The sequence below is a fragment of the Pristis pectinata genome, chromosome 1 (assembly GCF_009764475.1).
Source record: "Pristis pectinata isolate sPriPec2 chromosome 1, sPriPec2.1.pri, whole genome shotgun sequence".
NCBI classification, from domain to species: Eukaryota; Metazoa; Chordata; class Chondrichthyes; order Rhinopristiformes; family Pristidae; genus Pristis; species Pristis pectinata.
The window spans coordinates 126,500,790-126,569,808 of NC_067405.1; the positions used below are offsets into that span (position 1 = coordinate 126,500,790).

At 39.4% G+C, this 69,019-nt stretch overlaps 1 protein-coding gene across 2 annotated transcripts; it reads left to right on the top strand.

Annotated features, from left to right (window-relative positions):
* Positions 1–5,588: 5,588 nt before the first annotated feature.
* On the top strand, positions 5,589–48,450 carry hif1aa (hypoxia inducible factor 1 subunit alpha a). 2 transcript variants are annotated; one of them, XM_052017259.1, is made up of 15 exons: positions 5,589–5,885; positions 28,571–28,761; positions 29,992–30,137; positions 30,668–30,752; positions 31,891–32,003; positions 32,948–33,150; positions 35,100–35,206; positions 35,541–35,688; positions 36,096–36,277; positions 37,935–38,212; positions 38,583–38,705; positions 39,109–39,524; positions 40,652–40,769; positions 44,337–44,454; positions 47,024–48,450. In XM_052017259.1, the coding sequence occupies exons 1-15, from the start codon at positions 5,860–5,862 to the stop codon at positions 47,173–47,175; spliced, it is 2,406 nt and encodes an 801-aa protein (XP_051873219.1). In that variant the 5' UTR covers positions 5,589–5,859; the 3' UTR covers positions 47,176–48,450. The 2 variants fall into 2 exon arrangements, with proteins under 2 accessions (XP_051873219.1, XP_051873211.1); XM_052017251.1 differs by having other exon boundaries at positions 5,590–5,885; positions 36,096–36,313.
* Positions 48,451–69,019: the final 20,569 nt, after the last annotated feature.

Consider the following 69,019-nt stretch of genomic DNA (forward strand, 5'->3'; position numbering starts at 1 on the left):
GATCCTGTTGCAGCTGGTGAAGAACGATATGCTGGATTTGGAGATTAGTGAGGTGAAAGGTGAGGAGCAAGGGAAGTCTATCTCTGTACTGCCTGGTGGAGGGGGATGAGAGCAGATGTCAGGGAAATAGAGGAAATGCTAGTGAGGGTTCCATCAACAACAGCAGAGGGGAAGGTACATTGCCTGAAAAAGGAGGACATTTCAGAAGTGCTGGAACAGAAAGCCTCATCTTGAGAACAGATGTGGTGGAGACAACGAAACTGAGAGAAAGGGATAGCATCCTTACAGAAGGCAGGATGGGAGGAGGTGTAGTCAAGGTAGTTGTGGGAATCAGTGGTTTTATAGTTGATATCGTTGGATAGTTTGTCTCCTGAGATGGAGACAGAAAGATCCAGAAAAGGGAAACAAGTGAACGTGAGGGCAGGGTGGAAACTAATAGTAAAGGTGATAAGATTGAGGAGTTCTGCACAAGTGCAGGAACCAGTGCCAGTTATCGCTGAAGCAAAGAAAGAGTTGTTGAGGGGTGCCAGAGCAGGTTTGGAACAAGGACTGTTCCATGTAGCCAATGAAAAGACAGGTATAGCTGGGACCCATACGTGTGCCCATGGCTATACCTTTGAATTGTTGAAAGTGGGAGGAATCAAAAGAGAAGTTGTTGAGTGTAAGAACAAGTTTTGTCAGGTGGACCGGTGGGACTGGGAAAAGAATCACACCCCAGTGTTTCTTTCCCACTCCTAACTGTCCACCTAGGTTCTCTCTTTCTTTATTCACCTTTACCATTTCCCCAGCCCATCCCCTTCCCCTACGTAGATTCATTACCCTTATCCATCTGGTTCCACCAGCCCACCACCCACAAGCCTAACCATCTGGGTTTCTTCTCTCTTTGCTTACCCTTCCTATCCCCTCCTCCACCTGGTTCCATCTGCACATCATCCCTCCCTTAATTGGTTGCACTTATTGCCTTCCGGCTTCTGTCTCCTCATTCCCCTCCGCCCACCTGGCTCGATCTGCCTAATTTTTTTTCCTTCTCTGTTTCCACCTACCACCCACTGGCCTCTGACTCTAAACTCTCCTCCACCTCTCCCATGTGGCTCCATGTGCCCATCATTCCCCACTTCACATGGTTCCACTTATCACCTTCCAGCCCTTGTCTCACCCCTCCCTCTCACCTCCTTATACTATCTTCCCTCTACATTCTGTCCTGATACAGGGTCTTGACCTGAAATATCAACCATCCCTTTGCCTCCACAGATGCTGTCTGACCCGCTGAGTTCCTCCAGCAGTTTGTTTTTTGCTCCAGATTCCAGTGTCTGCAGTCTCTTGTGTCTTTGTCTTTATTTTTGGCCTATTTGTTTGTGTCTTATGTAAATTAGATGGTTGCATCCAATAATGTCAGTACCTTCCTTAGCTTCAATGGTGATATTGTGTAATCTCAAGTTGTATACTAAAATAAGCTGGCAAACACACCAGCCATCCATGGTGGGATTCTTCAAAAGCAGCAGTGACCAAAACATTTGCACTAACAAGGCTGGGGTCCACCAACCCTATTTTGAGGTTATTACCACCTTAATAGGATTAGACTAAGTTAAAATTGATATTTGAAAAACTAACCTTTTTTGCATATAAAAGTTTGAAAGAGCAAAGTATCAGAAAATTACCCCAATGCTTTATGAAATTCAAATTTATGTAACTATTTAACAATGAGCATATGTCTGCTTGTGTTAAATAGGTATCCTATGATTGTTGAAATTTATTGTCAAATTATGACCAAAGTATCTGAATTATTTAAAGTTCAGTTAATGATTTTATTAAATGTAGTTTATCTTTTAACATTGCGTTGTTCAAGTAATTCAACTTTTTATTTTAAAATATAATCACATCCATCCATTCATATACAGCATAGGGCAAACACACAAATTTAATGCACTACTTATATATTTTCACCCTCTTCTTTGTAAAATGTGCTAAATTATTCTGGGCTTTAATTTCTCAGGGGTTGCTAGCTCACAATTTCATTATATCATTTTTCTCATAGAAAGAAGCCATTTTGCCCATCACATCTATGCCACCTTTCAGACATTCTTATCAGTTCCATCAGCCCATTTATTTCCCTTCTTCTCTTGCAGTTATCTATGACTGGGCTGGGAGGGACTTTCCTTAAAGCTGATCACTCAGTCCCAGTTAAGTCTTTGTCAGGTGATCCTGTTCCGGTTGAATGTCTCTCACACTGTGATGTCAATGATACATCTCTTGATGTTTGTCTTGAGGTTGAGTTTAAAGCTTTTCTGTTGGTTTCCCCATTTCTTTCTTCACTTGTGAGTTGGACAGATGACAATTGTTTTGGTGGGAGTGCATCAAATGTAAATTGGAGAAAATTTGCAATCACTGCTGCTTTGTAAATTAAAGGTCCAGTATATATTCTGACGTTGTAGTTATTCAACAACTAGTGAGACAGTCTGCTATAGCCATTAGATTCTGTGCTGAATTTCAACAGTTATGCTGGGCCTCAAGGGCAGATGGCTGTCAAGGTAAGCAAGGTATTCTGCTTTTTCCATATCCATATCCAGCTTTTCTGATTTCATGAGAGCAGGCTGGTGGAGAACTTTAGTTTATGCCAGTGTTCAGGTTTAGTCCAAAGCTGTTGTGAGCTTCAGAGAAGTAGTTAAGGACTATTTGTAGGTCTTCCTTTTGACTGTGAAACTACAGTACAATGTTCTACATGCTGAAGTTTAGTTATTTTTGCTGATGTTATTTTAGTTCTAATGTGAAGGGAAAAGAGGTTGCTGTCAGTTTGATTTTGGATCAAAATGCCTTGTGCAAGACAGTCTTAGATTAATGTCAAGACTGTCTGTTACAGGGCATTAGCATCCAATATCATAGCTGCTGGGATAATGGAGAGGTGGGTGGATGCCAGGAAAGAAAATCTATTTGTGCTAATTTAAAAGGCAAATGGCTCAGAAGTAAATCCACTGTATAGGATATGAGCAATCATCTGATCATGGAAATATCTTACTGGGCAACGAAGCAGTGACATAATTTTCCACACAGCCTCACCAAAGTCAAAAGCTTTGGTCAGATCGATGAAGACTATATATAGCTTCGGGTGTTGTTCTTGATACTGTTCCTGGATTTGCCAAGCCACAAAAATCATATCACACAGTAATACAGCTCAGAAACAGGCCCTTCGGCCCAACTCAATTACAGCTCGCCATTCAACACCATCATCCCCTCAGTACTAATCACCAAGCTTCAAAACCTGGGCCTCTATACCTCCCTCTGCAACTGGATCCTCGACTTCCTTATTGAGAGACCATGGTCAGTGTGGATCGGTAATAACATCTCCACCTCGCTGATAATCAACACAGGCGCATCTCACTGCTCTACTCTCTCTACACTCATGACTGTATGGCCAAGCTCAGCTCAAATGGCGATGAGGAGGTGTACAGGAGTGAGATGGATCGGCTGGTTGAGTGGTATCGCAACCACAACCTCGCACTCAACATCAGCAAGACCAAGAAATTGATTGTGGACTTCAGGAAGGGGAAGTCAGGGGAACACACACCAGTCCTCATTGACGGGTCAGCAGTGGAAAGGGTGAGCAGCTTCAAATTGCTGGGTGTCAACATCTTAGAGGATCTATCCTGGGCCCAACACATTGATGCAATCATGAAGAAGGCATGCCAGTGGCTCTACTTTGTTAGGAGTTTGAGGAGATTTGTATGTCACCAAAGACTCTTGCAAATTTCTACATATGTGCGGTGGAGAGCATTCTGACTGGTTGCATCACTGCCTGCTATACAGGGTCCAGTGCAAAGGATTGCAAGAGGCTGCAGAGGGTTGTAGGCTCTGCCAGCTCCATCATGGGCACAACTATAGAGGACATCTTCAAGAGGCAGTGCCTCAAGAAGGTGGCATCCATCACTAAGGACCCTCACTATCTGGAACATGACCTCCTCTCGTTACTACCATCAGGGAGGAGGTACAAGAGCCTGAGGACCCACACTCAATGTTTTAGGAACAACTTTTTCCCCTCTGCCATCAGATTTCTGAATGGTCCATGAACACTACCTTGTTATTCCTTTTTTTGCACTATTTATTTATTTTTGTAATTTATAGTAATTTTATGTCTTTGCACTGTACTGCTGCTGCAAAACAACAAATTTCATGTCATATATCAGTGATAATAAATCTGATTCTGATTCAGAACTCGTTCATGCCAATTAAGATTCCCATCTAAGCTAGTTTGTCAACAATTCCCATTTGCCAACATTTGTCCCATATCCCTCTAATTTTGGTGGATGCCAACTCTCAGACACTTCCTCCTACTTATCCCTGAACCATGATCCCACTGAGGACCACCAGGATATTATATCCTGCAGACGCCAACTCTTGGACACTTCCTCCTACCTACCCCGAACCATGACCCCACCAAGGACCACCAGGACATTATCTCCCGCAGTTGGCTGGTGTAGTTGAGTCTGCCCCCCTCACCTACTCCAACCTTACCCGTCTGAACACTCTGTTCTCCACTCCCTCCGCACCAATCCTGACATTGTCATCAAACCAGCCGACAAGGGTGGTGCTGTTGTAGTCCGGTGTACTGACCTCTACCTTGCAGAGGCCAGACACCAACTCTCAGACACTTCCTCCTACCTATCCCTGAACTATGACCCCACCAAGGACCACCAGGACATTACCTCCTGCACCCCGCCCTTGCCAATATGGATAATAAATAACACTTAAGTCAATCAAAATCAACATTTTCATCACGAGGTTGGACAAACTTGGGCTCTTTTCTCTGGAGCAGTGGAGGCTAAGGGCTGACCTGTTGGAACTGTATAAAATTATGAGGGGCATAGATAGGGTGGACAAGCAATATCTTTTTCCCATTATTGAGTGATCCAATACCAAAAAGCATGCATTTAAGGTGAGAGGGGATAGGTTCAGAACAGACATGAAGGGTATGTTTTTTTAATGAGAGAGTGGTGGTTGCCTGGAATGCGTTGCCTGATAGGGTGGTAGAGGCAAATTCTTTGGGGGCTTTTAAGAGGGGCTTGGATGGGCACCTGAATGAGAGGAAAATAGAGAGATATGGACATTCTGCAGCAGGGAGGGAATAACTACGTCAGCACAACATTGTGGGCCGAAGAGCCTGTTCTGCACGGTTCTATGAGTCAATAGTGCCGGTGTGAGACGGCTTTGAAATAAAAAAACAAAAGTTGCTGGAAATACCCAGCTGGTCAGCCAGCGTCTGTGGAGAGAGAGAGATAAGAGTTAACGTTGCAGGTTGGCGACCCAGCGCCAGCACTCCCACGTGGGACGGATCGGAACTGGGACCGCGGGCACCGCGTCTGCCAGCGAGGGAGGGGGGCGGTGACGCCCGGGCTGCCGCGTGAGTGGCTGCACCGTGGTGACGTAGGCGAGCGGCGTGGAGGGTGTGTGTGAGCGTGAGCACGCCCGCGCTGCCGTGTGAGTGGCTGTTCCGCAGTGACGTAGGCGAGCGGCGTGGAGGGTGTGTGTGAGCGTGAGCGCGCCCGCGCTGCCGTGTGAGTGGCTGCTCCGCGGTGACGTAGGCGAGTGGCGTGGCGGGTGTGTGCGAGCGTGAGCGCGCCCCCGTGTGCGCGTGCCGAGCGACTCAAAGAAAGTTGGTGGCGACGTAAGTTAGCGGCCGCCATTCTGTGTTGTGTCTGGAGAAAGACGAAGGGTTTGACAGGCGAGCGGTCACGTCGTGAGACCACCTTTCGGCAGGGAGTGAAAGTGTCGGCGGGCGGTCGGTCGGTGGTGGAGCCGAGGTCCGGAGTTCCCGTGCCTGGCCGCGGTGCCGGAGATCGAGGAAGAAGCGGCGAGGACAATAACGCGATGCAGGTCGGCGGCGAGGAGAAGGGGTGAGTGTGCCAGCGTCCGGCGGGACGTGGCGGCGGCTGCCCGTGGATGCGCTGGCGAACCGGCGGGCCTGATTCCTGCTAGCCAGCTTGCCCTGCTTGCCGGCAGTGAGACGGGCAGGGATTGCGGCTTGGAGCTCGCCTCAGGCCCCGCGTCGCCATTTTGTGAAGCTGACTCCTGAGCTGCGCTGGACTGGGCGCCGAGGGGTGGTGGAAGGTGCTGTGCGGCTGCTGCCTGCCTGCCTGGCCCGCTCTCGGTTGACCTTGGGTGGCTTTGTTTAAAGGGCTGGCTTGAACGCTCGCTTTGCAACGTGCTTTTGGTTGGGCCCGGGTTAATAGGCGACCTTCACTCGATTTCAAAGTTCGGGGATGGACTGCGCTGTCTCGCTTAGATTTCAGTCCGATTTCAGTTTTTTTGTCTTCCTTTTGCAGTCCTAGGGAATCTTGTGTTGTGAGCGGGTATTTAGGTCATTGTCTTTGATGGATTTGTCCGTGTTTGGGACACTTGTGTCAAAAATGTTCGGGGCAAAATGTGATTTGATCAAATCTAACAACTTCAGTGAAATGTCACAGTGATCATGATGAAATTATATTTAGTTACACGGGTTACTTGTAACATTGGCTTTAAAATTCACGAAGGTTTGTCTTCTGGGCACTTGTAAGATCTGATCATATTTCCGTTTGACGTAAGAGACTACTTCTGCCCACCGAATTTATGCCAGTGCACAGGACAATCCCATTCTCCCATATATTTACCCTAATCTTTTTCTTCGCATTCCCATCAACCATTCTACTACTCATCTACAGAACAATTTACATTGGTTTCCCAAACCTGAATGGTATCAAAAATCACAGATCAGCTTGTGTTCCGTACATTGGGAACAATGGGCAATAATTTTGTTACAACTTTATTTGCTCTACTTAATCATAACAGGGATGATTGGGATTCTTTAAGTTTGAAAATATTGACTGGCTAAACAGGAGATTTAGTTCTTGCCAATTTATATTCAATAAACATGAGATTATTATTGGGTGACATGTCTGAATATATCTTAAATTGCTAAATTAATAGCATACATTGAGTCCCACATAACTGATAAAATATTGACAAATTATATTCTTTGAACCAGGATGCCAAAGCTATGGGCTTGTGCTGTATTCTCAAGTCTGCAATTATTCAGCTCCTAATACCCAAGCTACTAAATATTTTCCATTATTTGCTGGCTTGTCCAGTTTGAACTTTGAGTATCTGGGATTCTAAAGGAATATTCTAAATGGTGTCCAAATCTTAAATAATAACAGTAAAATTTATGAGAATTTCATCAGTGTTAATAATAAGTTTCTCACGGAGACATCCCTGAGCTCTGGTGTACACTCACTTGGCCGAAGAACAAATATTTAAATGGCGATTTATCATTGCACCTTGAAATATTTTCTAAGTACTAATTTTTTAGGCCTTGTTAAATATGGGTGCTTAAAACCTTAGAATCTTTTTATGATTTTTGTGGACCACAATTATGTTTGCATATGACTTGTATTTCTGTTAGCGCAAATGTTTTTGTTTGAATATAGTTTTTGTTTTCCTGACACTTATTATCTATATGATGCCACTTCAGTTATCAACTGTAATGGAAAGGATTTTTTGGGAGGTGACAGCAATGAGTATTAAAGAATTACTTTTCATGTTGTTGGTGTGTCATTTCATAGCCATACTTGTACATGTCCAAGACTGCAGCTATTTGACCCTGTGACATACTAGAAAACCCTGAATATAAGAAATAGGAGCAAAGCTTCAGTACTTCTATTTATGGTGGTGGGGTGTTTTAATTTTAAGTTCATTTTAATTTCTGTCAGTTCCAATCACTATGAAGGCTCCAGGAGATGAGTGCTACTGCATTCAGAGCTTAAATCTAAAGCTGGGACTGTCATTGGGAGAGCCTCTTTGTCCTTCCTTCCTTCTTGGTCCTGCAGTTCCACTGTTTGGGGATATATGCTTGAAAGATGTCCAAACCAGCAAGAAGATGCTTTCAAACAAAAGGCTATGAATCTACTGGTTTTCCCATTTTCCACTAAAAGTTTCACATACATTCAGGTGGCATCATTTGTCTTTTTTTGGATGGGGTGCTTCTTACATGAGTGTAGGTATAAATATTGACTTTTATATAGTTTGTATGGAAAATTAGATTTCCCTTGGTACACAAAATTTAAATAAGAAGTTTGAAAGGATCTTGTTCGTTAACACTAGCAATGCAAGACACCTCAAATTTAAACAAATGGGAGGAGATGCTGGTCCCAGACATACAATTTGCAATTATAAGATCAGCTGTCTTTTTGACAATGCATTTCCTGTTTGGCAGATGTTAGAATCATAAGGTTTACTCGTCTGGAGTTACCTTGCTGAATATTATGGGTTTTTTGGATCTTGCCCTTTAGAATTGATATGTGGATATTTTTTTGAGTCTTAAGGTATCTTTAATTCAAGTGAACGTGCTATAGAAATGTATTATTTTGGATGAAATTGTAAGAAATTTATTCATGCATCTGAACGAAATCAATTATGAATCACTTCAGAACTTTGTGTTGGTCAATGTAGTGTTTTTCACTGGAGACCACTGTGCATTTTTGTGTGCATTTATTTAATGTTGCATCAAAAAATTTTGGGACTATTGGATGCTTTATTTCTAGCTCTTTGCTGAAAGATATTGATTTTGCTGGAGTGTGGCTCAGAGGTTCAAGTTAATTGACTGTTTTGTATTTGGGATGGGGTGGAGTTTGTAAGCTATTCTTTCATGATCCTTTACCTGATGTCTGGACGTCAGCTTTGAGGAAGAGTCACTGGATCAGAATCTTGGCTGATTAACTGTGAGCAAGAAAAAGATTAAATGTTCCTAAGGGGTTGCCATTGCTCAGTTCAGTTAAACCAGAATGACACCCCTTGCCCTCTTTTCCTCTCTTTATTTTGGTTCACAACTCCCTTACACCATCATGCTCCCCCATCTCTATCTTTTTTTTAGGAGCTCTGAGAGTTATACAGCATGGAAACAGGCACTTTAGTCCAACTGGTCCATGCTGACTAAGATGCCCCATCCAAGCTAGTCCCATTTGCTAGAGTTTAGCCCATAACCTTCTAAACCTTTCCAATCCATGTACCTGTCCAACTGTCTTTCAAAAGTTGTTACTGTACCTGCCTCAACCACTTCCTCTGGCAGTTCTGGATCAGTTGTTTTATATTACCCCGTTACGGCCAGTGCGCTCAGTTAGGTTGATTTCGTCCTCTAACATTAACTCTGTTTTTCTCTCCATGGATGCTACCTAACCTGCTTGAATATTTTCAGCAATGTCTGATCATAGACTAATGCAGCTCTTTAGCCTCAGTAAAAGTCACCCAAAATATGTTCCAAACATCCCAATGTTAATTGTGCCTGAGTATTATTTGTCCATTTTTAAGTTCCCTCTCGCTCTCTTTTCTGTCTCATTCAATTCCATGCTTGCAAGTGGTTGTTCACAGAGAAAAAAATAAGCAAATTTCATTTAATCTTCCTTGTCTAAAAGTTAAAGTTGTTCCATGCTAGTAGCCTAGATAAAATCTCCTTGTCTGGTGAGTGGCCTTCACCTGTTATAGCATAAATCATTGTACACTTACTTCAATTTTTTTTCATATTGGGTAAAGAACGTCATCTTATATATGGTTAGTGCAGTTAGAACTGCTGTTGAATTACAGATTTTTCCAGGAAGTAAGAGTGTAATTGTTTGATTTGCACTGTAGCCTGCAATGATATCTTTTTTGCTTTCATGAAAAAGTAAACAAAAAGTTTAGGTTTTTTTTACTGGATCTCTTGATAGCCTTGGATGAGTTGGGCTGTAGGGTTTGCTTCCATGATCTATAAACTCTATTTACAAATTGTTACTACAAGTGACCTCTATTATGGCTGTTTGGGTTATGGAAGTATGCCCTTGCAGAATTTGCAAATCACTACCAAGAAATTTGAGATATGGATTAAAATTCGATCTTATGGAATTTATGTCAGTGGGGGGAGGAGAAGTATATAAGACAACAAAAAAAATTTTCAACTCTCATTTCTTGAAGCAAATGCAGATGACGCAGCTTCATATTACAGAAAATCACTGTATGGCCTATTTTCTAGGAACGCAACCCTCCACTCAATAGTGCAGAGGTTGCCTGTACTCCAGTGACAAACACAAAGGGAATGCTTGGTTAGGTTGTGGTTGCTTTCTTTCGAATGCATGGAAGATAAGACGTTGATACAGTAAATAGAAATAATCCCTTTTCATTAACAGAGCAGGCCAAAATCTGAATGTTCTGTACAGAGGAAATTGCTTCCCAACTCCACAAAGTCCCTCTGTCATCTAGAGGGTACAAGTTAGGAGAATGTTGGAATATTCTCTAATTTCTTCATGAGTGCCATTTCAACAACTGTCAAAGCTTAACTTCATCCAAGCTAAAGCAATCCACATGATTGGTGTTTTAACCACCACTCTGAAAGTCCACTACCACCACTGCAGTAGCGCTGTGGCTAGAGTCTATGTGGTTTGTAAGACTGAATGCAGCCATTCACCAACAGTTTTTTGGCAGAACTTACCAAACCTGTGATTTTCACTGCCTTGAAGAGGCACACTGGAACGCTACCTTCTGCAAGTTCCCCTCCAAAAATACACCGTCCCATCTTGGATAAGTGTCATTGCTTGGGGAAGTCTTTGCACCATGGGTGTACCTACAGCTCGTGGATTATCCACATTCTCAAAAACATTTAAACTGTTTCCCTTTCCAATGACACCATGTGCCATGAAGTAAGTTAAAGATGTCTAACACAAGATTTTTTTTAATACAACATCATTATCAAGTTTGTTAATTAATACCTGTGCATATTTTCTTTGCAATTTAATTCATTTCTGGATTGCTCCCAGTGCCATACTCTAGTTCATCCAGAGAGAGCTGGATTAACATTTTCAGTGCTAGATCGGAGGGATGATGTCGAAGGGATGGTCTCAGATTTCTAGGACCAATAATGATGAAAGATTCTACATAGAAGACATCTTTCTCTAAATGGAGAGAGACCTGTGTCTTTGCAGAGAGGGTAGATGGAGCAGGGAGGGGGCAAAATTTAAAGTGGATTGGGGAGGAAAATCCACAGGTTTAAAAAAAATCAGAATTATGCATAGACAAAATTATGGTTGTGAACTTAAGTTATATGTCTAAATTTACACAGCTATGAAATAATACAAGTGTAATAAGAGGTTGATCTTAAAGCCTTACAGAGACTTGCTACAACCTAGGGATGATCGGGATTTAAATATTGCAGATTAAAGGATTTTTGGAAATTGACGGGCATGTCGTTTGTAGACACTTTCTGCATTAGGATAAAGGGCTTTCAGCAAAGGTGATCAGCCAGTGAAAATATTGACTGGAGTTAAGAAATAACCAAACTTCCCCACTATTAATGACTTCAGTGTAGTGGTAGGATTGTGTAAGTATGGAAAACAAGGAAGCATGTGGAAAAACAATTCACTTAGGCAATTCACACAAAATGCTGGAGGAACTCAGCAGGTCAGGCAGCATCTATGGAAGGAAATAAACAGTGGACATTTCAAGTCGAGACCCTTCATCAGGACCAGAAAGGAAGAGGGCAGAAGTCAGAATAAGAAGGTCATTAAGTTTGTTAAACCATGAATTTCCAGAATATTTTGAAGAGACATGGATGAGATGATGAACATCAGTAGTTAGGGGTTCATTCTGAACTGATCATATTATGATAAATTTGACAAATTGGCTGCAAAACAAACAAACTGGCGACAGCAAACTGCATTGAGTTAGAGATGGGCATAGAAGCAATGTTAGATAATAAAAATATATACTGGACAATACAGAACATGATCTTAACAAAGCAATTAGTTCCACTTGTAGGAAAAGTGGAAAACCAGGTCTGGAAATCAACGCATAAGAAATAATGGAGTAGAAAAGAAAAATATAGAAGAATAATTTACAAGGACTGTTTCCAAGATGAAATAAATGAATTGCAGATAAAATGTTATAAGTATTCATAAATTATGCATTTGCATTAGAAAATACAAATGCTCTCTGTAATTTAAGGGGGATTTTAAAAAATTGGAAACTGCAGAAGATTATGTCTGATTAACTATGTTGATTGTTTTTAGGAGGTGGTTAGCATGGTAGACTGGCAAGAATTCATGCCTGTTTCAGTGGCTTCCTGAAAATTCTGATAAGGTTCTGCTTCAGAGATTATTAGTAACATTTTTTAAGGTTTGAATAACCTCATTTTTTTATGCAATATTTATGTGCTTGGATACATTGTTACTTGTTCTGTACTAGGGATTGGAAAAGTGAATACATCGTTGATGACTAGGACATGAGGCCTGTTGGAAAATCCTACTTCATTTTAGTTATTAGTTTACGTGACCAAATTAAGAGAAACAGCATCTCGATGTGTTGTATGAAGATCCTAACTGTAAATGTTCAATTTCTTCATAAAGGCAAGCATTATTTTCTTCTGAATTGCTGGCTGTGCTGAAATTTGATTATTTCTGGTGCAGAAAGCTCTATGCTGCCATACCCAATGAAATCCTGCATTTGTATATCTCCTTTAACAATTTCTGAATCTCAAATTGTTTTACAGACAGTGAAGTACTTTTCAAGGAATGGTACTGTTTTAATGTTGCAGACAATTTGCACGCAGGTTCAGTGTATTAAGTGCCAGGTGGACTTTTAGTGGTGTTAATGTGGAATAAATATTGGCTGGGATACCGGAGATAGTTCCCTTGCTCTTTAAAATTAGTTCCTATGTATTTTTTATCCTTATCTGAGACACTTCGGGGCCTCAGTTTGAAATTTAACCAAGAAACGTCACTTTGATAGTAGTGTACTGGAGAGTCAACCCATTATCTTTGAGCTAGAAGATGTTTTAGTGGGACTTGAACCCAGAATCATCTGATTCAGCGAGAGTGCTGTCAGTAGTGATGGCTGGCACCCCAAGGAACTAGGCTGTTTCTCAGCATGACAAAGTTGTTAGTTGAGTTAAAGGACCCAATACTCCAAGCCTACGTCAATCCAGCAAGCTCGGGACTTTGCTGGGTTAGTTGATTTTCTTAACTATTAGATGTTATTAATTATTAATACACCAACACATTTTTAATTCAGCTTTTTTATTTGGTACACAGTATTGTAATAAATTTCCCAGTGAACCCAGTAAGTTTAAAGGGAACACGGGAACCAGTGTCATGGGGAGTCAAAAGTGGGCATGGCAAAAGATACCTGATGAGTCAGATGCTGAATCACCAGGATTCCTGAATGATTGGTATTGGTTTATTACTGTCACTTGTACCAAGGTACAGTGAAAAACTTGTCTTGCATACTGTCGGTACAGATCAATTCATTGCGCAGTGCAGATACATTGAGTTAGTACAGAGTGCATCGAGGTAGCACGGGTAAAAAAAACCAATACCAAAGTAAAGGTCACAACAGGGTAGATTGTGAGGTCAAGCGTCCATCTCAATGTATAAGGGAACCGTTCAATAGTCTTATCACAGTGGGATAGAAGCGGTCCTTGAGCCTGGTGGTATGTGCCCTCAGGCTCCTGTATCTTCTGCCTGATGGGAGAGGAGAGAAGAGAGAATGACCCAGGTGGGTGGGGTCTATGATTATGCTGGCTGCTTCACCAAGGCAACAAGAGGAATAGACAAAGTCCATGGAGGGGAGGCTGGTTTCTGTGATGTGCTGGGCTGTGTCCACAGCTCTCTGCAGTTTCTTGCAGTCCTGGGCAGAGCAGTTGCAATACCAAGCCATGATGCATCCAGATAGGATGCTTTCTATGGTGCATCAAAAAAAGTTGATGAGTGTCAAAGGGGATATGCCAAATTTCTCTAGCCTCCTGAGGAAGTAGAGGCACTGGTGAGCTTTCTTGGCTGTGGCGTCTAGGTGGTTAGACCAGGACAGGCTATTGGTGATGTTCACTCCTAGGAACTTTAAGCTGTCAACCCTCTTGACCTCAGCATCATTGATGTAGACAGGTGCCTGTACACTGCCCCCTTTCCTGAAGTCAATGACCAGCTCTTTCGTTTTGCTGACATTAAGGGAAAGGTTGTTGTCATGACACCATGTCACTAAGCTCTCTATCTCCTTTCTGTACTCCAACTCATTGTAATTTGAGATACGGCCTACAACAGTGGTATCATCTGCAAACTTGTAGATGGAGTTAGAGCAGAATTGGGCCACGCAGTCATGAGTACATGGGGAGTGGAGTAGAGGGCTGAGCACGCAGCCTTGTGGGGCACCAGTGTTGAGAGTAATTGCGCTGGAGGTATTGCTGCCTATCCTCACTGATTGCGGTCTGTTGGTTAGAAAGTCAAGGATCCAGTTACAGAGGGAGGTAATGAGTCCTAGGACTTGTATTCTTGTAGTCCTGGGAATTGTATTCTTTGGATTCCTTAAAGTTTAAATTTTTTCTAAGCTGTCCTGATTAAAATGTATTTAGCAGCCAAACATTAAATATTTTTCAAATATTACTGCTGATCAAGTTATCATTGGAGGGCTGCATTTGTTACATTGAATTGGCTCTCTTATACATTGATTATAATGCTGCTGACAAAAGATACTCTTGTTGGAAATTGCTAAAGACAAACATTTCAATGATACTCTTTATAGTACTTTACTAAGAGTTAATTTTAGCTTGTTATCCTTTTGCGAATATAAATCAATCCTTGTGGATGAGATGAGCTTTGCTACAGTCTGTGGTTAATCTCTCTTGTGAGAGACAATTTGAGAATGGGAGAATGTTAAATATTTGTTTATTTGTGTTTATTTTATATTGAACAAGTACACAAAATACTGAAAGTATTTAAATCTATTTTTGTTTAACCTTTGGCCATATGCAGTTACTGATTCACTATTTTTCAAAATCAGTGCCGAGACTATTATAGGTTTTTGTAATCTGAAGGTGCTGGAAGTTGCTATGTTTTAAAAATGTTTTAAAAACAATTCTGTAATATGTACGAAAGCTTTTGCGAAGGAACCCACATATTGGTATGGCTTCCACTATGTCATTGGCAATAGAGATAAGCGGCTATATATGCACAATAGCCAGGAAGTTGATATTCATGGACATTCAGAGTGACACAGTTACGTAGCTTCCTCAAAACTCCAGCAACATGGATTCAGTCCTGGCCTTCAGTTTTTCAGAGACTGTGTGGGTTCCCCCAGTGTACTTCAGCTTCCTTAATACATTTCAAAGATGTGCTGGTTGGTATGTTAATTGGTTATTGTAAATTATCCATGTTCGTAGGAGAAATGGGCTGTAATTGATGAACATGTAAGAATGGGATTGTTCTGGGAATCAGCATGGATTTGATGGACTGAATGGCCTCTTCCTGTATTATAAGGAAATGTGAAATTATTGTGATTCCAGTAGTTTTTTCAAACTTACATTCCAGCTGTGAATTCATCAAACCTTGAACACGTTGGCGTTATTAAAGGCCATCTGAGTAAACTTTGAGGTGCTTTGTGCTGTATTTTAACATGATTTTGTTTTCCTGCTGTTTTGAAGTTTCTGATTGTTTTGACCAAATAAAAGATTTTTTTGAAGTTGAATTGTTGTGGCCATGTCAGCTATGGCCTAACTATAAAATTATTACCTGCAATGACATTAATATAGGCTTCATGTCTGTTTGTAGGATGGGAAGCTGGTTTGTATTAAGTATGTGAGGAAAATCTTTTATATTACTGTAGTTCATTTTATTTACCACTTCTGTGTATTCCATTTTCATTGCTTATTTTCTGGATTGCCATCAATTTTAAAAAAAAATGTTTACTACACCATAAAGGAACATTCCTCAGACAGATATCCTTCCATCACAGAAGTGAGAAATTATTCCATCTATAGAAATTGAGATTTTACTATTGAAATTGGGGAATGCAGAAGTATGGAGTAGCTTAACTCTTTTCTCCCTCATTGAGCAAAGATTCTTTTAAGTTCCTAGAATTTGATTTGCAGAGCTAGCCCTGTAATTTCATTCATTTTTCAGGGTATTGGTTAGAGAGTAGATTTGAGCTATTCATTCATTGCCAACAGAAGCATAATCTAAGTATTCATTGAGAAACTAAAGACTGCAGATGCTAGAATCTAGATGAAAAACACTATGATGCTGGAGGAACTCAGCAGGCCAGGCAGCGTCTGTGGAGAAAAGCAGGTGGTCAATGTTTCTGGTCAGGACCGTTCTTCAGGACTGAAGATAGGAAAAGGGGAAGCAGTGATAAGTGGACAAAAGAGGGGAAGTGGGGTGGGCACAAGGTGGTGATAGGTAGATGCAGGTAAAAGATAGTGACAGGCAGGTGTGGGGGAGGAGGGGAGAGGAGATCCACCAGGGAAAGGGTCAAAGGTACGGAGAGAACGGGGAAAAAAAGGGGGTAGAAAAAGAGAGAGAGGCTAGGAAAGGGAAGAAGAAAAGTGGGGGGGGGGGGGGGGTACTTAAAGTGGGAGAATACAATGTTCATGCCGTTAGGCTGCAAGGTTCCAGGACGGAAAATGAAGTGCAATTCCTCCATTTTGCGCTTGGAATTCTGGCAGTTGAGGCTGAGGACTGACATATCTGTGATAGTGTGGGAGGGGGAGTTGGAGTGACTGGCAATGTGGAGATGCAAATCACAGTTACGACCAGAGCGCTTGTGAAATGGTCACCTAGTCTGCGTTTGGTCTCACCAATGTAGAGGAGGCCACACTTAGAGCACTGAATGCAGTAGATGACATTAAGGGAGGTGCAGGTGAATCTCTGTCTTCATTACCAGATATCAACATTTTGCATTGTTTCTTAGAAGCTGTGTTGGCCATCTTAGTAACAAGTATTGGTGTTTTATTTGCAGTCCATTAATTATCAAGCACTTCTGCCCCCTTCTTAAATTTTGTCTCTAACCGCCAGTTCTATCTTTCTCCATAACAATTGTTTGAAATTGTCAATTTGCAAATACAATGTAATGTTTATGAACCAGAGCTTCCAAACGTGTATCTTACCACCGCCAAATCCTGCTCCTGTTTCAGCTCATTTGCTGCAGAACCCCTTATCCATTTTATCTTTAGTCTCTATTTCAATACATTCTTTGCCAGGTTACCTAACAACTTGGGTAAATTACCTGGTCCTTGGTAGCATTGATATCTATACTTCTAATTCAAGCCTTCCTCAATTTAATCTCTCCATCATTTCATCTGCCAAGGTAGTAGCCTCTGAAATTCCCTCACTGAACCCCCCCCCCCCCCCCCCCACTTTTCTTCTCCTTTTTGTTTGATAACACTGTTGTGAATTGTTTTGGGATGGTGTGCTGCATTAAGGGCACTAGATAAATGTAAGTTTTTTTTGTGGTGGAGGTGACCAAAGTGCAAATGAGGCATAAATGTAAATCCATTTATATTTTGTTTTCTTTTCATCTATTCCCTTCTGATTGATTCTTGATGTACACGTCTCATAAGACACAGCACGTCTCTAATTGATTTACCAAATATATTTTGCATATCCATTGTACTCAAATCTCTAACATGTTACACTATTGAACCTTAACAGGCCTGGTCAATAAAACAGAAAGTTGATAAAATTATCTGCAGACTGCACGGATTTGGTTTATTTCATTATGAAATTCTAAATGGGAAATATAGTTTTTAGAACACAGAACATTACAGCACAGTACAGGCCCTTCAGCCCACGATGTTGTGCCGACATTTTATCCTGCTCTAAGATCTATATATCCCTTCCCTCCCCCATAGCCCTCCATTTTTCAGTCATTCATGTGGCTATGTAAGAGTCTCTTAAATGTCCCTAATGTATCTGCCTCCACCACCTCTGTGGCAGTGTGTTCCGCGCACCCACCACTCTCTGTTTTTTAAAAAAAACATTTACCTCTGACATCCCCTCTATACCTTCCTCTAGTCACCTTAAAATTATGCCCCCTTGTGTTAGCCATTTTCGCCCTGGGAAAAAAATCTGACTGTCCACTCGATCTATGCCTCTTATCATCTTGTACACCTCTATCAAGTCACTTCTCATTCTCCTTTGCTCCAAAAAGAAAAGCCCTAGCTCATTCAACCTATCATATATGCTCTCCAATCCAAGCAGCATCCTGGTTAAATCTCCTCTGCACCCTATCTAAAGTTTCCACATCCTTCCTATAATGAGGCGGCCAGAACTGAACACAATACCAAGTGTGTTCTAACCAGAGTTTTATAGAGCTGCAACTTTACCTGGCAGTTCTTGAACTCAATACCCTGACTAACGAAGGCCAACACACCATATGCTGCCTTAACAACCCTATCAACCTGCGTGGCGACCTTGAGGGATCTATGGACGTGGACCCCAAGATCCCTCTGTTCCTCCAGACTGCTAAAAACCTTGTATTTTGCCTTCAAATTCGATCTTCCAAAGTGTATCACTTCACACTTTTGCGGGTTGAACTCCATCTGCCACTTCTCAGCATAGCTCTACATTCTATCGATGTCCTGTTGTAATCTACAGCAACCTTCTACACTATCCACACCACCACCAACCTTCATGTCATCTGCAAACTTACTAACCCGCCCTTCCACATCCTCATCTAAGTCATTTATAAAAATCACAAAGAGCAGGGGTCCCAGAACAGATCCCTGCAGAACACCATTGGTCACTGATCTCTACTCAGAAAATAGTCCATCTACAACCACCCTCTGTCTTCTATGGGCGAGCCAATTCTGAATCCACACAGCCAAGTTTCCCTAGATCCCATGTCTCCTGACTTTCTGAATGAGCCTTCCATGAGGAACCTTATCAAACACTTTAGTAAAATCTATGTACACCACATCCACTGCTCTACCTTTTAAATTTTTAAATGTGCCTTCTGGTGATTTAAACAGAATTGATAGTTTTGGCATGTCAGGCTGGATCCATTTTCTGTAACCTAGGGTCTACATATGTTATTGAAATGGCATTGCTTTGCTGATGGTCCTTTTAATTACGTCGATGTAATTCATCAGTTGCATTCACTTATTTAGCTTGGAGACAAATATTTTTTGAATAGTTATCTCCTGCCAAATTTTATTAAAAATGGAATCACAACTTGAATTTTTAAGATGCCTTTTTTTTTGGAGGATCTGGAGGAGAAAAGGAAGGTGATGACTAGTAAAGATGTTTCAGAACAGAAGGCTGCCAGTGAAGGGATCTGCTCTCGCAATTGATGGATCGGTGTCTAGGGTGAATCAGATTCTGATTCTTGGATGTGCTCTGTTAACTTAATAATAGATTAAGTGCATCACCACACTCCACAAAATCTTAAGGTAACTAACAAGGTGCTCTGCGACTGAAGTCTGGAGAGTTTGTTCAGAACTTTCTGTCCCAACAAGTGATAGTAAAGGGAGGCACATGCATCTTTAAGTTGTTTCAGCTTCGGTTAGATTTTCTTTTCATGAGTTGGATATTATTTGTCATGTAGAAAATGTGGTGTGCCTGTTCTACTGTTACTAAGGTCTCAATCCCCTAACTAGTCTAGGACTGAATCAGTTGATTGTAATTGGTGTCCTTCAGAGAACTCCGAAATGAAATTGATTTGATGCGCTCCTTTGTAATTGTCTGTTTTGGGATAGATAGCTGTTCCAGTCTTATAAATAAGTCCTAGTAAGAGTTTGTTCAAAGATTTCTAATTCATTTGCATTTTAGGTGGAAGGCTGTACATCAATACCCTGTATTTTGGATGCTGTTTAGATGGAGTTATTGGGAAAGAATGTTAATAGTTGGAATCAACAATTAATGGGTTCTTTGTCTTGCATTTGAGCCAATGGATATTGTTCTGCCGGTTATTTTCACTCTCTGCATTTTGATTCCTTTTAGTTATATATTGTATGCTCTGTATATCTAATATTGGCTGTAGGTCTAAAATTAAGAAGTTTTTTTCTCCCCATTCCATAGACAATTTAAAATAATTTTCAGTTTCAATTATTGATACTAATCAGAAGTTTGTAAAAAGTTCTGTAGTAAAACATAATTGTTTCATTTATTCAACATAATTCATGAAAATTGGTGCAATTTCCAGGTTATAATCATTCTCAGAATCCTGGGAGCAATGCAGATGTATTCCAGTGATAGCTTGAAGAATCAGAATCAGGTTTATTATCACTGACACATGTCGTGAAATTTGTTCTTTTGTGACAGCAATACAGTGCAAGACATAAGAATTACTATAAGTTACAAAAATAAATAAATAGTGCCAAAGAGGAATAACGAGGTAGTGTTCATGGCTTGTTCTATGCATTACTCAGGTTTTGTTTTGCATTTAGATCTATTTGGTCACCACCTTCTCTTAGGCAGTCTCTCGAGATTGAGGATGACTTGCTTCCTCTTCTGTGGGTTCTTGGGTAGCTGAGGAAACGAATGTGGAATCTGCTGACATTGTTGAAAATAGGGCAGGATTTGCTTGACAGGGTTAGTGTAAGGGTAATTTAGGAGGAGCTCTGCTCCTTCCTCTGTTTTGTGTGGCTTCTGTGTGCTCCTCTAGAGATTTTATTCTAAGTGCTTCTCTGTTTTGAACTATAACGAGCCAGTGAATCTCATGAATTGATGAGAATGTTTTAAAAAGAATTTGAAAGCAACCTTGAAGCATTTTTAATGCCCCTCAGGTGATCCCTTTGTGACCTAGATCAGAGTGGAGTCTACAATGTGGCTTATTGATTGGATCTGGCAGTTTGCAATTATAGTCACTGCTAGATAGATTGGCCTGGGATAGGATGTTAAAGTTGTTTAAATTATCCTCCCAATGAACTGAAGATTTTGCAGAGACTGCATTCGTGGTACATCACCAATGTTTGGTTTCCGAAGGATACAAGGTGAGGATCCGCAGCTATACAGTAGAAGTGCTGGGTTTTTTTTGCTTTAAACAGTCTGTCCATAGGTGGCTTTAGTCTGGTATACTGAGGGTGACAGTGAATTTCAATGTCTGCCTTGCTGAGAGATCAATCCTGAGATGTGAGGAGTAATCCATTTTTAAGATCTCATCATGTACTTCTGTGAAAGGTGATGTCATTTCAATGGGCACAGGTTGATAGAGGACCTTCTGTTTTACAACTGCTTTGCTCAAGTCCCATTCTCTTGTACATGAGAATAAATAAGTCAATTGTGGCTTAGCGTTTGGCCTCCCAATTGTGCACATGCGCAAGTGAAAAGCACTGTAGCTGGAGTGACCTTGATTCTGGTGAAGAAATTTGAAAAGATTAGTTCCAACTGCAGAAGGAAGTTTTCTAGAGGCAAGGTGCAGTATTTATGAAGGAAGATTTCAAAGGCTTGGAACAATGACACAACCTTGTTTAACTCTGATCTACATTGGGATTGGGATTTTGATTGATTTGTTAGTTAAGATCGGGCTTGCGTGTCATTTTGTAGCAGGCATAGGATGAAAGGCTGAAGGCTAACTTTTGAAGGCAGCTAAATTTCAGAAGGATTCTCCAGTCCTCCTTGGTTGATAGAGTCAAATGTTTGTGTGCAAGGTCAAATGTAGATGCATATAATGGTTGATGCTATCCTCTCCATTTTTTTAAATTGTTTCACAATGAAGAATATGTTCATTGTACTGCTTGATGGATGAGGTGCACTTTGCAATGACTTTACATATGGCAAGCAGCAGAGAGATCCCTTTGTAATTACTGCAGTTAGATTTCTCCTTTCTTGAAGAAACTGAATTTATAATTGTTTGGGGTCCTGTGGCATGTTGTCTCTTCTCAGATGAAGCAATGACGATGTGAATTCATGAGTTCCTCTCTGCCAAGGTTTAGAATTTTACCAGAATATATATTCCAGGTGTCCTGTTTTTCAGTTGGCAAATGGCTTTTTCAATCTTCGTCATCAGTCTGAAGTAGTGAGAAGGCTGGACGAGGTAAATTGTGGAATGGACTCAAAATCAACTGCAATTATGAAAGTCTCATTTGAGGAATTTCAAGGTGTTTTTCCATTGCATCCTGACTGCCTCTTTGTGGTTAATAATGTCCCCTCCATCATTTGTTTTTTGGGTCTTAGATGATCTTGACAGTGCTGAAGAATCCATTCTTTTGTTCTTGTTTGCACTTAGTTGCTGGATCTCTTGTACCTCCACCTACCTATCTTTAGGTGTTTTTTTTTCTCTGTTGGATCTTTGCATTCAAATGTCTGCATTGTCCTTTAGTCACTTTGCACTTGAGCACAGGAGTTTAAGTCTGAAAATATAGATACCACATATTTAAAATCTTTCATGAAATATGTGCCTGCTTCCTAGAATTGGAAACATTTGAGTGACTTATTTGAATAGCTTTATTTTCACAAAAAATACCAGTAGAAACTACTTTTGATATTGTCAGATACTTGGACAATGGAATTTATAATCATTTGGAAAGTATTGCTGATGCTGATCAGTCTCCTTTGTTGCATTTTCTTTTCTGCTTCTTTTCATTATTTTAATGTCTATACTGTATTTACATTTTTTTAATTAATGCTTTTCAGAATCAATATTACAAAAGGAAGCCATTTGGTCCATTATACCTGCTCTGGTTCAGTAAACCATTTTTATTTCCATTCATTGGCATTTTCTCACAACCTTTAGATCATTAAAATACCTCTTCACATTTTTAAGGTAAACAAATAACTGGGTTATTCAGCTCTAGCCTTTTACATCACTTAACCATAATCCTTGATCTGTATTTAAGATTAATTTCTTCAGTAGCTGTGCAAAATAAATAACCTCAAAAACAAACTATAAAATATTTCAATTGATCCAGCTCTTTGGGCATCCAGATTTCCAATATCCTTTAAGTGGGAAAAGTACTTGCTGATTTCACTAGAAATGACCTTGCTCTTATTTTACAGGTATGCCTTCTTGCTGTAAGTTTCCCTCCAAGGAGAATGGTTTCTCAGTATCTATCCTATACAGTCATTATATAATTTTAAATGCCTCAGAGATAACATTTCTGTGCTCAAAATTCAAGGGAGTGTATCAAGTTCAGAGAACACACCTTGCAATTGAATTATTTTAGCCTCTATCAGAGTACTGCTATCTTTAGTTCTGAGGTGTGGTTCGCAGTCTCAGCATTCCAAGTAGGATCTGATCAAAACACTCTACAGGTGAATTAAAACTCCTTTCCTTCAACATTCCAGTTTTGAAATAAAGTCCAGTATGCCAATGTTTTTGTTGGTTGTACATATACATGAGAACACATACCCTTTTGCTCAGTCAGAGAGAGACAGCATGGAAACAGGCCCTTCAGCCCACTGAATCGTGCCAACAATCATCCACCCATTTGCACCAATTTAACTGTAACCAATTTTTATTCTTTCTACATTCTCTCATGAGCTCCCCCAGATTCTCCAACTCACCCACACACTAGGAGCAATTTATAATGGCCAATTAATTGACCAACCTACACATCTTTGGGATATGGGAGGAAACCAGACCACCTGGAGGAAACCATGTGATCACAGGGAGAATGTACAAAATCCATACAGATGGTGCCCAAGGTTAGGATTGAACCTGCATCTCTGGCACTGTGAGGATGCAACTCTGCTCCTCCACAATTTTTAGTGTCTCTAATTAGAGCATATTTTGATTTGTCCCCAAATTCACTGAAACCTCTGAGTTTACTTGCTCACTTTATCCTTTTGTAACTTCAACACGACTTGAAATGCTTTCATTATATGCAGCTAATTTAACTGACATTAATCTGAGATGTATATAGTCTTTTGGTGTCTTGCTTTTTTCTGACTACAAGAGTGGTGTTTATAATGTTACAATCCAAAGGCATAATTGCTAAATCTGGAAAGTTTTGAAAATTGAGTAGTGCATCTGCGATTTCCTCGAGTTGGAACTGTTTTGAGTTTCAGAAATGTAATTTTACTCTTAATAATTTTTTGTGGTCTTTATTGCTTTCACACCTTGTCTAATGTTTTGTACAGAACTAACTGTGGCTATTAATCAAAAAGACAATTAAAATACATCTTTTATAAATCTATCTGAACATTGTATTGCTCATGTTTTTTCATTCAAGGCATGTGGGCTTCATTGGCTAAGCCAACATTTAATTGCCCATCCCTAATTGCCCTTGAAGGTGGTGGTGAGCTGCTGCCTTGAACTGCTGCAGTCCTTGAGGTGCGGGTGTACCTATTTTGTTAGACACATGAGCTGAGTCAGGAAAATTGATGTCTATTATCTATGTACATATTTTTTTTCTACGATTTGTCCTGGGGTACAAAATAATTATTATGTGACTTTGGTTATTGGCCCTCTGGAGACTGGTTCTGGATGTGCAATATCCTGCTTTCACTTGTTTTTTTTGTTTGACCTTCACTTTTCTTTGACAGTTTGCTGCAACAATATTATTACTTCATGTGTGTATTGCTACAAAGAACTTAAACAATTTTGTCTCAGCAACGTACTTACTAGCAATCTGATGCTGTAACAATCTATATCCTCCATACGGAGGCAAATCATGATTGTTGCGGGGCTTTTAACCCTATTTTAGTTTGAATTGTACAGTTAAAATTAGTATAATGGAAGAGGAAGGGGTGTGGTGAAGCATTAGTATTTGGAAAAAGTTGGGTAGCATTGGTGAGGATGATGTAAGCAAGATGGCAAAACAATCTATTTGTTAAGAATTGAAGCAACAGGAAAAGTTAAATTATTTCATATGTATTTCGGGACACCTTATAGTAGAACAGGGATGAGTGTACATTTGCAAGCTCATTGTCTATCAAATAGTCATAACAGGAAAATGCATTAATTGTTTACATAGACTAGATTCGAGAAAAGATAAAAGCAAAGAAGGGAAGGAATTCCAGATGTGTGTGCAAAGGTGTTTTTTCTACCAAATGAGCAAAGCAGCAGCACTAGATCTAATTCAGGGGGATGAAGTTGGACAGAGGAGGAGGCATTCATACAACATTAAAAGATCAAGAAAACTCAGGGTTAAAATACTTAGCTGAAAGGAGGATAACAAGGGATATGGAAAAGACTCTGGCCTAGGTGGAGTGGAATCAAAAATTGGTAGGTAAAACATCAGGTGAACAGGGAAGTTGGTCCAGAAACATGATAAAGACACTTTCTTGAAGGAGGGGGAAAAAAAGGATAAGGAAACAAAGTTCTTGGAATAACTGAGGCTGTAGGTTAAAAAGAGTGAAATGTAGAAAAGCCACCTGGTAGTAAATATCTTAATTATATGTAGACATCACTGACAGAAGCAAAACAAATGTGAAGACATTTCTTGAGGTGGTGACTGTGGTGGAGTAGTGGAAGATTGGAAGTGTTACCTTCAAGTTTTTAAAAGCAAAGTAGCATACATCTAGCAGCTAGAAACCAGTCAGCCTAACATTGCTGCAAACATTCTGAGACATCCATCCAAAACAAATTCATTGGGTATTCAGAAAAGTATGGGTAAATAAAGGAAAGTCAGTGGGGAATTGTTAAAGACAAATAGTGTTTGCTTGATTTTTGAAGTAATGACTCAATGAGAGTAAAGTGGTTTGTTGTTGTTTATGAACTTAATAGGCATTTGACAACATCCAAATAATAAACAGCCAGATTAATGCCTCTTGGTTTAAGGAGACATTGAGAGTATGGACTGAAAATTGGCTATGGAATAAAAAGCAGAGTTGTAAATTGTTTTCCTGGAGCAGAGAGGAGCATGCAGTGGTTATCCCTTACCGGAAGAGTATAGGACAACTGCTCTTTTTTGATATGTATAAATAACCTGGAAGTAATAAATTTAGAAGCAGGTGGTTAGCTGTGTAGTCTTGACTGATAATGCAATGCAGGAAAGTGTACAGTGATGTGTTATTGTTTTCCCATTATCAAATAATGAGTTTTGAATCATATGCAGGAACAGAGACTCTTGGGGATGCATGTACACACTATTTTAAGGGACAAGGATGGAGTTAAAAAGGCAGTTTATAAAAAATTAGGATTCCTTATGCATTGTACAAAAGCGAGGGAGTCCAGCTAAACCTTTTGTAAAACACTGATTTACTGGTCCACTTTATCTATGGATTTTCTCCTAATCCACTTGAAAGAGCCAGGATTTTGTTTTCTAATAAACATATTCTTAGAATCTTAGTTTCTTGTACATTGAATCATCTTTTAAGAATCCAAGCAGCTCAAATTGAAGATTTTTTCCCCACGCTAAATGTCAGACACCAACTTTGAATCTCTATCCAACCTGTACTTTGTGTGAAGAAAGAAGTTCAATGGTTTTGTTTAAGCTCCCTCTAGTGGTGAGGATGGGGATTAGGGAAGTGAAATGTTCCAGCAGAATGCAAGACTTTGAGGTCATAACTCATTTTCTTCTCCCTCCTCTTCCATACCTAATGAACTTTGGTAATCCTGTCTATTTATTAGGTCATTTGAAATTGAACTAAAATAATTTTTGCTACATCATTTCTGAAGCAGAGTTCACAAAGCAGACTTAAAGCTAGGTAGTACCAAATCACCTGTGCTATTAATTCAGACATTTTATGGGTGGAAAGAATTGAATTTGAATTGCAATTAAAACATAAGCATTCAATATTCTTTCAATTAACATGTAATTCAGGTTAAGAAACCTTTGGGAAGCAGGCACATTAATTACTGAACACAATCCCATATTTTGTAGTCAGTGGTGAGCTACCTACTCGCTGCTGACCTATGCACTGTTGCTTTTGCCAGTTGAATGTACCTGCTAGTAAGAATTTCCTTTGCAGTCCATGCTGAAGCCTCAGCAGGAATGGACGATGGGAGTACCAAACAAATACCATCCACAGGACTGCTAGAAAAAGTATTGATGTCTGATAATCAGCTAAGGCATGCCCCCTAGCTGTCAACCCCATCAGAAATACTTCCTGAAATACTCAATATTTAACAGCTTAAACTCTAACTCTGTAAAACTAATGTTTTAAACTAAAGCAATATTTAACTAAACACTATTTATTCAAAAATTCAGCTGCAAAATTGGGCGGAGCAGTAGCAGATGGACTTTAATCCAGACAAGTGTGAGGTAATGCATTTTGGGTTGTCTAATACAGTAAAACAGCAGAGACCTCAGAAACGTTGATTTACAGAGGGACCTTGGTACGTTCATAGCTCCCTGAAAATAGATAGGGTAGTGAAGGCAGTGTTTAACTTGTTTGTCTTCATGGGCAGGAGTATTGAGTACAAGTGCTGGGTCATGTTACAGCTGTACAAGACATTGGTTGGGTCACACTTGGAATATTGTGTGCAGTTCTTGTCATCACACTATAGAAAGTATGTGATAGTGCAAGAAAGAGTACAAAAGAGATTCACCAGGATGTTGCCTGGAATGGAGGGAATTTAGTTAAAAGGAGAGATTGGATAGGCTGGAATTATTCTCACTGGAGTGCAGGAGACTGAGGGGTAATCTTAGCGGTTTATAAAAATAACATAGGGCAGAGAGGTAGATAGTAACAGTCGTTTTCCAAAGGTAAGAGAGTCTAAAGCTAGAGGACGTAGGTTTAAACTGAAAGGGGAAATATTTAAGGAGATCTGAGGGGCAAGTTTTTCCCCCACACAGGTGGTGGTGGGTATATGGAGCTGCTAGAAGAAGTCGTGGAGGCAGGTACATGGATAGGAAAGGAATAGAAGGATATAGGCCAAATGCAGGAAAATGGGATTAGCATAGATAGGCATCTTGGTTGGCGTGAATAGGTCTGGCTGAAGGGCCTACTTCTGTGCCATACTACTCTATATCAAACTGTCTATCATCCCTCTCCAGTCTGACCTCCTGTGAATCTAGACACACAACAGTGTGGATGGCACTTAAATATCCTCGAGTGTTTTGCTAGCCATTTTAGTTTATAGGAACATAAGCAATGGACCACCCAGCACCAGTATGAGCACTAGATTCAGGCACAAAGTCAGAGCCCAATTGATCTGCAAAGTGTGTCTCTTGAAGAGCTTGGTTCTTGCCTGAACTGCTACAACTGTCCTGTGAACTAACTTGTTTTTTTTTGATTGGGGTGTTGCTACCAAGGTCAGCTTGTATTGTCTGTATTGTCCATCCCCATTTGTCCTCGTGAAGGTGGTTGCGAGTTGTAATTTTGGACTGCTGTGATCCTTCTGGTGAAGGATTGATTAGGTGTTATTGGATTTAAACCTGGCAATGATGGAGTATTTTTCCATCATTGGGATGGTATACTTGGAAGGGAACAGGTATTGGTGTTCCCATGTGCCTGCTGTCTTTTTCCCACTTAGCGGCAGAGGCTGCAGGTTTAAGAGGTGCTGGCACAGTAGCCTAGGCGAGTAACTGTGGGAAGATTTTGAGGAGGGATTGAATGTTTAGGGTGGTGGATACAGTGCCAGTCAAGCAGACTGCTTTGTCCTGATAGAGTCCTGCTTTGTCCTTGGTAGAGTGTACAGTCAAGCTACTTGAGTGGTGCTAGAGCTGCATACATCCAGGCAGGTGGTATTTGATGACAGGTCAGTTACTAATTTTAAATCTAAGATTGGTTAACAAAAAAATCCCTTCCCCATTTAGTTACATGGAGTTTGATCACTGCAGATCATTGAATGGCTGAAAGGCTCAAGAGGCAAAATTGCTGACTTTTGCTCCTAAGTTGCTTTGAATTTCAGATAAATGTTAAGCTAATTGTCACTTACATGAAATATCTCCCAAATGGGTTTCTAATGGTTCGTCTTTTAATCTCAATAGAGGTAGTTCCGAGAGACGAAAGGAGAAGTCTCGTAATGCTGCCAGGTGCCGAAGAAGCAAAGAATCAGAGGTCTTCTATGAGTTGGCCCATGAACTGCCACTTCCACACAGTGTCACCTCTCATCTGGACAAAGCCTCTATCATGAGGCTGACTATCAGCTACTTACGCATGAGGAAACTGCTCAATGATCGTAAGCTGTTTGTAGTTCAAACAATTAGTTATTTTAATAAATGCAAATATGGTCTGTTTATTTGTGACTTGCATAAGATGTGAGAACATGAGCCAGATACAAAAAGATCTGTACTGTATTGTCAGAAATTACTTGTTTTTTCTGCAGTGACTAATATGCTGCATGTGTGGAAATGAATGTGATACTTGTTCATTTCTTGATTTAAAAAAAAATGAAGAATTGTAGCCAAATGGGAATTGGTTCATGATATGTGTTTATAAATTCAGAACCCATTCAGGTTTGAATTGAATTATACCCATTAATATAGTAATAAAATACCTTCCAAACATTCTCAACCCCAAGTCCAAAACATAAGAGAAGCAATTTATTTTGTTAATTACATTGTACAGATTTGTACCCCCCCCCCCCCCCCCCCCCCTTAAGTGCTACTGAAATTCCCACTGAAGTGACCATTCTAGTGCAGTCCTTTCTAGCCTCCCTTATTGCATGGAGTTGAGCTTAATCAGAACTTTGTCTCTTTCATAGGTCATTACAAGTCCATTGATCCCTTATCTATTAACATAAATTGCCTTCTATTGAGAAATACATTGAGTTGCCATTTTGGTCCTTAAATCTCTGCATGACCGTCCTTTCTCTGTGGTAGCACCTCCACTTTTATAACCTTAAGCAAAAAAACATTTCAGTACTCCTGTGCATCCTTGATGATCCCTACACCTTTGATGGCCTTGACTTCAGCTTCCTGGGATTCGAATGATAAATCTCAAGGTGCTTTATAAGGACTTTTTACTAAAACGTGCTATACAAGTGCAAGTTGTTTACTATGCAAGTCTTTTTAGAATCCCCCTGTCCTGCTTTGTTAATTGTGCAAGACTCATTAATTATTTGGAATACCGATGAGTGCTGTATTCAGGTGGCTTCTTATGAATGTGTTGTGCAGAGTTTGGTTTCTCTTAAAATGGACATTGAATACTCCATACTACCACTTGGGTAAAGAACAGTGTTCAGCTGGTATTTTGATTTCAAACATCAAAGTGTTTTTACTCTGTACAATATGGTTTCAACATTTGCATCGGAACTGTAGGCTTGTTTCAGGTGTTTAAGCATTCAGCATATGGTGTGATTATAAATGTCTCTTTTGCTCTCAAATCAGCCATTAAGTTTTCAAATTTGAAACTAGTTAAGTGACAGTTGACCAAAGGAATTTACTTGGAACGTGTCTAACATGTACAGGGGATGCCGAGCTGGAAGCTGACTTAGAGAAACAACTCAACAGCTTTTACTTGAAGGCTCTGGAGGGATTCGTCATGGTGTTAACACAGGATGGAGACATGATCTACATGTCTGAGAATGTCAACAAGTGCATGGGACTCACTCAGGTATAGATTATGTTTACTACACGATTACTGTGTAGTTGTGCTGCTATGTACAAAGAAAGGATAACTAAATGGGAGATGTGCTACTATTTTGTAGTAAGACTTGCTTACCTTGGTAGAGTGTACAGTCAAGCCTCTTGAACCTGATTTGTTTTAGGTACAAATACAATGCTGGAAGCATGCAGCATGTCAGGTAGCATCAGTGGGTGGAAAGTCAGGATGCTTGGGTCAAGGGCCCTTCATTCGATTGATTCTGATCCTTGACCCAAATATTGATCGCTTCTCTCCCACTGATGCTGTTTGACCTGTTGTGTGCTTTCAGCATTTTCCATTTCTGTTCCACATTTCCAGCATCTGCAGATTTTTTGCTCCTGATTGTACTGTGGATGTACAGTTTTAAGAATAATAATAGAAAATGGCGCCTTCTCTAATTGTTTTGCTAGTTATTGTTAATCCCCCCCTACTTTTAAAAGCCAAGTTTTAACTTGCCAGATTCTTGACTACCTATAATGATCAATATTTCTATTAAACAGTTTGAACTGATTGGGCACAGTATCTTTGACTTCACTCATCCTTGTGATCATGAAGAGATGCGGGAAATGCTTTCACACAGGCAGGGTAAGAAAACTTTTTTGTATTATTAGTGCTAAGTACACATTGTTAAAGACTTTCCCACAATTGCAACTCGTATTGTACATATGTGCAATTTCCTTTTAAAGACTTTTTTCATACACATTGGAAATAGGAGCAGACCACTTAACCCCTTCAGCCTGTTCTATCGTTCAAAAAGACCGTGGCTAATCTGTTTGTAACTTCTGCTGTCTATTGCTGATTAACACAGTAATCTTTTGAACCTTTACTATCTATTTGTAATTGAGCATTGTCCCATATTGTTGGTTCAAAACAAGGTAACATAAGAGAACCATGTAAATACTCCTAAATTAATTCAGTGTATTTTTAAAAAAAGTAGTCATTGCCATAAGCACATCAATAAAAGAAATTGTACATTAGATTTCCTAGTGTTAAATTGTATAAATTTGTTTTGGCCACAGCAACATGTTGAAGATGCAAGATGTAGCTTAAACTGAAATAAAAATGACCATGCTTATTACTAGTCTGTGATCATTGAGATATATTGTTCTAGGGATATGGGATACTAATTACAAAGTAGGTTGGAGCAGCTCAGGTTCTCCATGGAGCAAAGGATTTAAGGGAGATTTGATAGTAGAATACAAGATTAGATAAGAAAAACTGTCCGTGGTACTAGCCATGGACGTGGATTTAAAATTTTGAGTGACGTGTAGGGGGGGATGCAAGGAAGAACTCTTAACTGCCTGTGAGAGTGCTGGAAGCCAAGATAAATGATATTTCAAAAGGAAACTGGATAGGCACTAGAGGGAAATTTTTTTAAAAACTGAGCTATGTGGTTAGACTATATAACACTGTTCCTTCACTATCACTGAGACAAAATCCTGGAACTCCCTCCCTCACAGCATTGTGGGTATACTCACACCTCAGGGACAGCAGCAGTTCGGTAAGGCAGCTCACCACTGCTATTTCAAGGACAATTAGGGATGGGTAATTATATGCCAGCTGAGACAGAAGCCCACATCCCTTGAATGACTAAAAAACAGGTGAATGGATTGTTCAATGTGGAGTCATTGGCCAAGTGGCCACCACCTGTGCCATAATCATAAAATACTGTTTCTGTTACTGGAACATGTTTTTAACTCTGGTTGTGGTGTCCAAACCCTAGGACTTTCAAAGAAGGGGAAGGATCAGAACACCGAACGCAACTTCTTCCTACGGATGAAATGTACTTTGACGAGTCGGGGCCGTACTGTCAATATTAAATCTGCAACGTGGAAGGTATGAAGTTTAATTCTAATCTCTAGATATTGTTACTTTTCCTGAATGAGCAAGTTTGGACATGCAGCTCCAAATAGCTGACTCCATGGTTTCTCAGAGGACATAAAACTCCAAACGGATGTGGCTATCTTGATGTCTAAAAGACTTCTGACAAAATTTTAAGTTAAATGCTTTCAAATAATACCTGGGGAATAAAGGGTAAATCCTGAGAGATAAGAAACTGATGGAAGGGGGTAGGTACCGGATTCAGAAGCAAGAGTTAGGCTATGTATCTGGATAGAACAGTAATAATGTTTAATGCAGGCAAATACCAATATGTACACAATGGTATTGCAACAGCTGAAAGATGGATCTGAAAAGAATCTGGGATTTTAGACTAGAAGCTAAATAGATCCATTGGAGAGCAATCAACAAAAAGCCAAATGAATAATGAAAAACACTGTAGAATATAATTTTTGGAAGTAAGTAAGTGTCCCTTATTCAGATGCTTCTGAATACAGAGTCCAGTTCTGTTTACCAAGGGAAGTATCCACATGCTGGAGCCAGTGCTGAGTGGATGTTTAACATGAAGTATGAATGAATAACAAACTTTTAAAAAACTTAGACTCAAGTTTGAAAGGGGAAGTTGATGTGATACTTGATGTACACCATTGGGGAGGAGGCAGAACTGAATTTGGGATATTAATGTTATACCATTGAAGTAAAATTGGAGTAGACCAATTCAAACGGGTCATTTAAGATGCTGCTTCCAGTGGGTAATAAACTCTCAAGAAGACTAGTGCTGTTAAAGACCCTGTGATGATCTGAGAAAGTGGATTCTGCAAATGTAGGAAGGCAAATATTAAAAAAAATACTGAATAACTGAGTTAAATATGCTTAAATTGTCAAAATATTTTAAGGACATAAATCTTAGCAACTACCAAATGCTGAGTTGTCTTTTGTAGGTCCTTCATTGCACAGGACACATTCGAGTGTACAAATCCAGTAATGAGCAGACGCACTGTGGTTACAAGGAGCCACCAATGACTTGCCTTGTTTTGATCTGTGAACCTATTCCGCACCCATCCAACATAGAGGTCCCACTGGACAGCAAGACGTTTTTGAGTCGTCATAGTCTGGACATGAAGTTCTCCTATTGTGATGAGAGGCAAGTTAAAAGATGTACTCTAATGACATACTCTAATGTTGAGTTTGAAATTATCAAGGTTTTACTGCATTTGAGTGGATCTGAAGTTTTAAACTAAATCTATGATTCCAATGGTTTATTCTTGTAGATTTTAAGTGGAAAAGGTGGTATGACAACAGGGGGAAAACAAAAAATCATCTCTGGAAGCCTAATTTTGAGCATCATGAAGGTTTAATGCTCAGACATTAATTTACAATCTTGATATCCTAGAGTTTAATTAAATCAGACATTTTAGGGTTTGTAAATGATTTGTTCTAATTGGGACTGAAGAAAGAGGCAGTGTCCTGATATTTAAGTTGATAGTATAGTATTCCTATTCTCAAATATTTGGGCAGGACAATTCAAAATTATTTCAAAATTAACTGGCTGGGATGTCGAAGTGTTGTCTTCAACTCCTTGCTATCAGTTGTTCACCTTGTTGCTGAAGTTGCATAATGTTTGTATTTTAGAATTAATCTTTAGTCGTCTCTTAAATTGCATTAATTGTAGCTAAGACGTTGGGAATTTAAAAATAGATTTCAAAAAGTTAAATATTTATTTCAATAATTTCCGTTGTAGATTATTAGTGAATTTATACATAGGGCTACTTAGCTGCATGTTGCTTATTGTTTGAAATAAACAAGTAGTGTAAAGATATTTGTTCCAAATGAATTCATGTTTGATTTTTTTTTGAAGTTCAGCCCATGAACGGGTTCCAATTCAGTTTGTCTACAAGTCAGAAAATATACAAAAATCAGTCTATGGTTACCATACCTCCACAGTTTTTGTAATGAATGGCATAACAAGCACACAGGACGGATGAGAACAATTAGTGAAAGTGGAGAGAGAGCAGAAACTAGTTCTGGTATTCGTACTTTTGAGTTTAATAATATTACAGGAGCTTGTTTGTATCTATGGGTATTCGTAAGTTGTGCATTCATAATCTGGGGATGGCCTGTATTTTATAAGGCCAGCAAGCCATTCTTCTTGAAGATAGAGCAAGAGATACTGCAATCTGAAATTTTGATAAGCTAACCACATTCTATTAAATATCAAGAGGATGAGATTCCAACTTTACCAGGAATAGGGTTTGATCAAAATCAGTAATATTATTTGCTTGGATGTCTTTCAGTCTCTGGAAGTGGATGTCATTATCACACCTGGTATTTATTTCTTGTATGTGGTTATCTACAAGAGATGATAGTGAGCCACATTATTGAACCATTTCAGTCCAACTTTTATTTTGTGCTTTAAACATTGGGAAACAGCAAGGAACATTGCAGAATTATTATCAAATAAAACTTGAAGCTGAACCACATTTGAGCAGATAATCTAAAGTTTCGTTTTGAAGTTCATTTTGAGAAATATCTCAAAGCAGGATAGAAAAGGAGTGTAAAAAGGAAATTCCAAAGGTTAGAGCCTTGGTCAGCCAGCTCTCTTGGAAACACTAGGTGTAGAGATGCAGTTGTTAATGGTTGGACGATGTGGGTATGTGTTCCAAAGCTCATTATATGATGTCATGATTGTGGATGAGACAATGATGTTGTTGATGTCTTCAAAATATTTATACAAAAAAACTTTCTGCTTATCTAGTATGACAGTTTAAAAATGGGGCAGCTGTTAAGTGGAGATGGAGTTGACATAGACTTGGGCATCATCAATGTATCCAAGGAAACTGAGTGCAGATGTTGAAGGGAAGCATATTAATCAAAAAAGGGATGGATCTTTAGTGCAGATAACTATGCAGAAGCTGATTCTAAGAAGAAAAGTCCCATCCAGCAAGGTGACACTGGAGAGTACTATGTCAAAAGATTGTCTTGAATATAGTCTATTTGAAAATACATAACTCCTGGATTGAAAGAGATGCTGCAATGATATTGTGCAGTGAGCTAAGTTAATTTTCTCATGTATTCTTTTAATCTTCCTGGCAGAATAACAGAGTTAATGGGTTACCAACCAGAGGAACTGCTGGGCCGTTCAGTCTATGAATATTACCATGCCATGGATTCAGACCATCTGACCAAAACCCATCACGACCGTAAGTTGTACTACTCGTGTGACTTATTGCTATTTCTCTTTCCTGAATATTTATTGAAGTACAGGTCAGAGGATGACAAAATTTTCCAGCATTTCACCCAAATGCCCTTGATTAATGACAGTATCTATTCCAGCTGCAGACAAATCTGGTTAGTTAAATTTCCAGAAAGGTTTCTGTGAATAGTTTACAAGTGCAGGGTCTCCTTGTATTCATGAATTTTACACAAAAAAGCCAGGTTGTTTTAGGGCTTCAAATTGTGAAAGCCTTGCCATTAGATGAAAAGGCTTCCTTGACTACTTGACCACAATTAAGCTTGTTTGTTTTTTCCCCCAAGTATTTACTAAAGGCCAAGCCACCACAGGCCAGTACAGGATGTTGGGCAAGGAAGGTGGTTATGTTTGGGTCGAAACTCAAGCCACAGTCATCTACAATGCAAAAAATTCCCAACCTCAGTGCATTGTTTGTGTGAACTACGTTTTGAGGTAAGGATCTACAATAAAAATATCTAGTAATGATTCTTATAAAACAGGAATAATTTTCATAATGTTTAATTAGTGAGAGGAAGGATTGTATATTCTTAATAACTAAAAATTTGGAAGGACAGGCTTATAACTGCTCTTTCCAATGTTTCTGTGTATATATCCATTAATCCCAGCATGGGGGAGGGGAGAATTGAGAACTTTGTAACTTTGAGGATGTGCCTTCCTGAACAAGTGTGGCCTGATTTCAACCTTGAACGCATGACAAAATCTTGAAAGTGACAACTTGGAGTGCAATTATTTTTTAAAAAAGCAGAAACCTTGTCTTTCCCAAGTTGTAATTCCTTATGAAAAGATGTGAAATAGGTGCCATTTTATTATTGTGATTATCATTTTAGTATTTCTTCCAGTGGTCTAGTTGAAAAAGAAGTGGTTCTTTCACTGGATCAGACTGAGTGTGTACCAGCATCCGCCGAGAAGTCTGAGGAACCTGTAAAGACAACTAATCAGTCGACAAATGAAGAAGCCAACGATCTTTTTGACAAACTGAAGGAGGAACCAGAAGCTTTGACTCAACTTGCACCTGCTGCAGGTGATACAGTTGTCTCGCTGGACTTTAGCCCCTCGGGTAGGAAATTGCCTCCATGCATCCTATGTGTTTTGATTTTTAATTCTGCAGAGGTGGTGAGATTGTGTAATAGACATCTCTTTTGTAATTAGAAACAGGCTAAACTTGATGAAATGCAACACCTCGGGAAAAAGCTTCCCTTCCATTTGTCTCTTCAGGTTCAAGAAAGGGAATGAGTACAACAAATTTGCATTAGTATTGAAATACTGTTTTGAGCAAACTTTGAGAAGGCAAAAAGATAAATATGTAAAAACTACAGCTGTTCTGAATGCTGAGATGTATTGAGCCTTTTGGCTTGTTTAATTTTATGTCCCAACAGGCAGCCTGGTAGCACAACAGTAGTTTTCCAGGGATGTGACAGAGAAAACAGTATTTTTGACAGGCCTGATCCTTATTCAAATAGCCATCATGAGCTGAGAGGCAAATAGTATCTAAGAGTAATAGTACAAGTAGGTCATATCACCCTTCAAGGGTCTTCCACCATTAAGCAAGATCACAGTGGATCTGATTTTGACTTCAGCTTCACTTTCCTGCTTAACCCTTGCATCCATTCTGAATAAAAATCTCTATCCTGCCTTTGAATACATCCAATGATTTAGCCTCTGCATTCTCTGGGGTAGAGAAGATTAATGGCCCTCAGGAAGAAACTGCCTTAAATTGGGCAAACCCCTTATACTGAAATTACACTCCCTAATTCTAGATTTCCCCATAAGGAGAACAAATCCTATCTACTTTATCAAGATCGCCCTTCTGTGTATTAAACTCCAGTGAGTGTGCAAAGTACATGACTGAAATATGGTCTTGCTTTTGATTCTCCTGGACTTTGCAGTGGAGTTGTTAACTTTGATAGCGAGTTGCACACTGCGAGGCAGAAAATATTTAACTCAATAATTGCTCTTCAAGCATTGCAAGAAAGACATTTATGGATACTGGTTTGCCATGGCAAAATACCTTATTTGTCATCTAAGCTCATAACCATATTATTTAAAATAAAATTAGACTGCATAAGAGATCACAGAAGGGGAGCAGTGAGAGAGGGTCTCAGAACTCCCTCCTCTCTTCATTAGACTGCATAAGTATGAGTTACAGGAGGACGCATTTGGGTGCAAGCTTGAGCTTCTCAATGGCTCCAATGCACATCTCTACAATACAAAGCACATAGAACATAACTACAAGAAAGAATTTTGTATGTATTAACTGCTTAATGTTTGTGCTTTACAAAATGATGAAAGGAATATTCTCCAGTCAAGGGTTCATTGACAGAAATTGGAATTTAAATTCTATCATTGATGACCTCTGGACATTGTAACATTCACTTCAAAAGTACTTAACTGATTTACATAAACTTTCCTAATACAAAGACTCAAGCAGCAACAACTTAATGACAGTTTTAATGATATTGGTTGAGAAATTAATAATGATTAAGGAATTGGAAAGGGTTATAAGCCTTGCAAGATTCAACTTTAGCAATAGAATTCTGTGTCTTCATAGCTGCCAAAGTATTAGCAATAAGGCGAATTGTACTAATGAAAGGATTTTGACTGTTATGTAAATTTTCTTGATTGAGGAAAGGATCAATAAGTTCATGCAAAATCTAAATGCAGTTTAAATTTTGTTTCAGATTCAGAAATACAGCAGTTTGATGATGTCCCTCTTTACAATGATGTCATGTTGCCCTCCTCCACTGAACAGAAGACAGTAGACCTGGCACTATCTCCCCTCCCTCCTCCTGCTACAGCAAAGCCGCTGTGCAGTAGCACAGAGTCGTCCTTGAATTTAGAATCAATTATCAAGCTTGAAACAAACCAAGAGTCACTGGAATTTTCATTTACCATTCCACAAATGAATGAGCAATCAAGCAGCTCTTCCTGTCCTTGCACCAGTCAGAGTTCAACACAAGTAAGTGTCTTATTGTGTTTTTCAACAAGTTTTACAAGTGTAATTTTATTCAATTCCTCTTTAAACTTGTGTAAATATTTATCGTAGCTCCTAAAAGGAACTGTACATTTAGAATTCTTCAGAGGTATAACGTTTTTTGAAATGAAACACGCACCCAAGTAAGAGTACAGTTTGGACCACTACATGTACTGCAGTTAGGTTGGGTCTATTGAAGTGCTTCTGCAGTACTGCCAACATTTTGTTTCCCTGTATAAGAGATGTTCATATTTTAGTTTCCAAATTCAGTTTTAATGGTACTTTATTACTTTCCTGATTGGCCTTTTACCCCTTTATCTAATCAACTGGAGCGCATTGTTAATTATTTTCACAGCCAAGCAGTCCTTCAGCCTACTGCTTTAATGTTGACGCTGGCATTTCCAATGAGTTCAAACTGGACATGGTGGAAAAGCTTTTTGCAATTGATCCAGAAGCCAAGAACCCCTTCTCTGTTCAGGTATGACAAAATTACTGTACAACAAAAAGGTATTCAAATAATGCTTAGTGTGTTTTAGTAAATTACAAAAAAAGGAAACTCAATCAAAAAGTCAGGGTAGTCCAGAAAGTTGCTGAACTTTCCTGTGTTACAACAGATCAAGTCAGCAACTTGAGCATAGTTACCTTGAGTCACATTTAGTCAAACTTTTCACTTTGAAAATGTAGATCATGCATTTTGGAGAGAGAATTCAGGGTGAGGGTTGCTGTTTCTGTAACTTTCTTACTTTAAAGAGACAGTTGTGAAATAATTCAAGTGGATTTGAATCATACTGAAAGTATGAATTTAGTTGTAGTCTCTATTTTTAAGCCAAGAACAAATTTGTGCAAATCTTAATACTGAATGAAATGGTTCATTTTTTCAGGATATTGATAACTTGGATTTGGAGATGTTGGCTCCATACATCCCAATGGATGATGACTTTCAGCTACGATCACTGGACCAACTTTCACCACTTGCTGATTCTCCAGCCACCCCTCCCAGTGCACAAAACTTGAACAATGTAGTTGACATCTTTCCACAAGCTGACACATCTATTAACAACACTCCACACAAAGATATGCAAGCAATAAAACAGGTGGAAAAGATTGAGCCTATGGTTGCAATCAAGTCTTGCATGCACATAAATGAAATGGATAGTACCCCAGAGTCACCGTATTGCAAGAGCAGCAGCAGAACAGCTTCACCTGTCCGAACTGGAGGAAAAGGACCACTGACACAGCAGACTGATACTTCACATCCACAGAGTCCAGTGAAGGCATTGCTTAATTACAGTAAAAGGTAACCTGATTGACTGACTGTTTTCTGTCTGCTTTCAATATTTGCTTGTTTGAGATGGTGATCCCAGTTTTGGGATTGTAACAGTAGACCCTATCACACATGTACACTTTTGTAATTCTTCTGAAACATTTGCAAGACAGGAACAGATTTAATTTGTATGGTTTTAGATACAGTCAGCCAGTTAGTAAACAGAGAGAATTGCACAAGACATCCAGAAGAAAAACAGATTATTCAGTTTAACCACTCCCACCCTTACGTGCTTATCCAGTTTCTTTCCAAATGCATCTATACTATTCACCGTAATTAATCAGAGTTGCTTTGTAGCTTTAAAAAATATTAAACTGGTTAAATATATTTTATTCATGGTTCTAATTTTGCTGTTTAGCATAAGTGGAAACAATCAGTAGACAGAGTGACAACATTTCAAAGACCTCTTGGTTCAGGCCTTTGTGTTTTCTAGGCTAGTTCATTCATCCTCAGTGCACACAAAGAATGGATGAGGGGTGGGGAGGGGGAAGAGCTATGGACTAATCGAAAATATTGGGCTTTTGTTTCTAGCGCTGGGCAAAGAACTCTGCCATAGTTCGACCTGTGGCACTTTTCCCTATCCCCACCCCCAAACAAACAGGTTTTTTAAAAAATTTTACCTTGCTGCTTTCTTAATAATTTTATTTACTTATGTACTATATTCATTAAACTTCCTCTAAACATAGTCTACCAGTTTCTTCCAACTCAATTCACTAAGCCAGTGATGTGGTTAATTAATAATTATGCTGTGCATGTATCCTTACATTCATGCATCACCTGTGCCAGTTGGTGATTGTATTAGAGCAAGACTCCTTAAGTCTTCTGGGCACATACTATTTAACATTTGCACCCAGTGCTTAATTCTTCATGGAGTAAAATTCAGCCTTTACTGAGCATGAGACTTCACTGCAAAACTTGCTAGGGGAAAAGGGAACTTGTCTAGTCAGCATAGTAAAGCTGGGAGTTTGTATGATGTAGATCACAGATCATATTGATGTATTCAAAGAAAACACAGCATGCACTGGCAGGGAATTTCAAAAATCTGATATTTAATTCAATTATATTTAATAATATAATTGCACTGTTTTGATTGCTTGAAGATCTGCAAAAGGAAGAGCTCCAGCTGAAGACCCAAGCCCTCAGACAGTGGTTTTGCACAATTCACCCAGGAAACGAAAGCTGGAAAATGCTGCTTCCTTGTTTCAAGCAGTTGGAATTGTAAGTGTAGTTTTATAAATTATTTCTTGGTAATTCTGCTTAATTATTCTGATTCCTTCCAACAGTGTGGTTAGTGGGTTTTCCGATGGAATAAATACTATTGAACAAAATGTTATATGATTCTACACCATAACTAGAAGGGGTTGGGGTTAGAAGGGAATGGGAATAATGGAAAACAAGTAGAAGAGTTAAACAGGTATTTTGCATCAATCTTCACTGCAGTGGATACAAGGAACATCCCAGAAATAGTTGTTCATTGAGAATTGGAAGGAAGGGGAAAACTCAAAATTAAATCACCAGGGAAGTGCTATGAGCAAATTGTTGAAGCTGCAGGCTGACGAATCACTGCGTTCCGATGGGATAGTTAATGCCTTGATTTCAGTTTTCCAAAATTTTCTGGATTTAGTGATAGTTCCATTAGATTGGAAAATAGAAAATATAGTTCTAGTCAAAAAGGGAGAGTGACCAAAAGCAAGAAACTACAGACTATACAAACTATAGTTTGTAGTGGGGACATTGTTAAAAGCTACTATTAAAGATGTTATGATGGGGCACATTTTTTTTAAGAAAAAGTAATCGGGTAAAGTTTACACTGGTTTGTAAAAGAGAAATAATGTTTGACCAATTTATTGGAGTTCTTAAAAGTAACATGCTATTGAAGGTGAACCAGTACTCTTCGGTTTCCAAAAGCCACTTTCAAGTGCTGCCACGGTTACAGTGGAAATTAAAAGTTGTTGGTATTGGGGATAATATTTTGACACAGAAGATTGCTTGGCTAACAGAGTAGGCAGGAGTGTTTTTCTGATTGGCCACAGAGATACTGGTGGGCTTCCACTTGTTACAATTTGTAAAAAATGACTTGGATTAAGGCACTAAGGGTCAGAGGTAGTTAGAAAAGTTAGTTATGAAGAGGACACAAGAGGCTGGGAAGGTGTGTGGGTTAGTTAAGTGAGTGGACAGAAGTCTGGCAGATGGACATTTATATGAAATTGTCCATTTTGGCAGGGAACAAAATGGAGACATGTTATCTAAATTGTGAGGGATAACAGGGAGCAGGAAGGTTGGTGTACAGGTATAGCAAGTAATTAGGAAAGGCATTGTTTATTACTATGGGAGTTGAAAACACATGCAGGGAGGTTTTGCTTCAGTTACAAGGCATTAGTGAGACCACATTTGGAGTACTGTGTATTGGTAATTCCTATTTAAGGTGATTTTAAGGTATTGAGAGCAATTCAAAGACTGATTACCAAAATGGGTAGGTTGTCAAACAAGGATACACAGGCTAGGATTTTATCCACTGGAGTTGAGAGCGAGAGGGAACATAATTGAAATATAGACCCTGATTTGGTCTTATGGAAAGGTTGTTTGTGTTGTGTGAGAATCTAGAATTGCTTATCTTATTTTAGAAAAAAGGATTGCCTATTTAAGACAGATGAGGCAAAATATTTTGAAACTTGTGAGCCTTTGATTCTACCACCCTTTGGGAAAGTATGTGACAGTCTTTGAATATTTAAGGCAGACAATAGGTCGATAAGCAAAAGGGTGAAAAATTACTGGAAGCCAGCAGGTGCAATTGATGCTTAGAGTTAAATCAGCCATGATCTTAGAGCAGGTTCAAAATTCTCCTGAAAATATTGGTATTTTTGTAAAAAGGATATAGATTAATTTTTCAATGAAGTTACAGTAGCTTCACTAACATTGCCTCGTCTCTTGCTACTGAATAGGTTCTGAAGCCTAAATTAGTGGAAAGAAATTAATTTGATAATTTAGTTTTTAATTTATGGCAATATTATCTGGGTAAGGATCAGTTTATATTGCAATTTTAAATGTTTACACATCTGAAACCAAAAGGAACAGGATTAATAAACAAAACTTTGTAGGTGCAGATCCTCTCAGACTCTCTCAAGTACAGTGCAACTGAAAAATGGCGGGTTACTACACTAACCAATTTAAAGCAAACATCTAGATTTATAATTTTAGTCATGACTTGTAATGGAAACTCCTGAGTATACCATTCATTGCATGTAGTTTTGGATTTTGACCTGTTTCGAGAATGATGTGTGTCCATTTCTGTAAATATTGTCATGGGAATTGATTTGAAGTAAAACAAAAACTGCGAATGATAGAAACATTCTTTAAGAATTCATTCAGAGGCTGAGAGACTGGATAATTTTGTGGGGCGAGGGTGGGAAATAGGTAGTGGTGTCAGCTGAGAGAGGGTGAAGAGGATGAGCTCAGCTGATCTGTCTCGAGTAAATGTAAACTGGGTGATGAATGAGCATAGAGAAAAGCAAACTTGCACTTACTGGCAATCTCAGTAATGCTAGATGCAAGTAGTAATTCAGGAAGCATTTGTGGAGAGAAGATTTTTAAAAAAAAAGTTAATATTACAGGTTGATAGTCTTGAATCAGCACCGGTGTACACTGGAAAAGCTTGCTATCCGAATTCAGTAATCAGTGCTGAGGGCTGTGGCGTGCCTAGGCGAAAGACACTGTGCCAAGTGTGCAAGCCCAGTAGTGGGGCAGAGAATTAAAGTGACAGGCAACTGGAAGCTCAGTGTTGCCCTAACAGCCTGCATGGAGATATTCTATGTCGTCTCTTACTTCAGAGAAACCATTGTGAGCACTGTTGGAAGTCAAAGCATGATGAAGGAAAGGGGCGAGGGAGGGGGGCTTGGGTAGAAATGAAGCAAGTATTATTCTAATATTCCACAAAGAGACAGGTGGCACTGACCCATGTGGATTCTCATAGCTAAACCATAGATTTGGAGGAAGTGAATGGAGTTAAGGACAAGTTGTTCAATACAAGGAACATGTTGGGCTTCTTTTCATGGAAGAAGCAAAAGGTGGAGGGATTGTACGTCGATGGTGAAAATTGATTTACTTGAGACCAAGAAACTGTCAAAGTGACTAAGGCATCAGGTGATATCATGGCTGGAAGAAGAAGCATAGTCAAGAAACAAGTTCTGTGGGATAAGAACAGGTGGAAGTGATGGGTCAACCAGGTTAGTTCTGCTAGGAGGCAGAAGTGGGTTGTGCACGATTTGGGTACAGAGACTGTGGAGAAAACCCAACATAATTGGAAGAATAGCATCTCGATTTCTCTGGGTCCATTATATCCATGTTGTTGATATAGCTTCTACAATAGTGCTTCCATACTATCTTGGACTTCCCAGTTGTTGATCTTAATGGTTTCCCCAATGTAGAGAAAATGACCACTTTGCAGATCATAGTATGCAGGTTAAATTTCCTCACATTGTTGGTCATCTACAACTGTTAAATTCAGCCATTCATAATTTACCAATTCTGGTGAAAAGTCATTAATCTGCAATTTTAACTCTCCTTTTCTCTCTCCACACATATGCTGCCTAACCTGATAAGTACTTGGGTATAAATATTCACTGCTTTAAATGCTGCAAATAATACTGCAGTATTTAAAGCAGTGAAACACAGTTGAGGATTTAACAGAATTTTAAATAAGAGTAGAATATATACTTAGTGTTTATGCTCAATGTTGAGATAGGAATGAATATGGAGTATCAATTTGAAATGGTTTGTTTTGAACAGGAATTATTGTTCCCAAGTGACACTAACCCTCCAGTGAGTACACCACAAACTTGGAAGCGTGCAAAAGGATTTGATGCTGACAACAATGAACAGAAGATACTTGTCTTGTTACCCACTGGTGAGTATTTTTTTTTAAGACTTAAATAAAAACTTTGTCCATTTCTCATTCTTAAGTGTGTCTAGCGATCAACAAATGGAACAAGAACCTTAAGTTACGCTTACTGCTTTTTCTGGCAACTTTAGATCTGAAAGGAAAGAGGCTCAAAGGTTGGGAACACATCATTCTTTGAACTCCAATGAAGAGAAAGTAGACAGAGTGTAAACCACTTTGGTAACAACCAGAAAAACAGATTCAAAGCTTTACCACCATCTCTAAGCTGACAACATCACATCTCATTCAATCCTTATGTCTCCACTCCAAGTCCAAATGTTTGATATCTAACTTTTCATCATTATGAAAAGTCACAAGATGTTGGGCTGTTTTTACTAGTGGAGAGTCTTGAACAAGAGGACATAATTACACGAATAAGGGGCCAGTCATTTAAAACTGAGGTACATGTAGAAATTTCTTCTCGCAGAGGTTACTGAATCTCTGCCCAGGCAGGTGGTGGAAGCTGGACAATAAGTAATTAAAGTGAAGATGGATAAATATTTGATAGATCAAGGAATAGAGGGATGTGGAGAAATGGCACAGGAGAGTTGAGGCCAGCTTAGATCAGCCACAATCACACGGAGAGGCAGGCACGAAGGGCCTGATGGCTGACTCCTGCACTAATTTTTTTTGTCTTCTTGTGAAAAGACAGGACAAATGCAAGTCCTCCACACAGATGGGAGAATTTATATTGCAGAATATGGAAATGGCTAAGGAAGTAAACAAATGTGTTTATCTTCACAGAAGACACAAAACCCCTCAAAACTTAATGGTCCAGTACTAATTGTTTTTCCTCATTAACTGCTTGAGTAGTGTTTCTTTATAAATGAGCCTGAAAGCTGAAATTGAAAACCTGATAATCTATATGCTGGAATTTTGAATGAATAGGTAGGTAGTAGGTACCCTGGTTAACATCATCCAAAATTCTAGTGATTCCGGAATGGTTTCCTGCAAATTGGAGGGTAGCAAACGTGACCCCACTATTTGAGGAGGGAGAAGGAATACTGCTGATAAGATATTTATTTATTAGTCACATGTACATTGAAACACAGAGTGAAATGAATCTTTTTGCATTACTGAGAATGTGCTAGGGGCAGCCTGCAATAGTCGTCACTCTTCCGGCGCCAACATAGCATGCTCACAGCTTCTAACCTGTACGTCTTTGGAATGCAGGAGGAAACCCACACAGACACGGAGAACGTACAAACTCCTTACAGACAGCGGCATGAATTGAACCCGGGTCGCTGGCACTGTAATAGCGTTGTGCTAACTGCTACACTACCATGCCAAGTAGGGAAAATAATAACACTGAGAAGCATCAGCATAGACTTAAAAGATAGATTGACTAATCTTATTACTTTGAGGATATATCTAGTAAAAGTGGATGAGAAGGAACATTGAATTTTTAGGCAGCTTTGATAAGATTCTACACAGGATGTTGGTGAACAAAGTTAATGCATATGTAATTGGGACTAGTGTACTCAGGTGGATTGGTTGATAGAAAACAGTAAGAATAAAAATATTGTCGTCATGTTGGCAACTTTGATAGCGAGGTACTGCAGGGATCAGTGCTTGGGCCTCAACTATTACAATAGATTTCCTTGATATAGACCTGTATTTCCAGGTTTGCTGATGATGTGAAACTAACTAGGAATAAGACTAGTGATGAGGATACAAAGAGGCTGCAAGAGGATATAGACAACCCAAGTGAGTGGGCAGCAGTATGGAAGAGAGGTTATCTACTTCTGTAGAAAGAAACTGGGAAATAAATGTTCAAAAGACCTAGGTGTCCTTGCATACAAGTCACTGAAAGCTAACATACAGGTGTAAATGGCAAGCAGTACTTATTGCAAGAGGATTAAGTACAAGAGTAAAGGATGTTGTTCGCAATTACATACAGCTTAGTGTAACTACACCTGCATATTGTGTACTATTTTGGTCTCAAAAGATTTACTGTACTCAGATAGTGGGTGTGTCATAAAGGGAGAGATCTAGTAGTTGAAGCCAGTATTCTCTAGAATTTAGAAGGTAAACTCATTAAAACATGTAAAATTCTCTCGGGGGCTTAAATGGAGGGAAGATGTTGCCCCAGCCAAGAGTCCAGAACCAGAGGTCACAGTTTCAAGAGAAGGGATAAGTTATTCAAGACTGAAATAGGAAGAAATGTCTTCATTAAGATGATGAATCTTTTCCCTAGAAAGTTCTAGAGAATGCCTCACTGATTAAATTCAAAACAGATCAGTTTCCTGGATTATGTGGGATATTTGTTGCTTTTTTTTTTAAAAAAGAACTGTTCTGATACAGCAGGGTCAGTTATGTTAAATTATTGGACATAACTGAATTCTAATGTAGGCAATCTAATTTCTTTTCAATACAAAATGACATTAATTTTTGAAAGTGCCGTGGTAATGTTGACTAAAGCAAATAAATGGTGATGGCCAGTTAGAATCTTAGATCATTATTTTTGCTTTCAAAAAGTCTTAAAATTGATTTAATGTTTTGTCTTACTCTTACATTAATCTGCTTTTACTTTCAGATATAGTAGCCAGGCTTCTGGCTCATTCAGCAGAGGACAGTAGCTTGCCAACACTCACCAACTATGACTGTGAAGTGAATGCACCAATCCAAGACAACAGAACCCTGCTGCAGGGTGAAGAAGTTCTGAGAGCATTGGATCAGGTCAATTAAGGTCACAGACCTGAACAAAATAATGGACAATGGCAAAGCCCCAGCACCCAAAGCAGTCTATTTATATTTTCTAAATCTGATTATTATAAAAGCCTGGCTACAACTGCAGTTTTTCAGTTAGCGGTGCTCCTCCACTGACCCCACCCATAACCTGCTCTTTATTTGCAGTGTCGGTCCAGGTCTGTAACTCACTTCGAAATATCTTATTGATACTTGATGCTTTTAGGCACATGGACACACCTGGGATCCATCAGGAAGGTGGAATGTATGACAGTGACACATCGTATAAGTAAATAAATTTTGGTGATCTATTTTAATGAGCACTGAAATTTGTGTCTGTGATTCTTGAATTTAGAGTGATAGCCATAAGACATTGAGTAAATATTGAAAGGGAATATAGCACCTTTTTGTGACCATTCTTTAACCTGGATGGGCAAGATTATGTCTATATGATTCACTGCAGGATTTCTGCCTGTTGCTTTGCCAGCTGTTAATTGTAGCCACAATTGCACAAAATATATTTTCTTATTAAGTACCAGCAGTTCTTTATGCAATATGTTTTGCAGTTATATATGTAGTTTTTAAGAAAGAGGAGCTCCAACTGATTTTTTTTTTAGTTATTTAGTTAAAAATGAAGGTTAGGAATGGAACGCATATACAAATAATCACTTTGTACTTGTCATTTTTAATCTAGAATGGCTTATATTGAACAGTTAAAGAACCAACTTCCTCTTAAGCAGCTGTTTGTTGGAAACAATGTTGGCAACTTAAATATGGGCAATGTCTCTCTTGATGTGCAGTTTAATATTATTGATTAGTCACTTGTTCTCCAGCGCACGTAATTCCTACTGTAGTTGTGGAAGTTCATGCTATAAAATATCATAGCAACACTTAAGTCTAAATGCTGCTGCTTATTCTGCATTGTGTAGGTAGTAGAATGTTAATGTAACAATTCCATTGTATTAGAAGACCTAGTTTGTTTGGTTACCCAGTCTGTCTTGGTTCTAAAGCACTTTGTCACTTAATTCCCAATTAAGGCATCATGTAGGTTGCAAGTTCCTTTGTTTCTCATTCCCTCTGACACCACACTCCTATCCCTGCCACTTCCTGGTCTTGCACCAGATCTTGAATGAAGTGATCCCAAAAATCTTTACGCGTGAGATTGTACTGTACAACTTGGATTGTTTTTGCTCAGTCATCTTTTGCTATTTGTGGTTGGATCTAACACTAACTGTATTGTTTCATTACATCAATAAACATTATATGTGGACCAGGCTCACTCAGTGTGTCATTGTTACTGATTTAAGGTTTTACAGCCATTAACTGAAAATAAATCCTATAAAAACCCATAAAGTGCTTATTAAACTGGTGATACAAAATGTTTAAGATGCAAGTAATCTATTAAGTGCACTGTTATATTTATACAAAGTATCAGTTATTTTGTTTGCTATTACCAGTTTCATAGAGAGAGAGTTAAGTACCAGGATGAGCACTTGACGAGCTATAATTTGTTACTCTTGGATCCCACCACTGAAAAATCTTCCCCTCTATCCTACCAATTAAAACATTGCTGCCTTGTAATTATTGACCTCCCTATGCATACGATCTAGGCTTTTCACACTTTGAATCCTTATTCCAAATAAAATATCGCCAGCCGAGACAATTGCTCCACATAGCTATAACTCCAACATTGGAAACATTCTCAGACGACTTCTATACCCTCTCAGGTGCTACTCTAACGTAGTTTGGTGGCTTCACAGTAATGTTGCTTCTCATTAATTATATAGTTCAACCAATAAAGGCAAGTGTGCCACCTTAATCAGCCACCATCCTGGTCTTGCTATATATCACATTTAACTGGATCAATTCTTATTTGCCATTCTTGTCCTTACCTAGCCCAGTCTCTTGTGCAGAACTTTCCCCCCCATTATCAATTGCCAATTATGGCACCTTCAGCAAACTGAAATAATTTGAGCTTAATTGTAGCACCCTCCAGTCATATTTCAGAGCTGGAGAGATACTGCTCTACATTCTAAACAGCACAGTAACAGGCCCTGTGGCCCACCACATCTGTATCAGCCATCAAGCACCAATTTTTTTTTTAATTTAATGCAATCCAACCAACTCATTTCTTTCGTATTCCCAGTGCACCTCCACCTGCATCACAGAAGGCAAAGGATCCCCCAATACTGAAAGCACTGCAGACCTTCACAGCCTCCAGTCAAGCATAACCTTTTCCTTTTACTGCATGGACCCAGTTTTCCAATCTGCATGGACATTTACACCAATCAATCTGCTGTGTGAGATGTTGTCAAAATCTACTAAAATACAGAGCAGAACAAATATGCTACCATCATCTAACCTTCCTTGTCAACGAAAATTCAGTTCGGTCAGGCATAGATTTTTTTTAGATAGAATCAAACTAAGATAATCCAGCATCCTATTGTTCAGAAATCCTGAGGGTAGGACATGTGGGCTTACTCATTAGTCTAGAATACGAGCCAGAGGTCCAGAATGCAAGTGGAGCATATGGCCAGCACTGAGGATTCGGACAGTGGGCTGGGTGTGCTGCCAGTGCCAGGAATGCAGCTAGGCTGACAGGATGATTGCTTACACATTTCCTGCTGCCTTTAAACTTACTGGATTCACTGGAAAAGTTAGTTTTTAAAAAATAAATATGGTACACATTTGGATAATAGGATAATATCCAATAGTCAGAAAATCTGCTCGTCCAGCTCTGCCAAAGTCCCAGGATGCTGGATTATCAGACTTCTACTGTATAAAGTGAATTAGGTGATAAGAGTTTAGTACAAAATAGTGGCATTGAAGTAAAAGATCAGACATGATTTTATTGAATGGCAGAACCTCATGGTGAAACTTAAATGCCTCAATTTTGCCTACATAGACATTCTATGTAGACATTCTATGTAAAACGAAAATGCTAGAGATAATGAAATGAAGGATTGGACAGGATATTTAGACAGGAATGGAGTAAAGGGATACAGGCCTAAAGTGGGCAAATGGGATTAGCAATAGATTGGCATCATGGTCACATGGATGACATGGGCTGTAAGGGCCCGTTTCTGAGCTGTATGTTTCTAGGAGTTCATTGAGAGGGTAAGAAAGTTGACAAATGTGGTTACTGTATTGTATCATTTTAAAATTTCAAAATAAATGAACTTAACTGTACCTGGTTGTTTTTTCCCTTTTAAAGACCATTGCACAAAACTGTCCCATTTCATTTATTGTTACAGAACAACCATTCTAATCTGCAAGTTGCATTCTGATTCTCCAATTTGCAAGTTAGAGAGAATAATTACTATTTTCATCTGCCATACATTTCCCTCACTTTTCAGCAAAATTCAAGCTGTTAAACTTGACCCAAACAAAATCCAACATGGAAACCAAATGGGTTTTGCTGTAGTCTGGCATAATAGCGATTCAAGCCTCACTCTCAAGCCAAGATAAGCCACCTCCTTGCCAACCTAACTAAAAATTGGGGCATAGGTGTTTCGCCAAATCACAGAAAGGTTAAAGCATGGAAGGAGGGTATTTGGCATCAACTTTGTTCAAGAACAACCCAACACATCCCACTCCCCTGGCCTCTACCCAAAGCCATGCACATTCTTTCCTTCCTGGTCCACATCCAGCTCCCTTGAACTCCAGACTCAAATCTGCCTATACTACAAGCTCTGGCAGCTTATTCCAGACTGTAACCACTTGTGTGTTTAAAAAAAACACTTTGCCAATTACCCTCATTCTACAATCTCTCGTTCTTGATGCGTCTGCCAGTGGCAATAGCTTCTCTCTCTATTCTGTCAAGAAACTTCACAACTTTAAATACCTCTCAGATCCCCTCACCACCGCTTCTGTTCCAAGGAGAATCACCCCAGCTTTTCCGATCTACACGACTACAGTTCTGCATGCCTAGAATCATTTTGGTGATTCTCTTCTGCAACCTGTCCAAACCCTTTACATCTTTCCTGATGTGCAACTCGCAGAAATTGGAACAAGACTCCAGTTGTGACTAAATCTGTTTTTTAAACTCCTTGCTCTTTCACTATGTATAAAGCCCAGAAAACTACACTTTTTGTTAAATACTTTCTCATTCTGTCCTGCCACTTTTAACTAGTCACATATACCCCTAGATTTACGTTCTTGTACCCTTATTAGAATTGTGCTCGCTGCTTGATGTTGCCTCTCAGCAGTGTTCCTTCTAAAATGTAATACCACATTTCTCTGCATTAAATTTGATCTGTCACCTATCCACTCATTCCACCGGTCTGATTATATCTCCTGAGGTCTATTAATATCCTTAAAGTTTACCACATCTCCAGATTTTGTGTCATCCGCAAATTTGGAAACTGGGCCCTGTACAAGCCAGTGCAAAATGTTAATATATCGAAAGAAAGCCATGGCTTTAGTACTGGGAACTCCACTTCCCTCCAGTTGTCACAAACCAGCAACAAAAGAAACACACTGAGCATGATTCAGTGTTAAAAACTATTTTATTAATCACTACTTATGATAATACGTAAAATAAAAGTAAAAAAAAATGTTAGTATGTTAGAATTCAAGAATGTTAAACCTCGAACGTTAACCCCAAAACTAAACTCTTCGTGTGTGTGTGTGACAAAGTCCAAAACTCCCAGTTCCTGAATGGTTCTTAAAGTTCAGTTCCGCAAGCCATAAGGTGAAACATGAGCAAGGGCTTCTTCAACAACCACCGTTGTCTGAAGATAAGATGTAGATGTAGAAAAACTTAGAGAGAGTACACGAAATCCAAATGTTCCACGATGGAACCCAAACGACACTTCAGTGTTTACTCGGTAGTGACTTCCTCACCCCGAAAAGCATCCGAACCGTGGTCGTCCACACACAAATACCTGTTTCCTTCTACAGGTCAGCAACAAAGTGAACTCCACCGGATTACTTCCAACTTCCATACATGGATTTCAGTGGCAAACACAGTTATTGTTTCTCATCCATCGATAGAGAAAACAAGCAGGCTGGTGTCTCTCTCCCTTCTCTCTCTCTCTCTCTCTCTCCTTCTTCTGCCTTCTTCAACAACGTCATTACGTCCTTTATCTTCTATTGACGTAAGCACGCCCCACACACACATACACACACACTCTCTATCTTAAAGGGACTTTCACTGAGTCCGTAACACCTCCCACCTAAAAAAAAAAATTTTCCCAAGAAAATTTTAACCGCGCATAGTTAGTAATGTTAATAATTATCATGCTACACAACTACAGACTATCAGATTAGTACAGATACATGTTTCCCATTTAACATCAGGAAAGACAATCAGCAATCACATTATCTTTGCCTTTAATGTGAGTTATCATGAGATCAAACTCTTGCAAAATTAAACTCCAGTTTAACAGCCTTCTGTTCTTGTTTTTGACTCGGCTCAGAAACACCAATGTGTTATGATCTGTATACACAGTCAATGGTTTCTGAGCGGTGCAAACATATACACTGAAATGTTGCAAGGCTAAAACAAGCGACAGTAATTCTTTCTCTATGGTGGAATAATTCTTTTGATGCTCATTAAATTTCTTTGAAAAGTAAGCTACAGGATGGTCAATATCATCAAGGTCACCCTTCTGCAACAACACAGCTCCTGCAGCTTCATCACTGGCATCTACTGCTAATGAAAATGGCTTTTCAAAGTCAGGTGTTCTGAGCACAGGATGGTAGCATAAAATGGCTTTCAGCTTCTTAAATGCTTCTTGACAAGAATCTGTCCAAACAAACTTTACTCCCTTCTTAAGAAGATTAGTTAGGGGAAGAGCAATATCAGCAAAATTTTTACAAAATTTTCGATAATATCCAACCATTCCCAAAAATCTTCTAACAGTCCTCGTACCTGTGGGAATAGGGAACTCAGATATTGCTTGAACTTTTGCCTGAACAGGAGCTTGCTTGCCTTGACCTACAACATAACCAAGATACGTCACAGTGGCATGGCCAAATTCACTTTTAGCCAAGTTAACTGTAAGGTTAGCCTTGGAAAGTCTTTCAAACAATCTTTCTAACGCAGAGATGTGATCTTCCCAAGTATCATTCCCAGTCACTAAGTCGTCAATGTAGGCATCTGTATGTTTTAACCCATGAATCACTGAATTAATCATTCTTTGAAATGTTGCCGGAGCATTTTTCATTCCAAATGGCAAAACATTGTATTCATACAATCCAGAAGGGGTTACAAAGGCTGAAATTTCCCTTCCTCTATCTGTTAATGGAACACACCAGTACCCTTTTAATAGGTCAATCTTTGTAAGAAATTTTGCCTTTCCCACTCTGTCTATGCAATCATCCACCCTAGGAATAGGGTAAGCATCTGACTTTGTTACAGCATTCACTTTCCTGTAATCTGTGCAAAATCTAACAGTTCCATCAGGTTTAGGTACAATAACACAGGGCGAACTCCAATTTGAAGTAGAATGTCTAATAATATCATTTTCCAACATGTATTTTATTTCCTGATCCACAAGTTTACTTTTTTCCACATTCATTCGATATGGGTGTTGTTTGATTGGTTTTGCATCCCCAACATCAACATCATGGGTAATTATCGATGTTCTGTTTGGAACATCTGGGAACAGATTTTTAAATTTTAAAATTAATTCTCTCATCTGTTGTTTTTGTGAAACTTGCAAATGGTCCAACTTCGTTTCAAGGTTCTCCAGGATATTTTGGTTTTTTAGTTTTGATGGAACAATATTTGGTCTAAATTGGCCTTCCTCAACATCAACATCAGGCATTCTAGAAACAACCTTTACACCATCCACCAAGGCCACAACTGAATCCCTCTCATAATAAGGTTTTATCATGTTTACATGACAGAGTTGTGTTTTCTTGCGTCTATCTGGTGTTTTGATTATATATGTTAGATCAGTCACTTGAGATTCAATAACATAGGGTCCAGAAAAACGAGCTTGCAAGGGATTATTTTGGCTAGGGAAAAATACCAACACCTTTTGCCCCACTGCGAATGTCCTAGGCCGAGCACGTCTATCAAAATATGTCTTCATTCTTATCTGGCTTGTTTTCAGATTCTCTCTCGCTAGCTGGCAGACTCTCTCCAACCGAGTTTTAAATTTTTGGACATAGTCCAACAGACTCAAGTGAACTTCCTCATTAACCCATTGCTCTCTTAACAACTCCAAAGGTCCTCTCACCCTATGTCCAAACACAAGCTCAAACGGACTAAATCCTATTGACTCCTGGATCGATTCTCTAACGGCAAACAAAAGTAAATGGATACCTTCGTCCCAATCCTTGGTGTTTTCAAAGCAATAAGTCTTCAGCATATTTTTGAGAGTAGAATGAAATCTCTCCAGAGCTCCTTGAGATTCTGGGTGATATGCAGATGATACAATCTGCTTTGCTCCCAGCTCATAGACTATTTGTTGAAAAATTTTTGACATAAAGTTACTACCTTGATCAGATTGGATTTCTTTTGGCAAACCAAACAAGGTAAAAAATTTTACAAGAGCCTTTGACACCGTCTTGGCCTTAATATTTCTAAGGGGTATTGCCTCTGGAAATCTAGAAGTGGCACACATGATGGTTAACAAATACTGATTTCCAGTCTTAGACTTTGGTAAGGGGCCAACACAGTCCACAATCACCTTCGAAAAGGGTTCACCAAAAGCAGGAATTGGTTTCAAAGGAGCCACAGGGGGTTTTTGATTTGGTTTACCTACCATCTGACATGTGTGGCAGGTTCGACAAAACATCACCACATCTTTTCTCAAACCAGGCCAATAGAATTGTTTCAAGATCTTCCCTACAGTTTTATTCACACCAAAATGACCACCCAAAGGCATACTGTGGGCCAGGTTTAAAATCTCATCCCTATAAACTTTTGGAACAACAACCTGATGAATAACTTCCCATTCCTCAGTAACAGGAACATGAGGAGGTCTCCATTTCCTCATTAACACTCCATTTTTGACATAGTATCCAGTTGGCACTTTTTCAATCTCCTCACATGAGAGTGCTTTTTCTTTCAATTCTGTCAACTCAGGGTCCTTTGTCTGTTCCACCATAAAATCCTTCCTTGACAAAGACAAATCTTTAAATTCAGGCTCACTGTAAGGATGTTGATCCTCCAGTGAAGACAGAAAAGTCTCAGATAAGGCATCAAAATTTTCTTCCTGTTTAGGACTGTCACAAGGAACCACATCAGACTGCACCGGACTGTCTGTCTTGGCTAATTCTCTAGCTCTAGCTCGAGTCACCGCACATGATGGGTAAACATCTGGATCATCCTCAGACTCATCAATCCTTGGTTTGGTTGTTAACCGTACCACAGGATCACTTTCTCCATTTGCAAGGTCATTTCCCAATAACAAAGAAACTCCTTCCACTGGCAAACTAGGTCTTATCCCTATCTCGACTGGTCCTTCTACGAACTTTGACTTTAAAATCACCCTGTGAAAAGGGACAGACATGGTCTCACCTGTAACACCTCGTACTAGATTTACTTCACCAGTGTCACTTTCTTCACCAAAATTTAAAACACTGTCCAGCAAGAGAGATTGACTAGCCCCAGTATCTCTGAGAATTTTCACTGGCACCTGGGGTGACTCATCATTCAGTGAAACAAAACCCTCTGATACATACGAACGGAATTCTTTTCTCACCTCCTCCAACTTTTCCACTTTTCCCTCTTGCAAGGACTGATCTTTAACAGCATCTCCTAAACCTTTTTGATTTTTAATTGCCTGAAAGCAAGCATTGGGCCCAGCTTCCTTCTTTTTCTTCAAAAGGGCACAATTAGATATCACGTGGCCAGGTTTCCTACAGTAATAACAAGTACGCTCAACAGGTTTCTCCAGCCCTGGCTTCTTTTCATCCTTTCCTTTTTGATTACCTCCCAATTTACTCTCCGGTTTCCCTGGATTGTCTTTGTAACTCTTTTGAAAGGTTTTAGGTTGTCCCCATTTGGATTTATGGGTTAAAGCATAATCATCTGCCAACCTAGCAGTTTCTTGTAAAGTTTCCACTGCCTTTTCATTTAAATATGTTGTTAATTCAGCTGGAACACATCTTTTAAAGTCTTCCACTAGTATCAATTCTGTCAATTTATCGTAATCCCCATCTACATTTTTAGCCAGGCACCATCGTTCAAAACATATTCTCTTTCCATTGGCAAATTCCATATAAGTCTGATCTGCAGATTTCCTCAAGTCTCTGAATTTTTGTCTATAAGCCTCAGGAACCAATTCATAGGCCTTCAAAATAGCTTGTTTTACCTTGGTATAATCAGCTGCATCCTCAACAGACAAAGCAGAATAAGCTTTTTGAGCTTTACCTTTAATCACACTCTGTACCATAAGAGCCCATCCTTTCCTTGGCCAGTTTGAACTCACAGCAACCTTTTCAAAATGTTGGAAATACTGATCAACCTGATCTTCTTCAAACGGAGGGAACCTCCCTGCTGGCTGAAAAACCATCATCAGAATCAGATTCCGAACTCCTACGCTTCATTTGTAACTCATGCTGCCTCTTTTTCTCCTTCTCCTCACTATCCAGCTCCATCCTCTTCAATTCCATCTGCTTCATTGCTAGATCAGCCTCTATCTTCATCTGAGTTAGCTTTTGTTCGGCCTCTAATTTCTCTCGCTCGGCCTCTATCTTTAACTGGGTTTGCTCTCGTTCAGCCTCTAATCTCTTTTGTTCTCGTTCAGCTTCTATCTTTAACTGGGTTTGTTCTCGTTCAGCCTCTATCTTTGCCAGCTGCACCTGTGCCTCAGAAATTGCTATTTCACTGCCAGGAAACTGTTTTAACACTTCCTTCTCAAACACCTTCTTTTCCACATAATGGCCAGCTATCAATCTCTGAATATCTGCCTTTCTCATAGACTGCTTTACTTCTGTAAGGTTTAACCTTGTAGCAATCTTTATCAAATCATCCTTTTTCGCCACCTCCAATCCCTTTTGGGTTGGTGACTCCAAAAATGCCTTAATATCCATTGCTGCTGGTTTCCACACACACAAGCCAATTAAAAAAAGAATTTATCAGACCTCCCTCAAAAATCTTTGGATTGAATCCCGAACAAATCTCGTCAATCTGGGGAACGATCCCAGACGACACTCGTTAATCTTGGGAACTATCCCGGACGAGCCCCCAATTTTGTCACAAACCAGCAACAAAAGAAACACACTGAGCATGATTCAGTGTTAAAAACTATTTTATTAATCACTACTTATGATAATACGTAAAATAAAAGTAAAAAAAAATGTTAGTATGTTAGAATTCAAGAATGTTAAACCTCGAACGTTAACCCCAAAACTAAACTCTTCGTGTGTGTGTGTGACAAAGTCCAAAACTCCCAGTTCCTGAATGGTTCTTAAAGTTCAGTTCCGCAAGCCATAAGGTGAAACATGAGCAAGGGCTTCTTCAACAACCACCGTTGTCTGAAGATAAGATGTAGATGTAGAAAAACATAGAGAGAGTACATACGAAATCCAAATGTTCCACGATGGAACCCAAACGACACTTCAGTGTTTACTCGGTAGTGACTTCCTCACCCCGAAAAGCATCCGAACCGTGGTCGTCCACACACAAATACCTGTTTCCTTCTACAGGTCAGCAACAAAGTGAACTCCACCGGATTACTTCCAACTTCCATACATGGATTTCAGTGGCAAACACAGTTATTGTTTCTCATCCATCGATAGAGAAAACAAGCAGGCTGGTGTCTCTCTCCCTTCTCTCTCTCTCTCTCCTTCTTCTGCCTTCTTCAACAACGTCATTACGTCCTTTATCTTCTATTGACGTAAGCACGCCCCACACACACATACACACACACTCTCTATCTTAAAGGGACTTTCACTGAGTCCGTAACACAGTATGTAAAACAACCCTCACAGCTATTCTCAGCCAATTTTCCATTCCTGCTGCTGTCGACCTTTTTATTCCACGACTTTCAACCTTGCTGACAAGCTTATTACTTGGCACATTATCAAATGCTTATGGATTGGAAATCCATGCCTACCAACATCAACAATCTTCCCCTCAACAACCTTCTGTTACTGGCTTTCTCTAATTAATCCACGTGTCCAAGTGACTGCTATTTAGATCCATGGTTTTTGTTTCTAAATACTTCTCCAACAGAGGTTATACTGACTGGTGTATAGTAAATGGGTTTATTGCTACACTTTTTGTTTGAACAGGTATGTAACGTATGCAGTTTTCCAGTCTTTAGTCACCACTCCTGAATCTGTATCTCTATGAGACGCTTTCTCAGCCCCAAGGAAAACAAATCCAGCGTATCCAGTCTCTCCTCGTAACTGAAACACTCCATCCCAGGAGACATCCTATTGAATCCTCTCTGCACACTCTAGTGTGCAATCATGTCCTTCCTATAGTGTGAACAACACACAGTACTCAGCTTCACTGATGTTTTACATAGTCGTACAATAACTTATTCACTCTCATACTCCATAGCTCAGCTGATGAAGGCAAGTATTGTATATGCCTTTTAACCACTTTCCCTACCTGTACTTCTTGGACATGTACACGAAAGTCCCTCTGTTCCTCGGTACTTCCTATAGCCTTCCCATTCACTGTGCATGTCCTACCTTCAGCCCTCCGAAATACATTACTTCACATTTTTCAGGATTAAATGCCATCTGCCATTACTCTGCTCATCTTATCAACTCATCTATATAGTTCTGTAGCCAAAGACTACCCCCTGTACAATCAACAAACACCACTAATTTGAGTCATCTGTGAACTTACAAATATTCACATTCTTCTACATTCACACTAAAATAACAGCAAGGGTCCCAGCACTGCTCAGTGTGGTTCACCACTAGCCACAGACTTTTAATGCGCAAAAAAAAACACAACCATCCTCCTCTACCTCCAATCACCAAGCTAATTTCAAATCCAATTACCATTGCCCTGCATCCCATGGGCTTTAATTTTATCAACCACTCTCCCATGCTGAACCTTCTCTACACGAACTTCTGCAAGGACTTTGATCGACTTAGTCATTTCTTCAAAAAGAAAAATCAAATTAGTCATACAGAATCTTGCCTTAACGAAGTCATTGAATCTACACTTAATGAATTGCTGCGGTTCAACTGCTGATTAATCCTATCCCTCACTGTTTTCCAAATAATTTCCCTGCTACTGATGCTAGATTCACTGCTCTGAAATTACCTGTCCTCCTTGAATAGAAGGTATCACATTCACTGTCCTCCAGTCATCTGACAACTCAACTGTGCCCAAAGATTTGAAAATTTCTGTCAGAGGTCCAACAATCCGTTCCCTTATATCCCATGTTGCTCTGGGAGGTACCTTATGTCCTGGGGATTTATCCACCTTTAAGCCTGCTAATACATCTTGTACTTCCCCCTTTTAAATGGTAATTGTTCTAGAATTTCACTATACTCCCTCCCTGAATTCTCTACCTACAAAGTCCTCCATAATGAAGTGACCCTTCTCCAATTGCCAATTTGACTTCAGTGGTCTTGCTCTTTTTCCATTGCTATTCCAAACCTTATGGTGGCAGTTTCCTAGATATTCCCTCATTGATACGTGGTTCATTTCTCCTGACCGATTTTCCAAAATCAAGTCCAATTAGGTCACCTTCCTTGTTGGGCTAGAAATTTACTGATTAATTTTTCCCCAAACATTTCACCCTCCTTGACCCTTATTATTACCCCACTCTATATCTGTGATAGTCAGAGTCATACAGCATGGAAACAGGCCCTTCAGCCCAACTTTTCCAGGCTGACCGAGATGCACATCTACACTAATCCCATCTCTCTCTATTCCTTTCCTATCCATGTACCTGTACAAGTGCTTTTTAAACAATGCCATTGTACCTGCTTCTTCCACGTCCTCTGTCAGCTTGTTCCATATACCCAGCACCACTGTGTGGAAAACTTCTCTCTGATCTCCTTTCTCTCCCTCAAATCTCATATTTTCCCCCTCACCTTAAACTTACATCCTCTAGATTTACACTCATCTAACCTTAGAAGAAGACAGTAACTATCTAACCTATCTATGCCCCTCATAATTTTATAAACCTCTACAAGGTCACCCCTCAGCCTCCTGTGATTTGGATAGCTGAACTCCCTCCATTATCACTGGGCCTTTTGCACATCTCTACAATATTCTAGTTAATCAATATTATTACTCCTGCTCCTTTCTTCCATTCCTTATCATTCCTGATCACTTTGTATCCAGGAAGACTTCAAACCTATTCCCACCTTTTTCTAAATAAAAACCTCTATTAATGCCAGAACGATTGTGCCTGCAGCTCCCCAACCTTGTTTAATACTCTTACCAAATTTACGTAAATGCACTGTGAATCTATCTTGGAAGCAGAGAGAAAGAATACAAAAACTTTCACCCAAAATGATTTTATTCCTGTTCTAGATGCTATTTCTTTCATCTTCCAATCCTTTTAGTATATTTTTCTCCTTTCCAATGGTATTTCCTATATCCCAACTTTCGTAAATTAAAGTAAACCTCCACCCATCGCAATAAAAACCTTCTGGCAAGGGCAAAGATCCAGCTCTGTTGAGATGCAATCCATCCAGCCTGGACAGCTCTCCCCTCTCCTAGAACTGGTCCCAAATCCACCAGGAATTTAAAACCCTCTTTCCGGCAACATTTCTCCAGTCATCATTTAAATGAACTACCTTCCTATTCACCTCTGGTGTGTCACAGGGTGTAATCCAGAGATTACTACCTTTGAGGTCCTACTTAGTCTCTTTCCTAACTCTTTAAAATCAGCCTGCAGGGCTTCATTCTTTTTTCCACCCATGTTAATGATTTCAGTACAGATCAAGGCCTCTGGCTGCTCGCCCTCATCCCTAATTTCAAGGGTACCTCAAGGTCTTGGCCAGTGTTCAAAACATTGAGACCAATGCCTTGACATTCCTATTGACACAAAAAAATGCAAAGAATAAAAAAGGAGGGCAACGAAATACTGCTCCCAATTTCTTCCATCCCAGCTTCCCTCATTTGCATACTTTGAATTAGTAAAGGAAACAGTCAGCAAAGAAAGCAGACCTCTCTTCAAAACTGCAGAGTTACTGCTGCCTCGCTTGACTAAATATTTTCCCCCAAGTTTTGTCCCTTCAATACCTTTTTGTAAAATCCTTGCTTTAGAATGGTGCCACTGACGGCTGAACCTTAGGAGAGTACAAGAATTTACTGTAATTAAATCAGCCACTAGATGGCCAACAAGACACTGGGAATCAACTGTTAAAAAGGACAGTTACAACCCTTCACTCTACCATAGACCTGAAATTTAAAGTTGATGAGGGGCCTACAGCTGATCAAAGCAAATTATTAAGAAGTAAAATGCTATTGTACAAAGCCAAAAATAAAATTGACACATCCCCCAATTCCAGCACACAAACCTAATGCTGCCATTGTTCAGCTTCAAATACAGCTGCAGTTTGAATGAACAAATCAGAGGGGACGACTGTCTCAACTGGATGTCTTGGTAACGCTGAAACAGAGGAAGTAATAGCTTTGCACGCCACTCAATTTTGAATAAGCAGCAAAAAGTCAAGTAACAAAGCAGTCAGTGAGTGGTGGAAGGAAGGTTCAACATCACTGTTGCATATGTAAACACTGTACACAGAAACAAAAATTCTCCAGGAGCTTCATGAATTAGGAGGGGTAGAGTGGCAAGGGAGAAATATTAATTGTTGAAATAGATAGGAATGAAGCCTGAAGTTACGAAGCCATTAAGGGTGGAAGGCAAAACATGGTCAAAGGTGAAATTTAGTAATACATACTAGGGGCTTTATTTTTCCTCTCTTGCATGATCAAGCTTCAAGTGGAAGGGTATAGATGGCAACTGGGAAATTTAATCAGCTTCCATTTTTTTTAAAATTGCAAAGCCAGTTACATTAAAACTACTCAAGTGGGAGTTGATGCACTCTGAGGACTAATAAGGAAGGGCATGGTAAATGATGGCAAGGGCCTGGAGAGTACGTGACCCCCTCCACGTAACAGGGTGGGGCACAGCATTCCTCAAAAATAGTGCCTTTCCCGATTTTCTGTAACACAAAGCTGTATCATTTGCATGTGTGTCAAGAAACACGAGTTAAAAAAAATAGTTCTGTGTTTATTTACTTTTTCCCCTCAACTTCTGCAATAGTAAATTTTATTCTGCATCTCAAATTTACGGAGAGTGATTTGTGAATTCTGCAAGGGCAATTTTCTGTTACCCAAACGGCCTTAACGTGGGGAACAGTGGGACATTGATGTACTTGTCCAAGGATCCCTGAAGGTGGCAGCACAGCAAGACAAAATGGTGAAGAACTTGGACTACTTGCTTTTATTAGCCAGAGCATAGAATGCAAGATCAGGGAGATTATGGTACAACTTTATAAAACATTGGTTCAGCCATAGCCCCAAAGCACTGTGTACAGTTCTGATCACCACACTACAGGAAAGTCGTGATTGCACTTAAGAGTGCAGAGAAGATTCACCAGGATGTTTCCTGGGATTGTGCATTTTAGGCAAGAGGAGAAACTGGATTTGTTTTGCTTTGAGCAAAGGAGGCTGAGAAAGGACCTGATAGAGGTATACAAAATTATGAGGGGCATAGACAAGGTAGATAGTGGGAAACTATTCGCCATAGCAGAGATGTCTGAAACTAGAGGGTAAAGGGATAAGAGGCGAGAGGGGACCCAAGGAAGAAACTTTACACCACCGGGTGGCTGGAATCTAGAATGCACAGCCCGTGTGGGTGGTAAAGTGGGTACTCGCACAATATTTCAGTAGTATTTAGATGGGCACTTGAATTGCCAAGGCATTGAAGGCTACAGATGAAGTGCTGGTAAATGACATTAGCATAGGTTACCCGATGGTTGGCATGGACAGAGAAACTGGCTCTTTGGCACAATCATGCTTCATGACCGACTCCACACAAGGCCAATTTAAATAATGGAAAAATGAAACTTGTGACTTCAATTTGATTAAAATTTGTTAATTTTTTTCATTAATATCAAAAACTGATGTTAAGAGCCTCACTGTTAGAAAACTAATTTGCCAAGTTAGATCTTTTGTTCTTGGCAATGTAATGGCATTAGTTTCTAATGGAATTTAAACAGTAATGAAGAATAAAAACTTTAAAAATATATGACATTCACTTAGAGAATCTTTTGGGATAATAATGGCAATTCAAACAAACAAAATACGAGCTGGAATTGAAATGAACAAGAGCTTTACCATGAAATGTCTGCTCTCTAATCTTATTGAAAAAAAGATCTACAGCTGCAGATACAATCATGGAGCTATTTACTAAATCTTAGTTATCCACTTCAATCAATTAGACCATCACATACCCAAAGTAACAAAAACCCAATAGTGGTAGGTAACTTCGGGAATCTGAGCAAAGGAAACCTTTCCCCCCCCCTTAGTGATTCACATCAAATTACTTAATGTACTTCAAAAGAGTCTCAGATCTAATTTAGATCATTCAATATTTTCAGTTTATTGCCATCATGGATTACAGTGACACCCTTGTCCCCAGGTAAATCCACTGTACTTTGTTGCTCAGCTCAGCATTATCTGCAAGTTTACTCTCAGCATTTGCAGTCCCTCCTCACCACAACCTTCTATTTCCTGTAACTGAAAGAAAAATCTCTTTCCACATTCAATTAGTTTTTGTTGTCTCAACTTTCAAACCTACTGGGCCAACCTGAAAATGCTGGCCCACTGGGAAAAAAAATTAACAATTGGTTTGCAAGGATTAGTTACCAGAATCCAATGTCAAATATAATCATATGATCAAAGGCATGTAAAATTTCACTCATGTGAGCAGACAGCTTTGTTCTTGCACTAAAGTGATCTACCAAAATGGAATACTCCACAAATCCTAAGTATTACAAGTTTAATGGTGCCTGCAAGTCATGTGACTATTATAGAACAAGGCCATAGTTTGAGAGGGCAGATATTTCATACACACTTTTCCTGTTTACTACTTAAGCAACCCAACGTGTTTCTACAGAATACAACCTCTCCACTCCGCCCCACCCTCCTTTCTCAGTCCACCACCTCCAATAGGGAGTGCCGCCAATGTTGAAAGGATGGTGTAAATACAAAAAAACCTCTCTGCACCCTCAGGCAACACACAAAATGTGTTCACTTTCTAGTAGCATTTGCCAATAAGAAACAGCCACCATCCTAAAGCCTAAGAGTCCCAACTTTAACTGCTATACCCAGACCATTAAAACTCAATGCAGAGCAGGGATCAAATTTACATTCTTGGGCATGGTATCAAATTGAGCAATATATTTGCTTGCTAATCATCCAGCTTCTATCCAAATCACTTTACAAAAGACAGCCATAATATTGGGGGAGTAAGCTGCTTCTCTGCAAGCTCAATATAACTTACAGTAAACCTTTTAGCTTAATATACAGTTTCCTCCATTTTAATAATTTAACACTATTGTACATTAAAGACTAATATGCTTATAATGTTCACTTGCTATAACCACAAAATAAAACTGAAATATACAGGGATTTTTTGTAACTCACTAATTACATAATACCATGAATGTAGAATATACAAATTAGGAGGAGTAGGTCACTTGGCCCCTCAAGCCTGCTCCACCATTTAATATTGTGCTGATCTGATTGTAATTTCAATTGCATTCCTGCCTGCTCCCAGTAACCCTTCAACCTTGCTTATCAGGAAGCTACCCACATCTGCCTTAAAGACTATCATTCACCCACCTTTTGAAGAAGAGTTCTAAAGCCTTATAATCCTCAGAGAAAACATTTCATCTCATCTGTCTTAAATGGGTGACCCCCCCCCTTAGTTTTAGTAGTGACATTTAGTTCTAGATCATCACACAAAAGGAATAACCCTCTCTACATTCATCCTGCTAAAACCTCACAGGATTTTATACGATTCACTTAAATCCACTCTAAACCTCAGAAGATACAAGTTTAATCTTTCCAAGATGCAGGAGGGAAGGGTTAGATAGATCTTAGAGCAGGATAAAATGACGGCACAACATCATGGGCTGAAGGGCCTTTACTGTGCTGCAGTGTTCTATGTAAACCTTTCTTCATAAGACAGCTCATCTATTCAAAATATTGGTATGGTAAATCTTTTCTGAACCAATTTCAATGCATATAATATCTTTTCATAAATGAGACCAATATTGTACAGTACTCTAGTCAATCTTCTATTTATGCCAGTACATTACTTCCTTCACCACAAGTTTTTATTTTCCACAATAACCTCATCAAATACCTTCTGCAAATCCAAGTATAATATCCTCCGGTTCTCCTTCACCTACAGTGCATGTTACTTCTTCAAAGAACTCCAAGAGATTGGTCAAATGTGATTTCCCTTTCCGATATCTGTATTGACTTTGCCTGATTCCCTTGTTTTTCTTTAAAAATAGTGCTCTCCTATAACGTTTTTAATAACAGCTTCTAACATTTTCTACACGGCAGATGTTAACTGGCCTGCAATTTCCTCTTTTCAGTCTCTCCCTTTCTGAGCATTTGCTATTTTCCAGTTTAGCAGAACCATCCTTGAATCTTGAATTTTTTTTAAAAAAGTAAAGTCAACTATCCCACTAGCCATTTTTTTTTTGAAAAGGAAAAGAGACCAGGAGTGATGTCCCTCAGGACCAGAGGTCAGGTCACAGCTCCGACATCTGCTCAGTATAACTTCCATTTATTGTAATTTTCTTGAGCTTCTCCCTTCTAATTCCCATTTCCAGGTATTTCTGATTATTATTAAAATCTGTGGTGAAGACTGATTCAAAATACCCATTTGATTCTTCTGCATTTCCTTACTTTCCATTATTAATTCTCCAGACTCACTTTCTACAGAGTATTTGATTTTTCTTCTACAATTAAACAATAAAACAAGAAAGTTTTGAAATGTTGTGTCTTCTACGATACTCTGCTTATATGATGCTATGTGCCTGTGATGCTGCTGCAGGTTAGGTTTTTCATTGCACCTGTGCGTACGTGTACTTGTGCAGGTGACAATATACTCTGACTTTCAAACACAAGGTCCTAAGGGAGCTTGACAGGTAGATGTTTTCACTCATAGGAGAGTCACAAACAAGGTGACTTAACTACAAAATAAAAGACTGGCATTTAAAACTGAGGTATGTAGAAATTTGATCCCTTGGAGGGTAGTGAATTTCTGGGATTACCTATCCCCAGTGGTGGTGGGAGGCCAGATCATTAGATATATTTAAGGTGGAGATAGGTAAATATTTGAAAGATTCAGAAATTGAGGTTTATGGGAACTGGCACAGAAGAGGAGATGAGCCCAGCATAGATCAGCTATGTTCATACTGAATGGCAGGGCAGGCTTGAGGAGCCTGGTAGCAAACTCCTCCTACTATTTTCCCGAGTTATTAGTCTATGTGCTTTGTGTTAAATGCAGGTATATAACTGGACTGAACAAAGTTTTTGGTCTATGCTGAACAATCTCACGGTGGCAATGAGACTGTTGGAAACAGCCATTCATTCTGTAAAGCCCTCTTCTGAAAGTGTGAGGAATAGCCCCTTGTGGTGGTCCCTGTACCTGGGACCGAAGGAGTGAATGGCAACCTGGATGAGAGAGTAGAGGGTAATAACCTATGGAACTTAGTTCTGCAGCAAGAATTCAAATTTCTGTTGTGGTGAACTAAGATACAAATAAAAAGTGAAGGTCATTGTAAGCCGCAAGACATAGAAGACAAGTTTCATCATTAGTGATTTCTTGCACTACCTTCTGTACTTGCACTTTCCATAATTTGTGATAGGTAGCCCAAAATTAAAACAGCAGCTAACCTGAAATGAGGTGTCAGGAAACTTGTAAAACAAACAATGCAAGCAACTAATCCATGAGTCATGGAAATAATTTAAAGAAACATGGAAGCATTTTACCGGTTAGCTTCCAAGTCTGTAATATTATCTATTTGATTTCTCTCCCCTCCACCCCACCAAATTTCAGATAATGTTTGACTGTCAACCAGAATGATACTCATTTAATGTCACATAACATTGACTGGTTTCTCTTTCCACAAAGCTACTTGACTGGCTGAGTTCTTTGAATATTTCTGTTTTTGTTTTTGATTCCAGCATCCACACTTATTTGTTTTCCATTGTTTTTCCAGGTAATGTTGATAAATGACCAGAAGTTATGTGCATGTGTAAAACAAATAAGCAGAGTAGCACTTCAAAAATGAAACTGTTTATTCCTTCCTCATGCCCCATCTTTTCTGTCCTGGACAGAAAAGTAGACTTACCCCAATGTTTTTGAAATTGCAGCAGCAGGTTTTGTACACATGAAGTTGATCCAACATTCCGTTAAATCCTGGAATATCTGTACTTCACCCAACTTTTTTCCATCATTTGAAACCCACATCTAACATTGATTATTTACGTTACAAATACTTGTTGCTCCAGAATTTTATTTACCCCTCACTTAGAGTCATACAGCATGGAAACAGCCCCTTCAGCCCAACTTTTGATGCTAGATTGTTTTCCTTTCATCCAGTATTCAACAGCCAGCACCACATTCAGGTAGTCATTCAGTCTGTCCAAAGACAATGTTAGGGTCACCATAATATGGGCCATGATCTATCAAACACACTGCATGGTTGTTCATACTTCCGGCAAGCCCTCTCAGAATGTACGTTTATAGATATTTTGTCTAAGTAATGATGTACCACCAGAACTGAATGAATGATGCAGTGTTGCATCTTTTTCTCAGATAGGAGTGGGAAACTTAAAACATCCAAAAACTTTGATTTCCAATTATGGCAATGAAGCAGAATTTGACATTTGGGCCCCACTCTGAAGTCCAAGGAGGGATCGTTGGGCACTTCCAACATAAAATGTTATTTTAATAACTTGACTAGTTTGCTTTGTGGGCTTGCTGGTAATTGTTAGCTATACAGATAGAATTGTGGTCAGGTTTTGTCTACATTACTTATTCATGACTCAGGTTTCCGTGGGGGGGGGTGGAAGAGAAAGAGGACGGGAGGTGGAGAAACTTCTCATAACATTGGATGGGCAAAAAAAAAATGCCATCAACCAAAACGGTATTCATTTGTCCAATGATTAAGACAGTAGTATTTTAAGAGTAGTTAATGTAAACCATTAAGTTCCACTTACATGCTTGAAACTTTACTTTTCAGCCCCTCATGTTTAACAATGACAAAGTTTTTAGAAACAGTTCATGTTTAGCAGACAGGTGTTCTTTGCATCCAGACAAATGGAATGACAGAAGTCACATGTGGCCCACCCAAACCTTCCATCTACAGAATGGCAACTTTTCAAAAGGCAATGAAGGGAAAGGAAAACCTTTTGCGGGTGAAACTAACTCATTAGCAACCTGACCAGCTGAGGCATTGTGTTGTTATTGTGAAGGTGACACCTCTTCTTAATGCACCTCAGGTTTTAAATTGGGTCTCAAGTATCTTTTAGTGCAACATTTAATGCAATGGTTGTTCCCATCTACTGAAAGTGAATAAAATACAATTATACTTGAGTTGTCATGTCTAACATATTAACCCCTCTTCACATGCCTTACATTTATATAGCACGTTTAATGGTTTACAAGATCTCAAGGTGGTTCTCAAAACCTGGCACCCAACTGAAGAGAAAGTTCCAGACATGTGGCTGAAAGCTTAAACATGGCGAGTTCTGAGGATCTTAACAGGGAGAAGTTGGGCGGGGGAGGGAGAGGATGGGTTTACTGTGCAATTGGAACTTTTTTTTAGGGATTCTACTGATCCAGATTGACAAGTGACTTTGAATTTTCTCACCTGTTAAGTATCTTCTAACAACCCATTTAAAGTTTTTGTTTCTACAGGA

Excerpts from the sequence above, each read along its gene's own strand:
- hif1aa (XM_052017251.1), top strand. The coding sequence starts at position 5,860 with ATGCAGGTCGGCGGCGAGGAGAAGGG. Across the intron at positions 30,753-31,890 it reads AATGCTTTCACACAGGCAGG|GACTTTCAAAGAAGGGGAAG; the intron begins GTAAGAAAACTT and ends TCCAAACCCTAG. Across the intron at positions 35,689-36,095 it reads TGTGTGAACTACGTTTTGAG|TGGTCTAGTTGAAAAAGAAG; the intron begins GTAAGGATCTAC and ends TATTTCTTCCAG.